The 71,278-nt window shown below is 45.8% G+C and overlaps 3 protein-coding genes across 4 annotated transcripts; 1 reads left to right on the top strand and 2 right to left on the bottom strand.

The window, feature by feature from the left end:
* Positions 1 to 34,864: 34,864 nt before the first annotated feature.
* On the bottom strand, positions 34,865 to 36,956 carry LOC123047226 (sm-like protein LSM7). Its single transcript, XM_044470727.1, has 5 exons — positions 36,724 to 36,956; positions 36,556 to 36,637; positions 35,833 to 35,904; positions 35,428 to 35,480; positions 34,865 to 35,137 (listed from the first exon to the last, which is right to left on the bottom strand). The coding sequence occupies exons 1-5, from the start codon at positions 36,724 to 36,726 to the stop codon at positions 35,045 to 35,047; spliced, it is 303 nt and encodes a 100-aa protein (XP_044326662.1). The 5' UTR covers positions 36,727 to 36,956; the 3' UTR covers positions 34,865 to 35,044.
* An 81-nt stretch (positions 36,957 to 37,037) lies between these two features.
* On the top strand, positions 37,038 to 42,828 carry LOC123047225 (double-strand break repair protein MRE11). Of its 2 annotated transcripts, none has more exons than XM_044470724.1 (23): positions 37,038 to 37,290; positions 37,537 to 37,592; positions 37,783 to 37,918; positions 38,026 to 38,183; positions 38,423 to 38,513; positions 38,614 to 38,733; positions 38,805 to 38,873; positions 38,997 to 39,088; positions 39,201 to 39,303; positions 39,391 to 39,498; positions 39,582 to 39,644; positions 39,711 to 39,782; positions 39,956 to 40,033; positions 40,113 to 40,175; positions 40,263 to 40,329; positions 40,446 to 40,528; positions 41,003 to 41,116; positions 41,230 to 41,307; positions 41,387 to 41,455; positions 41,559 to 41,785; positions 42,020 to 42,107; positions 42,230 to 42,415; positions 42,504 to 42,828. In XM_044470724.1, coding segments are annotated over exons 2-23 (2,103 nt in total). In that variant the 5' UTR covers positions 37,038 to 37,290; positions 37,537 to 37,590; the 3' UTR covers positions 42,540 to 42,828. The 2 variants fall into 2 exon arrangements, with proteins under 2 accessions (XP_044326659.1, XP_044326660.1); XM_044470725.1 differs by having other exon boundaries at positions 37,039 to 37,290; positions 41,562 to 41,785.
* LOC123047224 (heterogeneous nuclear ribonucleoprotein U-like protein 1) lies at positions 42,808 to 45,889 on the bottom strand. The gene is made up of 8 exons (XM_044470723.1): positions 45,636 to 45,889; positions 44,764 to 45,533; positions 44,490 to 44,678; positions 44,279 to 44,387; positions 44,124 to 44,182; positions 43,929 to 44,039; positions 43,191 to 43,818; positions 42,808 to 43,093 (listed from the first exon to the last, which is right to left on the bottom strand). Exons 1-8 carry the CDS (start codon positions 45,760 to 45,762, stop codon positions 42,942 to 42,944), a joined length of 2,145 nt encoding a protein of 714 aa, XP_044326658.1. The 5' UTR covers positions 45,763 to 45,889; the 3' UTR covers positions 42,808 to 42,941.
* Between the last annotated feature and the right edge of the window lie 25,389 nt (positions 45,890 to 71,278).

Genomic DNA, 71,278 nt, shown 5'->3' with positions numbered 1-71,278 from the left:
AGCAGAGCTCGTCTTCAGGGGATCTTCGTTCGGAAATGATGGAGAGCGAAACGCCTCCTCTAGCTACACTGACTTACGAGGCAGGCGACCCTGAGGTGTCGTCCCGGCGGGTTTCTCCAAGTCCCGATCCTGAAAAAGGTCGTCGGGCTAGTCCGGTGCCCTCTGGTGCGCGGTCGGAGAGGCTGAGGGATCTGCTCGGGCGAGCGTCCGTCTCAGAAGAACACCGTATGTTGGTGAACACGGTGATAGGAAGGATTTCGTCCACGGTAAGCGGGTTGTACGAGGCCGCCAGGAGTTTACTGACGGGCTTTCAGGTATGCAAAAAGGTGTACCTTTTGGTAGAGCCGCATAAAATGCGCCCTGTATAAATAGTAGCCCCTGAGACTCTGTGTGTCGTCAAGAATGATGGCGCACAAAGGATCAAAACCCCAGGTATAAAATTTCACCTTTTTATGAAGGTGGCGAGGCGTTCGGTGGCTAGCCAGACTGATGAATCTACCGAGCTAAAGCGGCAACTTGACGTGGCGGATGCCAACATCGCGCTTGTAAATAAGCGGCTAGACGAGGCACAAGGTATGCTCCACAGATATCTAATAAGAGGAGTTCGATGCTTGTGCCTTACAATATATGTGCTTATTGCAGATAGTGCTGCTGCTGTGGAGAACCTATGGGCGGAACTTGCCCGAGCCAAGGAGCAAGCAAGGAAAAGTGATGCGGCTGCCGTTAAGGCGGCTGAAGAGCTGAAAGCCGAACAGGCTGCTCACTGCCAGAGTTAGAAGGTAATAACCGAGATGGCTATAAAATTGAAGGATGCTGCCGATCGCTGTAAATTTCTCGAACAAGAAGAAAGGGCGGCTCAGAAGGACCTTGAGAAGATCACTGCCGAGGCCAAGGATGCTCGCTCTGCAATGAGAGCTATGAAGGAGGAGTTGCGTCAGGCCGGAGATATCACGGCTGGAAAGCCCTATATGCTGCGGATGAAGTTCGGGGATCCTAGGTATGCTCCGTTAGACCGGCAGTGGAGTGCGGAAAACACTTATCTGGATGTGGCAGCGAGTGCAGCAGACGCAACCGAACACTTCTGAGGTCGAGGTGAGCATAAATTGGAAGAACTTTTTTGGTCGCAGTTCCACAATCCAGAACGCCCACTTTCGGTATCCGACCGTTTGGTCGCCTTTGCGGAGCTGAACAGGTTATCCAGACTCGCCATGAAGTATCTTGCGAGTCGTTTGTGGCCGGGGGAGCCAGAGCCGAAGAGTTATTTTGGATTGGTGCAGCAGTTCCTTGGTTCTGTGCCGCATGTTGATGCGATGAAGAGGTCGGCGTGCATAGAGGGTGCACAAATGGATCTTGCCCGTGTCAAGACATACTGGGCGGATATGAAGGCCAGTGTTGTCGCATCCCAGGATTTGGACGAAGGCCAGGTACCTGCCAGGCACTACTTTGAGGAAGTTCTTCCGGGCGCTCGTTTAATAGAAGCGCAGTGCTCGAAGGATGTTGTGTTCGAATAGCATGTGCTATTGTAAAAGAAATATTTTGATAGAATATAAAAACTTTTTATACTTGTGCTTTGCAAGAATTATAATACCTCCTGTGCGTCCGTTAATGTATATGTGTATATAACCTGAAAGATGGCAGTCGTTGGCTTCAGCCCCCACGCATATAATGCGGGGGTGTTCGCAAAAAGGCGCATTTTCACACTTAATCCAACGTCTTGGTCCTGCAAAGGAGGTGGTAGCACGACGAACTAGGCAACCGGACTATAATGCTTTATCACTTTCACTTAGCCATAGGAGTTTGACATTGGGGCTACTTAATAGCCCCTGGAGGCACCGCGCTCGCCCGAATTCGGGGTGCGTGTGTGCCTGACCGGGAAGCGGTCCTTTGTTGATGCGGAGGAATCCCAAAGATTCCGAGAGTCATCGAGTCGTTGACCAGTCTCTCGCTATATCATGACAGTCAGTTTTCGTCTTTCTCTACTGAGGTGCTCGCCTGGCCGAACCGGGGCACAATCGCAGTAGTTCTCCTGGTGCCGCATTAGCCGATATAACGGAACGTAAGGCAGAAAACACAGGAGCCGGGCAAACCCAACATTTGACCAAAGACATGATTCGGAGCTGATGCATATAAGGCCAAACTTGCGACGCCGAACACTCCCTAAGGTATTCGGTCTTTATGAAGACGGGCCAAAACAGAGCCCTTGGTAAAAAAGCCCCTGGTGTCCAGGTACGCGCAAAATTCTGGCATGGCCATATGCCAAGACGCCAGCCTCCTCCTCGGTTATAGCGAAAACCGGTGGATGTTGTCAACAAGAGACAGTAAAAAAAGGTTTACGCAGGGTCTTAATCTGAAAAGAATCCTTGAAATGGGTCCCTACTGCACATCTGCGCCTGTGTCTCCGTTGTGCCATATCCTAGACGGGTGTAGCACGGTGTTCGTCTGCGAGAAAGAGGAACTTTAGTAAAAAAATAAACGTGCGAGAAATCTATATTAGAATAAACAAAATATAGTTGGAGCAAGAAGTGAGCCGTATTGTCTCCTGGCGTGAACACGCGGAGTCCCTTGTACAGGGTTATGCCCATGTATATTGACGCCGGACTCGTCGAGCCATGGCCGGGATAGTAGGGCTGAATTAGTGTGCGGCTATCCAGGCGGCCGCACCATTACCCGTACTTTAGGGGTCAATTGATATTCCCCTGTAATGAGATGATGCCTCGTGGGCCGGGCATTTTAAGTGTAAGGGATGCATAATGCGGTATTGCGTTAAAGCGGGCGAAAGCTTCACGTCCCAGTAGTGCTTGATAGCGACTTACGAATGGGGCGATGTGGAAGGTTAGCTTTTCGCTTCGGAAGTTGTCGGGTGAGCCGAACGTGACTTCTAACGAAAGGGAACTCATACTCTGGGTATCTGGGCCCGGCGTGACTCCTTGAAAGGAAGTGTTGCCATGGCGGATTATAGCTGGGTTTACCCCTAGTTTGCGGATTGTGTCCTGATATAACAGGTTTAAGTCACTACCGCCATCCATAAGGACTCTTGTAAATTGTAGTCCGTCAATAACCGGATTCAAGACCAAGGCAGTCCAGCCTGCGTTCCGGGCCCCTCTGGAGTAGTCCTGATAATCAAAGGTGACTAGTTGTAACAACCAGTGGTGGTGCTCCTCTAGGGCTGGCCGTATGGCGCGTGTCTTCGTCGGCACCGTTCTGTTTTTCCCTTTTGTCATCTGAAGTGAATTTACTGTTTTGACTTCTTGTGGGAAGTTCTTTTGTTCTCCGGTGTTCTGCTTGTGGGGTGCGTCGTCATCCTCGCTTGGTGTGTCGAGCCCCTTGTGTTCGGCGTTGAGTTTACCGGACTGTTTGAAGACCCAACAATCTCTGTGGGTATGGTTTGCAGGTCTCCCGGGGGTACTGTGGATTTGACATATTTTGTCCAGGATTTTGTTGAGGTTTAGACATCTCGTTCCTGTCATCTTTGGGTGGCGGTTTTTTTCTAATTTTGCTGAGAGCTTTTGAATCCGGCGTTGACTGCCGTGCTCATCGGGCTATTATCCTTGATCCGGCGCTGTTCTTTGTTACGGCGCGGTTTCTTGTTTCCATCTCTGAGTTCGGATGTACTCGGGTCGCTGGTGCTGCTTCTTACCAACCAGCTATCCTCTCCTGCGCAAAAGCGGGTCATGAGGCTTGTTAATGTGGCCATTGTTCTTGGTTTTTCTTGGCCGAGGTGTCTGGCGAGCCATTCGTCTCGGACGCTATGTTTGAAAGCTGCTAGGGCCTCGGCGTCCGGACAGTCGACTATCTGATTCTTTTTAGTAAGGAATCTGTTCCAGAGTTTCCGGGCTGACTCTCCGGGCTGCTGAGTTATATGACTCAGATCATCTGCATACGGAGGTCGGACATAGGTCCCTTGAAAATTTGCCCGGAAAGCGTCCTCGAGCGCTTCCCAACTTCCTATGGTGTTTTCGGGAAGGCTTTTAAGCCAATGCCGGGCTGGCCCTTTGAGCTTAAGGGGTAAGTATTTTATGGCGTGAAGGTCATCTCCTCTGGCCATGTGTATGTGGAGGATATAATCCTCGATCCATACTCTGGGGTCTGTTGTTCCGTCGTATGCTTCTATGTTCACGGGCTTGAATCCCGCTAGAAATTCATGATCCAGCACCTCATCGGTAAAACATAGGGGATGTGCGGCGCCCCTGTATGTAGGTGTGCCGCGATGTTCGGATATTTTTTGCATTGCATTGCTTGCTGGAGCTTGCTTTCTTGGCCCATATATGGATCTAGTTGGGCTAGTTTTTTGATGCGAATCCTTAGGCGGATCGTGCGTCGTATTGAGTGCGGCGCCCTTTGTCGCTTGAGACCGATCATGGGGTCGTCTATCCGACCTGGTGGCTTCCTTATTTTTTGATTGTGGGGGCTTTATGGCCTCTTCATCAAATTCCGGTAGCAGTTTCCGCTTCAGATAGCTCTTTGTGTGACGACTATTGCCGTACTTATGTGCGGTATTGAGTATTTTGCCCCATCTGATTTTGAGTGCATCTTCCACTGTTTTGAGCCTCTGCTTCTGCTTTTTTAGGCTCCGTGCAGTGGCAACGAGCCTTTGGTGGAGGTTCTGATGTTCCAGCAATTTGTCCGGCGTGAGGTCGTCCGGACTATTATCTTTCCAGAAGATTGGTTGTTCGGATTGTCCGCCCTGTTTGGACGGTTTCTCGATGGCATTTTCGTCTTCCGTTGATTCGCCCTGCTCTATGGCTGGGTCTTTGTCGAAGTGGGGCTTGGCGTGGCGCTTACGTCGCCGCTTTGAATGTTTTTCGAGGGAGCGATCCATGGTTGCACCCTTTTGATCCTCGTTATCATTTCTTTTAGGTGTGTCCACCATGTATACATCGTATGATGAGGTGGCTTTCCAGTGCCCTATAGGTGCTAGTTCTTGGTCATCTCCTCCATCGGCGTCCATACCGTCGATGTCTTCGGAGTCGTAGTCGAGCATGTTGGTTAGGTCGTCGACAGCCGCTATCAAGTGGGTGGTGGGTGGGTTTCGAATTTCTTCGTCGCCCGCGTCCCAACCCTGCTGACTATAGTCCGGCCAGGGCTCTCCTGACAAAGAGAGAGACTTTAGTGAATCCAAGATATCGCCAAAGGGCGAGTGCTGAAAGACGTTCGCGGCGGTGAACTCCATGATCGGAGCCCAATCGGGTTCGATCGGAAGGGGTGCGGGATATTCGGAGTCCGGAACGTAGTCCGGCACCTTGGAGTCACGGGCCTTGCAAAGGACTAGGCTGGTATTCAGCTCTATCGCCGTAGAGATTGCGGCTCCTGGGGCGGCGTCCAACCGTCCATCCCTGACTAGCGCAGTCGGCTCCAAGCTAATGGTCGGAGCGGACACCTGAGCGGCACTCTGGGTGTTGTCCGGCGGCAGAGCTAGATCATGCCCATCGAGATAGTGCGGCACGCTCGGCCATGGCTCGAATCCATGGAAGATCAAGTCCCCGCGGATGTCGGCCGTGTAGTTTAAGCTTCCAAACCTGACCTGATGGCCAGGGACGTAGCTTCCGATCTGCTCCAGATGGCCAAGCGAGTTGGCTCGCAGTGCGAAGCCGCCGAATACGAAGATCTATCCTGGGAGAAAAGTCTCACCCTGGACCGCATCGTGGTTGACGATCGAAGAAGCCATCGGGCCTAAAGGTGACGACACAGAGGAACTCTCAATGAAAGCACCAATGTCGGTGTCAAAACCGGCGGATCTCGGGTATGGGGTCCCGAACTGTGCGTCTAGGCGGATGGTAACAGGAGACAAGGGACACGATGTTTTTACCCAGGTTCGGGCCCTCTCGGTGGAGGTAAAACCTGTTGGGGAACGTAGTAATTTCAAAAAAATTCCTACGCACACGTAAGATCATGGTGATGGCATAGCAACGAGAGGGGAGAGTGTTGTCCATGTACCCTCGTAGACCGTAAGCGGAAGCGTTATCACAACGCGGTTGATGTAGTCGTACGTCTTCACGACTCGACCGATCCAAGTACCGAACGTACGGCACCTCCGTGTTCAGCACAAGTTCAGCTCGATGACGTTCCCCGGGCTCCAATCCAGCAAAGCATCAGGGATGAGTTCCGTCAGCACGACGGCGTGGTGACGATGATGATGTTCTACCGGCGCAGGGCTTCGCCTAAACTCCGCGACGATATGACCGAGGTGGAATATGGTGGAGGGGGCACCGCACACGGCTAAGGAACGATCCGTAGATCAACTTGTGTTGTTGTGCCTAGAGGTGCCCCCCTACCCCCGTATATAAAGGAGCAAGGGAGAGGGGGCGGCCGGCCTAGGAGGGGCGCGCCAAGGGGAGTCCTACTCCCACCGGGAGTAGGACTCCCTCCTTCCTTGTTGGAGTAGGAGAAGGGGGAAAGAGGGGGAGAGGAGGAAGGAAAAGGGGGCCGCACCCCTTGTCCAATTCGGACCAGAGGGGGGCTGCGCGCCTCCTTCCTTTCGGCCTCTCTCCTCTATTCCCGTATGGCCCAATAAGGCCCATATACTCCCCGGCGAATTCCCGTAACTCTCCGGTACTCCGAAAAATACCCGAATCACTCGCAACCTTTCCGAACTCCGAATATAGTCGTCCAATATATCGATCTTTACGTCTCGACCATTTCGAGACTCCTCGTCATGTCCCCGATCTCATCCGGGACTCCGAACTCCTTCGGTACATCAAAACTCATAAACTCATAATATAACTGTCATCGAAACCTTAAGCGTGCGGACCCTACGGGTTCGAGAACTATGTAGACATGACCTAGAACTATTCTTGGTCAATAACCAATAGCGGAACCTGGATGCTCATATTGGCTCCTACATATTCTACGAAGGTCTTTATCGGTCAAACCGCATAACAACATACGTTGTTCCCTTTGTCATCGGTATGTTACTTGCCCGAGATTCGATCGTCGGTATCCAATACCTAGTTCAATCTCGTTACCGGCAAGTCTCTTTACTCGTTACGTAATGCATCATTCCGTAACTAACTCATTAGCTACATTGCTTGCAAGGCTTATAGTGATGTGCATTACCGAGAGGGCCCAGAGATACCTCTCCGACAATCGGAGTGACAAAACCTAATCTCGAAATACGCCAACCCAACATGTACCTTTGGAGACACCTGTAGTACTCCTTTATAATCACCCAGTTACGTTGTGACGTTTGGTAGCACCCAAAGTGTTCCTCCGGTAAACGGGAGTTGCATAATCTCATAGTTACAGGAACATGTATAAGTCATGAAGAAAGCAATAGCAACATACTAAACGATCAAGTGCTAAGCTAACGGAATGGGTCAAGTCAATCACATCATTCTCCTAATGATGTGATCCCATTAATCAAATGACAACACATGTCTATGGTTAGGAAACATAACCATCTTTGATTAATGAGCTAGTCAAGTAGAGGCATACTAGTGACTATATGTTTGTCTATGTATTCACACATGTATTATGTTTCCGGTTAATACAATTCTAGCATGAATAATAAACATTTATCATGATATAAGGAAATAAATAATAACTTTATTATTGCCTCTAGGGCATATTTCCTTCAGTCTCCCACTTGCACTAGAGTCAATAATCTAGTTCACATCACCATGTGATTTAACATCAATATTCATATATGTATATGATTAACACCTATAGTTCACATCGTCATGTGACCAACACCCAAAGGGTTTACTAGAGTCAATAATTTAGTTCACATCGCTATGTGATTAACACCCAAAGAGTACTAAGGTATGATCATGTTTTGCTTGTGAGAGAAGTTTAGTCAACGGATCTGTCATATTCAGAGCCGTATGTATTTTGCAAAATATTCTATGTCCACAATGCTCTGCATGGAGCTACTCTAGCTAATTGCTCCCACTTTCAATATGTATCCAGATTGAGACTTAGAGTCATCTGGATCAGTGTAAAAGCTTGCATCGTTGTAACTTTTTACGACGAGCTCTTTTATCACTTCCATAATCGAGAAACATCTCCTTAGTCCTCACTAAGGATATTCTTCACTGCTGTCCAGTGATCTACTATTAGATCACTATTGTACTCCCTTGCTAAACTAGGGCAGAGTATACAATAGGTCTGGTCCATAGCATGGCATACTTTTATAGAACCTATGACTGAATGCATAGGGAATGACTTTCATTCTCTTTCTATTTTCTGCCGTGGTCGGGATTTGAGTCTTACCCAATTTCATACCTTTGCAACACAGGCAAGAACTTCTTTCTTTGACTGTTCCATTTTGAACTACTTCAAAATCTTGTCAAGGTATGTACTTATTGAAAATCTTATCAAGCGTCTTGATCTATCTCAATAGATCTTGATGCTCAATATGTAAGTAGCTTTACTAAGGTCTTTCTTTAAAAAAAATTCAAATACTCCTTTATGCTTTGCAGAAAAAATTCTACATCATTTCCGATTAATAATATGTCATTCACATATACTTATCAGAAATGATGTAGTGCTCCCACTCACTTTCTTGTAAATACAGGTCTTTCCAAAAGTCCGTATAAAACCATATGCTTTGATCAACTCATCAAAGCGTATATTCCAACTCCGAGATGCTTGCACCAGTCCATTGATGGATTGCTGGAGCTTGCACACTTTATTAGCATCTTTAGGATTGACAAAAACTTTCTGGTTGCATCATATACAACTCTTCTTTAATAAATCCATTAAGGAATGCAGTTTTGACATCCATTTGCCAGATTTCATAAAATGTGACAATTGCTAACATGATTCAGACAGACTTAAGCTTCGATACGAGTGAGAAAATCTCATTGTATTCAATATCTTGAACTTGTTGAAAACCTTTTGCAACAAGTCAAGCTTTGTAGATAGTAACACTACTATCAGTGTCCGTCTTCCTCTTGAAGATCCATTTATTTAATTTGGCTTGCTGATCATCGAGCAAGTCAACCAAAGTCCACACTTTGTTCTCATATATGGATCCTATCTCAGATTTTATGGCCTCAAGCCATTTCGCAGAATCTGGGCTCATCATCGCTTCCTCATAGTTCGTAGGTTCATCATGGTCTAGTAACATGACTTCCAGAACATGATTACCGTAACACTCTGGTGCGGATCTTACTCTGGAAGACCTACGAGGTTTGGTAGTAACTTGATCTGAAGTTTCATGATCATCATCATTAACTTCCTTACTAATTGGTGTAGGAATCACTGGAACTGATTTCTGTGATGAACTACTTTCCAATAAGGGAGAAGGTACAATTACCTCATCAAGTTCTACTTTCCTCCCACTCACTTCTTTCGAGAGAAACTTCTTCTCTAGAAAGGATCCATCTTAGCAATGAATAACTTGCCTTCGGATCTGTGATAGAAGGTGTACCCAATAGTTACCTTTGGGTATTTTATGAAGACGCACTTCTCCGATTTGGGTTCGAGCTTATCAGGTTGAAAACCTTTTTCATATAAGCATCGCAACTCCAAGTTTTAAGAAACGACAGCTTAGGTTTACTGCCAAACCATAGTTCATACGGTGTCATCTCAACGGATTTAGATGGTGCCCTATTAAATGTGAATGCAGTTGTCTCTAATGCATAGCCCCAAAACGATAATGGTAAAACCGATAAGAGACATCATAGATCGCACCATATCCAATAAAGTGCGGTTACGACATTCGGACACACCATAACATTGTGGTGTTCCAGGTGGCGTGAGCTGTGAAACTATTCCACATTGTTTTAATTGAAGACCAAACTCGTAACTCAAATATTCGTCTCCGCGATCAGATCGCAGAAACTTTATTTTCGTGTTATGATGATTTTTCCACTTCACTCTGAAATTCTTTGACCTTTCAACTATTTCAGACTTATGTTTCATCAAGTAGATATACCCATATCCGCTCAAATCATTTTGTGAAGGTCAGAAAATAACGATACTTGCCACGAGCATCAACACTCATTGGATCGCATACATCAGTATGTATTATTTCTAGTAAGTTAGTAGCTTGTTCCATTGTTCCGGAGAACGGAGTTTTAGTCATCTTCCCCAAAAGGCACGGTTCGCAAGCATCAAATGATTCATAACCAAGTGATTCCAAAAATCCATCTTTATGGAGTTTCTTCATGCACTTTACACCGATATGACCCAAACGGCAGTGCCACAAATAAGTTGCACTATCATTATTAACTTTGCATCTTTTGGCATTAACATTATGAATATGTGTATCACTATGATCGAGATCCAACAAACTTTTTTCATTGGGTGTATGACCATTGAAGGTTTTATTCATGTAAACAGAATAACAATTATTCTTTAACTTCAAATGAATAACCGTATCGCAATAAACATGATCAAATCATAGTCATGCTCAACGCAAATGCTAAATAACATTTATTTAGTTTTAACACTAATCTCGAAAATATAGGGAGGGTGTGATAATGATCATATCAATCTTGGAACTATTTCCAACACTCATCATGACTTCCCCTCAACTAGTCTCTGTTTATTATGTAACTCCTGTTTCGAGTTACTAATCTTAGCAACCGAACAAGTATCAAATACTCAGGGGCTACTATAAACACTAGTAAGGTACACATCAAACATCTGTATATCAAATATACCCTTGTTTACTTTGCCATCCTTCTTATCCACCAAATATTCAGGGCATTTCCGCTTCTAGTGACCATTTCCTTTGCAGTATAATCAGTCAGTTTCAGGCTTTGGTTCAGCTTTGGGCTTCTTCGTGGGAGTGACAAATTGCTTGTCATTCTACTTGAAGTTCCCTTTCTTTCCCTTTGCCCCTTTTTTTGAAACTAGTGATCTTGTCAACCATCAACACTTGATGCTCTTTCTTGATTTCTACCTTCGTCGATTTCAACATCACGAAGAGCTTGGGAATCGTTTTCGTCATCCCTTGCATACTATAGTTCATCACAAAGTTCTACTAACTTGGTGATGGTGGCTAGAGAATTCTGTCAATCACTATCTTATCTGGAAGATTAACTCCCACTTGATTCAAGCGATTGTAGTACCCAGACGGTCTGAGCCCATGCTCACTAGTTGAGCGATTCTCCTCCATCTTTTAGCTATAGAACTTGTTGGAGACTTCATATCTCTCAACTCGGGTATTTGCTTGAAATATTAACTTCAACTCCTGGAACATCTCATATGGTCCATGACGTTCAAAACGTCTTTGAAGTCCCGATTCTAAGCCATTAAGCATGGTGCACTAAACTATGAAGTAGTCATCATATTGAGCTAGCCAAACGTTCATAACGTCTGTATCTGCTCCTGCAATAGGTCTGTCACCTAGCGGTGCATCAAGGACATAATTCTTCTGTGCAGCAATGAGGATAAACCTCAGATCACGGATCCAATCCGCATCATTGCTACTAACATCTTTCAACACAATTTTCTCTAGGGACATATAAAAATAAACATATGAAAGCAACAACGCAAGCTATTGATCTACAACATAATTTGCAAAATACTACCAGGACTAAGTTCATGATAAATTAAAGTTCAATTAATCATATTACTTAAGAACTCCCACTTAGACAGACATCTCTCTAGTCATCTAAGTGATTACGTGATCCAAATCAACTAAACCATGTCCGATCATCACGTGAGATGGAGTAGTTTCAATGGTGAACATCACTATGTTGATCATATCTACTATATGATTCACGTTCGACCTTTCGGTCTCCGTATTCCGAGGCCATATCTGTATATGCTAGGCTCGTCAAGTTTAACCTGAGTATTCCGCGTGTGCAACTATTTTGCACCCGTTGTATTTGAACGTAGAGCCTATCACACCCGATCATCACGTGGTGTCTCAGCACGAAGAACTTCCGCAACGGTGCATACTCAGGGAGAACACTTCTTGATAATTAGTGAGAGATCATCTTATAATGCTACCGTCAAACAAAATAAAATAAGATGTATAACAGATAAACATCATATGCAATCAAAATATGTGACATGATATGGCCATGATCATCTTGCGCCTTTTGATCTCCATCTCCAAAGTACTATCATGATCTCTATCGTTACCGGCACGACACCATGATCTTCATCATCTTGATCTATATCAATGTGTCGTCACATGGTCGTCTCGCCAATTATTGCTCTTGCAACTATTGCTATCGCATAGCGATGAAGTAAAGCAATTATTTGGCACTTGCATCTTATGCAACAAAGAGACAACCATAGGGCTTCTGCCAGTTGCCGATAACTTCAACAAAACATGATCATCTCATACAACAACTTATATCTCATCAAGTCTTGACCATATCACATCACAACATGCCCTGCAAAAACAAGTTAGACGTCCTCTACTTTGTTGTTGCAAATTTTACGTGGCTGCTACGGGCTGAGCAAGAACCGTTCTTACCTACGCATCAAAACCACAACGATAGTTCGTCAAGTTAGTGTTGTTTTAACCTTCGCAAGGACCGGGCGTAGCCACACTCGGTTCAACTAAAGTTGGAGAAACAGACACCCGCTAGTCACCTCTGTGCATAGCACGGCGGTAAAACCAGTCTCGCGTAAGCGTACGCGTAATGTCGGTCCAGGCCGCTTCATCCAACAATACCGCTGAACCAAAGTATGACATGCTGGTAAGCAGTATGACCTGTATCGCCCACAAATCACTTGTGTTCTACTCGTGCATATAACATCAATGCATAAAACCTAGGCTCGGATGCCACTGTTGGGGAACGTAGTAATTTCAAAAAAATTCCTACGCACACGCAAGATCATGGTGATGGCATAGCAACGAGAGGGGAGAGTGTTGTCCACGTACCCTCGTAGACCGTAAGCGGAAACATTATCACAACGCGGTTGATGTAGTCGTATGTCTTCACGACTCAACCGATCCAAGTACCGAACGTATGGCACCTCCGTGTTTAGCACACGTTCAGCTCGATGACGTTCCCCGGGCTCCAATCCAGCAAAGCGTCGGGGATGAGTTCCGTCAGCACGATGGCGTGGTGACGATGATGATGTTCTACCGGCGCAGGGCTTCGCCTAAACTCCGCGACAATATGACCGAGGTGGAATATGGTGGAGGGGGGCACCGCACACGGCTAAGGAACGATCCATAGATCAACTTGTGTTGTTGTGCCTACAGGTGCCCCCCTGCCCCCGTATATAAAGGAGCAAGGGGGAGGGGGCGGCCGGCCTAGGAGGGGCGCGCCAAGGGGAGTCCTACTCCCACCGGGAGTAGGACTCCCTCCTTCCTTGTTGGAGTAGGAGAAGGGGGAAAGAGGGGGAGAGGGGGGAGGAAAAGGGGGCTGCACCCCTTGTCCAATTCGGACCAGAGGGGGGCTGCGCGCCTCCTTCCTTTCGGCCTCTCTCCTCTATTCCCGTATGGCCCAATAAGGCCCATATACTCCGCGGCGAATTCCCGTAACTCTCCGGTACTCCAAAAAATACACGAATCACTTGGAACCTTTCCGAACTCCGAATATAGTCGTCCAATATATCGATCTTTACGTCTTGACCATTTCGAGACTCCTCTTCATGTCCACGATCTCATACGGGACTCCGAACTCCTTCGGTACATCAAAACTCATAAACTCATAATATAACTGTCATCGAAACCTTAAGCGTGCGGACCCTACGGGTTCGAGAACTATGTAGACATGACCTAGAACTATTCTTGGTCAATAACCAATAACGGAACCTGGATGCCCATATTGGCTCCTACATATTCTACGAAGATCTTTATCGGTCAAACCGCATAACAACATATGTTGTTCCCTTTGTCATCGGTATGTTACTTGCCCGAGATTCGATCATCGGTATCCAATACCTAGTTCAATCTCGTTACCGGCAAGTCTATTTACTTGTTACTTAATGCATCATTCCGTAACTAACTCATTAGCTACATTGCTTGCAAGGCTTATAGTGATGTGCATTACCGAGAGGGCCCAGAGATACCTCTCCGACAATCGGAGTGACAAAACCTAATCTCGAAATATGCCAACCCAACATGTACCTTTGGAGACACCTGTAGTACTCCTTTATAATCACCCAGTTATGTTGTGACGTTTGGTAGCACCCAAAGTGTTCCTCCGGTAAATGGGAGTTGCATAATCTCATAGTTACAGGAACATGTATAAGTCATGAAGAAAGCAATAGCAACATACTAAACGATCAAGTGCTAAGCTAATGGAATGGGTCAAGTCAATCACATCATTCTCCTAATGATGTGATCCCATTAATCAAATGACAACACATGTCTATGGTTAGGAAACATAACCATCTTTGATTAATGAGCTAGTCAAGTATAGGCATACTAGTGGCTATATGTTTGTCTATGTATTCACACATGTATTATGTTTCCGGTTAATACAATTCTAGCATGAATAATAAACATTTATCATGATATAAGGAAATAAATAATAACTTTATTATTGCCTCTAGGGCATATTTCCTTCAAAACCCTACTCCTGCTTGATTAATATTGATGATATGGGTAGTACTAGAGTTGATCTACCACGAGATCAGAGAGGCTAAACCCTAGAATCTAGCCTATGGTATGATTGTTGTTCGTCCTACGGACTAAAACTCTCCAGTTTATATAGACACCGGAGAGGGCTAGGGTTACACAGAGTCGGTTACAATGGGAGGAGATCTTCATATCGTATCGCCAAGCTTGCCTTCCACGCCAAGGAAAGTCCCAATCCGGACACGGGACGAAGTCTTCAATCTTGTATCTTCATAGCCCGGGAGTCCGGCCGAAGGTCATAGTCCGGCCATCCGGACACCCCCTAATCCAGGACTCACTCAATAGGCCGTTTACAGGTGTAAATATCTTGAGCCCATAAAAACATGGGCCTTTAATAGACCGAAAGTGAGATTGGGCCCTGATTGTGCCAAATAACCCACTGGACTTAGGAGGCCGAAATGGTAGCCCATTTACGATGCGGATATTTGACAGGCCGAAATTCGGACGGGCCGTAAATGCGCCGACCTAATACACGGGCCTTTAACAGGTCGGAACTTCGGTCGGGCTAGATTATCGCCATTTTTATATGGGCCATTAATGGGCCCGATATGACGTTGGGCCACATATGGCCCATGGTTTACGTCCGGCGTTAACAGGCCAAAAATGACAACAGGCCGAAAGTGGCCCAAATCTATAGTGGGCCTCTAACAGGCCGAATGACAAACATGGTCGAATATGACCCAAATCCTTCACGGTCGTTTATGGGCAGAAAGTTTTGATGGCCTGTAAATGGGCCCAAATGAAGCTGGACCTTTAACAGGCCGGAAATACACCGGGCCATAATTCGGCCCAATTACTTAGCGGACTGTTAACAGGCCAGAAGTGACCATGGGCCGCATTGATGACAAGTTTAGACCAGGCTGTTGACGGGCCGATTTGACAAAGAATGTTGGGCCTTTAGCTGGGCCGGCCCATTATGGTCTGCAGAATCTTGTGGGCCTTTAGCTGGGCCGGCCCATTATGGTCAGCAAAATCTTGTGGGCCTTTAGCTGGGCCGGCCCATTATGGTCCGCTAAATTTTGTGGGCCTTTAGCTAGGCCGGCCCATTATGGTCCGCTAAATCTTGTGGGCCTTCGGTTGGGCCGGCCCATTATGGTCCGCTAAATCTTATGGGCCTTCGGTTGGGCCGGCCCATTTAAACTTTGTGGGCCACTTTTGGGCCGGTCCACGTGTCAACATATCATAGGCCCATCTCGACCGTTGGATGAGTGACACCTGTGCCAACACGGAGCTGACACGTGGATCCGTCAGCCAATGATAATTTTACACGTGGAAAATCGGCATTGTTCGTGGCTGTTAACGGGTTATCGGATCCAAAATCCGACCCGATAGCTTAACGGCGTTCCGTTACGGTGGATGCCACGTGTCAGTCACCCTTGAGAAAGCACTTCTGTGGCGCGCGATTTATCGTCATGGAAGTGGACACTTCCGTGATGATAATTTTGGTAATGTCATGGAACACTTCTACGACAGCACAGGTATGACTATCTTGATTCTGTCATAAATTTGTCATGGATGTACATGCATGACAAAAAATGCGACCTACTATGACAAACACGTATCATCACAGAAGTGTATTTTTTTTGTAGTGACAGTTTCAAACACAACATAGCACCAATTTGGAGGAGCAACTTGCTTTAGGTTATGTACAAGTGGAAGAAAATCATGTATACAATTCAGAGGAGCAAATGGAAATTGAAAGGTTATGGAGGAGACAAGGAGGAAGGAAATTGAAATGTTTAGGAAGAATAAGAAAATTAAAGATAAGGTCACTTCTGTGAAGAGAAAAACTGCAGTGATGGATAATGAGGAGGACAGTGATGATGATAATTTGGAAGAATATGGTGATATCCTTGCTAGGCTTGAGGAGATGAAAAGACAGAGGGAAGATCCACTCCTTCATTTTGAAGGGGACACATATGTTGAAGAAATGTATGAGATAGAGGAGGAGGATGCACTATATGAGCCTGAAAGTGAAGAAGAGGATGCAGAGGAGGAAGAGGATGAAGAGAGTACTCCGGAGGAAGAGTGTAATTTGGAGGAGGTAGGGCAAGATGGACAGAAGAAGAAAAAGGAGAGGAAACACAAAAAAGGCCCAACAATCAGATCACATGCAAGTGTAGAGGAATTGTTTGAGGAGGACTGGATACCATCTTGTGATGAAGACAAGAAACCAATGGACTTGGGTGTGGAAGAGGATGATGGTGCAGAGGCATTGGCATATGTTTTGCCCAATGGCAGGAAAAGCAGAGCTAAGAAGATGAAGAAAAGGTTATGGTATGATGAGAATAGAGCTCACCCAGCTGAGCAATTTGTGAAGCATCTTTGCTTCATTGATGTGTACCAGTTCAGGAATGCACTTCAAACAATGCACATTGCACAGAACAGGAACTATGAGTACCATAGAAATTGCAGTGATAGGGTTATAGAACAATGCATAGATGAGACATGCCCTTTTTATATAGCAGCTTCTCAGATTGCAAATGAGAAGACTTTTACCATAAGGAAGCAGTATGTGGTGCACACTTGACCCTACTTGATGCCTCGACGTCGACAAAAAGCCAAAAACCATCACTTGACCCTACTTGATGCCTCAGCGTCGACAAAAAGCAAAAATCATCAATTGCAAACATCTTACTTAAGATAACATTAACCAGCTCTAAATACCAACACATTCAGCACTAGTTCAAATCCATACATAATCATAGCTTGACATTCACCACTAGTACAAATACCACCACATTCACCACCAGTTCAAATACCACCACATTCAGCACTAGTTCAAATGCAAACATCTTACTTAAGATTACATATCCATAGTTCAGGAGTACTCATAGTTAATAGAATTAAACTACTATCATTACAGCAAATGCCAAACCACACCATGCAAAAGGTCAGCAAATGCCAAATGATATTGCCCATTCTTTCTCTTGCACTGCTTATCCATTTATGATGGCCTTTATCCCCTCCAGCTTCACATTGCTCTCTTCAACTGTCTTCTTGAGCTCATCAATGTGAATCTGCAAATTCTTCCTCTCTTCAGCTAGCTTCAACTTCATGCTCCTAATGATAGTACCCTAAGCAGCTGCTATGTTCTTCACAGTGTCATACTTCTCCTGCAACTTGGTGGTTTCAGCATCTTTCATTTGTATCACTGCCCTCTGCTCCTGGGCATCCATAAGTGCATTTACATCTTCAACCAACTTCTCATAGGCTACCTGGAGTTTCTTCTTCTCTTGTATCAGGTCATGGACAGCAAATGAATGCATCAGACATTCCTCAGTCCTGTCTATCTTAGTCTGTTCATACATAGACCATAACTTGGACAGTGCATTCTCAAGGGTATTGGGCCAAGATGGATCAATCCACTCTACTAGTCCACAATTTTTACCTTCCTGAAAAAACAATATTAACATAAAGAATTACATAACAGTGACTTGCTTACAATGATAGGCTAGATTACTTTATAATAAAGAGTACCCTTATAATAAACAATGATGGTGTGCTAACCCATGAATCTTCTCTACTACCTAAAAGAACCGTAAGGTTCCGTTTCCCCTCTTACGTCGTCCCACCTTTCGTCGATCCCCTCCCGATGGGAGCGCTGGTTTCCCCTCTACTACCTAAAAGAACCGTAAGGTTCCGTTTCCCCTCTTACGTCGTCTCACCTTTTGTCGACCCCCTCCCGACGGGAGCGCTGGTTTCCCGAATTTTCTCGCTAAAAAAATCTGAAACAATGAGCACATGTCAACCCACTTTACTCTCCCGTCCTGGCCCAATCTTTCCCCCACCCCCTTGCGACATGATAATGCCCTAGCGGCTAGCGCTACCCTCGCCCGCCGCCACCACCTAGACATTGCCCACCTCTTCCCCCGCAAGGCCGACCCCTAGCACCTTCCTCCGATATGTCGCCTCCCCATCGGCGACCGCCAACGGACTATGTCGTGGCTCGGGCGCCTCACACCACGACCCTCCTCTCCAATGATAGGTGCCATTCCCGCGATCCAAAGTTTCCCTCGTCGCCAGCTCCAGAAGGAGCCGACCCCATGGGTGGGCCTCTTCTTCTACAAGATCCTCCTATCTCGAGAGTTTGGATCCACTCATGGATTCTTACACGCCTATTTTTCATGGATTCATGGTCGCAGGCGCGAGCTGTGGAGGACGAAGCAATCGACCAAGATGAAGTTTGTGAGCGGCCAACCACTATACGGATTTGTCATATCCCTAGCTTCTAGTACTACCTGGTGTTGCATCATGTTTAATTTTTTTTTAGGTTGAATTGGGGATGACAGAACCCCCAGCACCCCCCTTAAACCAACTAGGGTTTACTAAAATCATTTTCAATGAACCTGAAATGCCCTTCTAAAATGTTCATCATCTTTGCCTTGGTCTAGAACCTCTGACAAAAATGGTGCACACTTTTCTAGGACAACAGAGGGTCATTCGATTAAATTATTAGTTAATTGCATTTGGGCATTTAAATGCTAGTAAATATTTTAAATGTCCAAATAATCCCAAACCAAAATGTTCCATGTTGGATATATTCGAAACATTGGGCATGCACAGTTTGGTGATTTTTGAAAATGCCTAGATATTTTTAGTAAAGCCACAAAGTTGAAGAAAAATAGAAAAGAGGAATAAAAGAGAGAGAGAGAGAGAGAGAGAGAGAGAGAATTACCTGGCTAACTTACCTGTTCGACCCAGCTCTACAGCTGGCTGGCCCAGCTGGCGGCCCAACCCACCAAGCCACCCCCTCCTATTGTCTTCCTCCCCCTCGCCCAAAGCAGCTCAGTGGCGAGCGTTGTCATCGCCGTGGACTCCTCCCTGCTTGCTTCCCCCCTCCCCGACCCTTCTAGCGATGCCACGGGGATGCCCCGTGACCCCTCTCTTCTCTCCCTCGCTCTCTAGCCTCTCTCCTCCTCTCTAGTCCCTCCCCGCAGCACCACCGGGCATAGCCGATGCTGCCGACGCCGTTTGCCGCGGCCAGGGCCACCGCCACGCCTCTCCAACGCACCAAGGAGCTCCGCCATGATTTGCCTTTCGTCTCCGCCAAGCCAAACAACGCCGGAAGGCCTTCTCCGTCGCCTTCGAGCTTGCTACTGCCACATCTGCTCACCGGCCGTCGCCGTTGTTCACGCGCTGGAGGTCGTTCCCGTCCCCATTGAGCTACCCTGCTGCCTCCCTGTGAGCGCCCGCTTCGATCTCCCCTCTTCCCCGGCCTCTTCTCGTACTCTAGCCGCGGCTCCACCTCCGGCCGAAGCTGTGATCCGCCGGCGATGTCGCCGCCGTCACTACAACCACTGAGGCTCAAAACTGAGCGCGGCACTGCGCTCCTAGCATCCTCAGGAGATTGGTGAGCCTCTTAGCCAGCCCTCCCGTCCTTTGTGGCCTCACCTCGCTCGAAGCCGTGGCTCCGGTCATTGCCGCGAGCCTGCCTCCGGCGAGCTTGGGTGACCCCAGCTCCTGGCGCTTGCTCCAGAAGAAGCGCTGCACTGCCAGCTCTCCGTGGCCGCAAACTATGCGTCGAATGATGCTCCGTCGCGAGCGCACGGTGCAGCTCCGCCGTCGGTCGTGGTCGTCGCCGGCGAAACTCCGGTGGCTGACGTGGCATGATTAGTTTAGGTACTAATCGCGTTTAGTTATCGTTCTTTCTCGATGACACATGGGCCCCACGCCCTAATTAACCCCGAGTTTATTTTTCTGTTTAGTTTAAATTAACCCAGAGGGACCCACGCATCACAGTTGAACCTGCTGACGTGTCCATTGACCTGGCCCACCTGTCAGCGAGGTAAACAGCCATGTGTCACTAAAGTGTGGCCCCCACACGTCAGGTTTGACCTAGACCGGCATGTTGACCCTGCTGACGTCACCCAGACGCAATGTTGATGCAGTAATTGATTTTCTGCGTTTAAAATAATCCAAGAAATTCCAGAAAATAGTATAAACTTCTAAAAATTCATATAAATTCAATCGTAACTCAAAATGAAATAATTTATATATGAAAAATGATCAGAAAAATCCAATCTATCCATCTGTACCATTTGCATGCATGTTTGAGCAAGTTAACCTCACTGTTTAGGATGAAACATGATTAGGACAAATTTGATAATAGATTTGGAGTTGGAATTTGATCTAGCTTTGAATTCCACTTCAATCAAAATGATTCCTGTTACATTAGCTCAAATCACAGCATATTGCCATGTCACATTCATGCATCATATTGTTGCATTGCATTGATTGTGTTCCTTCTCTATTTGTCGGTGTTGTTCCCTCTCGATAGACGTGTTCCGACGATGAGTTCGATGACACCGATGAATAGCTATACTATCTTCAGAAGTGCCAGGCAAGCAAAACCCCCTTGTTCATTCCGATACAATCCCACTCTCTTGCTCCTACACTCTTTTATTGCATTAGGACAACAATGATCCAACTGTTACATGTTGCAGTAGTTGAACCCCTTTCCTCTGCATGACCTGTCATTGCCACAGTAAATAGATGAAACCCACTAGCATGAGTAGGACTTGTTTGAGCCCTGATGTGCCTACTCATTCATGCTTGTTTGTCATGCCTGCTACTGCTTAGAGTTGAGTCAGGTCTGATTCATCGGGGATGAATTGGAGGTGTGTGAACATGTCCTACTGTGTGTGAGCTAAGTGTGTGAACACAATTTGGTAAAGGTAGCGGTGAGAGGCCATGTAGGAGTACATGGTGGGTTGTCTCATTGAAACCGTCCTTAGGAACTGAGTCCTGTGTTTGTGATCCATGAACAGCTACTACCACACATTGGGATCCTTAATTGACTCACTCGACTTATTAATCAACTTGATCTTTGTCTAGGAGTTGCAAGTAGTTTCTGGTGTTTGTAGGTAGTGCTAGTAGTCTACCAAGTGGCACCCGGTATAGGTGGGCTTGGGACAGACTAGGCACAGTGGCCCGGTGTACCAAGTGGCACCCGGATGGTGGGCTTGGGAACCCTGCACACATCGTTTGAGGCCGTCAGTGACACCCCGGCCGGATCTCCAAGCGGATGGAACCCGAATAGGCGATAAACCTGGACGAGAGACTTGTGTGGTTAGTCAGGTCGTGGCCGACACCCTCGCTGGGCTTCTGCTTGAAGGTTGTCAAGTACATGGCGTGTAAACGGCGATAAGTGGTGAGAGCGTGTGTGAAGAAGTACACCCCTGCAGGGTTAACATCATCTATTCAAATAGCCGTGTCCGCGGTAAAGGACTTCTGGGTTGCCTATATAATTCATAGACAAGTGAAAGTGGATACTCTAAAATACGCAAGATAAGCGTGAGTGCTATGGATGGCGTTCTCGTAGGTAGACGGGAGCGGATCCATAGTGGTGTATTGATTGGAGAATATGTGGACTCGTGTGTGCCACCCCAAAAGAGTTACTTGAAGTCGTAGTTTAGGATAGCCACTGAGTCAAAGCTGGCTTGCTGCAGTTAAACCCCACCACCCCTTTGTTGATAATGGTGCATATGTAGTTAGTTCTGATGTAAGTCTTGCTGGGTACATTTGTACTCACGTTGCTTAATTTATGTTTTTGCAGAGAGACTTCAGTCTCGCTAGTAGTTCCGCGTGAACTTCAACGTTTAGCTTGTTACCTCAGCAACGATCTTGTGCCCTCGGCAGGATCTGGTAGATAGTCAGGCTTCTTAGCCTTTTCCATTTGTAGATGTCTGTACTCAGACATGTTGAGCTTCCGCATGTGCTTTGACTTGTATGCTCTGAATGTTGGGTCATGAGACCCATGTTTGTAATATCTCGCTCCTCGGAGCCTATTGAATAAAATACCTGAGTTGTAGAGTCATGTTGTGATGCCATGTTGTATTTGCACATATCGAGCATATTGTGTGTATGATATTGAAATGCTTGGTATGTGTGGGATCTGACTATCTAGTTGTTTATCCTTGGTAGCCTCTCTTATCGGGAAATGTCTCCTAGTGCTTCCATTGAGCCTTGGTAGTTTGCTACTACCCCGGAACACTTAGGCTGACCGACATGTGTCCTTCTTCGTTCCTGTGCCTGTCCCTTCGGGAAAATGTCACGCGGTGTATACCGGAGTCCTGTTAGCCTGCTACAGCCCGGTTTATCGGAGTCCTGCTATCCCAGCCGCTACAGCCCGTATTCACTCGATGATGACCGACACGTTCGTTGCTGGGTCATGTATGCCTGTCCTTGTAAGTTAGTGCCACTTTGGGTTTACGACTAGTCATGTCAGCCCGGGTTCTTTGTCATATGGATGCTAGCGACACTATCATATACGTGAGCCAAAAGGCGCAAACAGTCCCGGGCCTGGTAAGATGACACCCATGGGAATACCGTGCGTGAGGCCGCAAAGTGATATGAGGTGTTACATGCTAGATCGGTGTGGCATAGGATCGGGGTCCTGACAGCTTTGGTATCAGAGCTTGACTGCCTGTAGGATTACCAAGCCAAACTGGTCGAAGTTGAGTCTAGAAATTCTTTAGTTATATAAGGGAATTGATTATGGGATGGAACGTAAGGCTCTTTTACTCCTTATATCTTATGCCTTCTGATCTGAGTCATCTTATCTTTCCTACGGGGTTAAGGAACTAGGCTTTCTCTTCTTTCTATCAGGATCACATGTTACTAATCCGTAGACTTATAGGATTGATGAATTTAAGCCTCGGTTCAGTTCCTATTACTTCTGTATGTTAATTGTTGATCTTGAAACCTTGATATTGTGCTTCTGAGTGGCTATGCCACCATTTTTGTAGCATGTATCAAATTCTTTTGAGCATTTACAACCGTTATGTTATCCGAGTCATCCCAGGTTTCCAAACAATCTGATGCATTTGCAAAATCCTTTCCCTCTGGTTTTGATGTTCCTTTAGGCCAGGTTAATAACACTAATTGTTGAGTTGAGGTATTCTATTGCCTCGACATATATGTTGGAATTATTAATATGACCATAGGTGTCTTAGAGTACCACCTGGTAAGCTAACCATGATTTGTGTTTCTAGTGTGATAATTCTGGCCATCATTCTCGAAAGCATCCCGTGATGCCACTTAGTAGTAGGTATTCTACTCCTGGGTTTCTGAACCCGAGATTTCCCTACTTACTTCATGTTGTTGGTGTTTGCTAGTTCCTTTAGGATATTAGTAACCTTTGCGATAGTCCTCGAGCTTCATGGTATATCCTTCTTCCAATACCATGAACCAATATGGCAGAAGTTCGGGAACCAAAAGATCACAACAAGAGTGCTCTCGATGAGTTCCCCTTCTATATTACGATTCTACCAAACCTACCTCTCTACATGGATTGTCCGGAAGAAATATGTTAAACTCGTTCGACATTCTAATCCATGCGTCCACAACTCAGAAAATCGTATGTTCTTTTGAGTTGTCCCCCTTAGTCGTATTCTGACCCTCGTCTATCAATTGATAGTCAGGAGTATGCATGCATTCGTTCATTGATGCCTATTACTCTTGTGGTCCGTCAAGCCATTCTATTCTGGAATGACTAGGAGAAACAAACTCCAGTACCTCATCCATATCTAGGATTTGGTCAAAGCAGTTGTATTCCGCAGATCAAAATGCCAATCCAGCTTTTGTTCTGTTCTACCTCGGAGTATCACCCTCTTTCATAGCAAGAGTATCGTGAGATTTGCACACCCTCTTAAGAATTCTTGATGCAGTGATACTTCTTCCCGTCATTCTTCATTCCTCGGTTCCTGTGTTTTTGTAACCAGAATGCCGACAAGTGAACCATGATGTGTGAATTCAATACTCCTAGCAACCTTGTTGCTTGGTAGTTAATGAACAATAATTTGATTCTTAGCGTGTTGGTTCTTGAATCATTGTTCTAAGATAGATCATGCTACCTAGTCCTTATTTCCGGTGCACTCCTCGATCAATGAGTTAGGATTGTGCCAATCCCTTGCTCTTGTGATCATCTCATCTTGCTCTGAACAACAAGATTGCTCCCGAGCTTAATAACATTTCGGTGGTTCGTGATGTTCCGAATGTCTTCTCGGAAGTGTTACCAGGTTGTCACCTGACCGCTATGTTGAGTTCGTGATCAAGTTGGTTTCTTGTAACCACCTCTTCTCCAGGAATCTATGTTGGATACCCCTGAGCTAGTTGGTTAAGCCAAACAACAACTTGGAGAGTTGGAAGATAAAAGCTTGCCTAACTTAGTTCATTTCAAAGGGATATCTTTTGTGTGTGTGTGTGTGTGTGTTGAAGAAAGATGATATCTTCATCAACTGGTCCTCGTGATTAGTTGTTGGATCTATTGTCTTATCAAAACTTTGATTTGAGTGTGGGCTATCCTCAAATCAAATCAGAACCAACGATGTTCGTAATGTTGTCTTACTCGTGATTTGAATGAGCATACACCATTACATCTTTTGATCTGACCAATGCTATCATCGTGTTCGTTTAATTGTGGAATTCCATCTATATGGAAGCCTGGATGGATTGTTTTTGAGCCCATTGACAACATTTTCATCTTGTCCATGATTCATGTTGACCATCTAAGTTAGTGTTGGAAACTTTTGAAAACATTTTCTTCGTGCTAGCTCATGAAGTCTATGTTTGGATGAAAGAGGTGACTTCCTTTAGTTCATATGCATCTGATGCAAGTTGTCACCGTGAATTCGAGAAAGTTTGTTTCGCTTCCTCTGGAATCATCCCAATTCAGTCATGCATACGTGCCAAGTATTCTATGGTCTGGAGACTTGCAACCTTCATTCTATATGAATCCCTAGCACACCAAGCCACTGATTGATTTGTTCAAGGAAAAGAAGCTCTTAAGTGCTAATCCTTAAGGACCCAAAGGTACGTGCGCAGGACTTCGCTCTCCGCAATGATGGTTCATAATCAGAACTCGGTAGTGTTTTATTGTAAGACTACCATGTGGTCATGCTTGTCTAGGACAGTGTGTTCACATGTATGTAGCAGAACCAGCTCATGTTTTGGAGCTTGCTATCGTAGTTCATTCCCCGAGAATCACGCAACGCCATCTCGTCGATTTGTGTTGCAAACTTTCATATTTTTTTCTAGACCTGATGAGTCTGGAATATTCTAACATCAACCAGATCTGAATCTCAGGCAGATATGATGGTTGGAACGTGTCCCAAGAACTATAATATTGGTCTCTTTGTAACCCGGTAAAATGGATGTCGTGGCCAACACACCCATCCGGAAGACCTATTATTGTAGTATCTTGTTTGAGGAAGTTGGCCACCTCCCCATAAGGATCTCGTAGAACTTATTCCAGTAGTTGTTCCTTATGGATTTTTGTGCTCCCGAAGTCTGACCTTTTACTTGATGTTCTAGATATCAAACCATATCTATGAATGGGTTACGCTAGCACATCAAGGAGAACATTAGAAGTGGAGCGCTAAATGTCTCTCGGTCGATCATCCAGATTTTGTTCCCTTGGCCCCGCTAAGGTGAAATCTGAGAAGGTTATCTTCCTTTGCATTTGCATCGTCCATCACTGTTCATCATGGTAGTACGTTGTGTTGCCAGGATCCTTGACACGGATGTTGGTAAAACCTTGATGAATATGGAAATGCTCAAGTTCTTGAGAGCATGCACAAGCGCTAGGTGTTATCATCGGCACTAACTGGGATTCCTCTCAGTTTCCTCGGTTATGCTATAACTTTTTAAACAGTGGACTCACTCTCTACTGTTGAGCTTCTCCCCAGTTACTAAAAAACATCCCTTGTGTTGTTTTCAACAAGGTAATCCACATCATCCATTCTAGTCCGAGTATGTTATTCTACCGAACTACTCCAAATGATCGATTGTGATTTGCCTTAAACTGGTATAAAGAGTTTCAATGATCTTTGAATCAAAGGTAATTCTTTTTGCCACTTAAGGGATGATTCCACGAGTCACCTCCTCTAAGATGTCTTGTTAAGGTATCATGGCAACTCAACTCCTTGCTACGTTGACAACCGTTCACCACCCTCTTAAGTATGGAATTGTTGTCTACCTAGTGAACCCTCGTCATCTGTTTCACCCCATCTCTTTGGATGTGTGTTTCGTGTCCTAGCTCAAGAGATGTGCTATGTCTTACTCCGTGAGTTGATCCTGAGTTGCTTGATCTCCGAGAAGATCGATCCTTCTAGAGTTTCCTTTTCCTCTTGTTGTCATGTTAGTTGGAGTTCTCAGAGCACGACGACGAGACAAAGATGGTGATCGAATTAACGCCCTTATGAAGTGCAACCTGGATCGTGAAGATTGTGTTAGTTTGCGTCCCCCTTCATCTTACCCTACGCTTGAATCTCGGGACGAGATTCATGTTTAGTGGGGGTGAGTTGTCACATCCCTAGCTTCTGGTACTACCTGGTGTTGCATCTTGTTGCATCATGTTTAATTTTTTTTAAGTTGAATTGGGGATGACAGAACCCCCAGCACCCCCCTTAAACCAACTAGGGTTTACTAAAATCATTTTCAATGAACCCGAAATGCCCTTATAAAATGTTCATCATCTTTGCCTTGGTCTAGAACCTCTGAAAAAAATGGTGCACACATTTCTAGGACAACAGAGGGTCACTGGATTAAAATATTAGTTAATTGCATTTGGGCATTTAAATGCTAGTAAATATTTTAAATATCCAAATAATCCCAAACCAAAATGTTCCGTGTTGGATATATTCTAAACATTGGGCATGCACAGTTTGGTGATTTTTGAAAATGCCTAGATATTTTTAGTAAAGCCACAAAGTTGCAGAAAAATAGAAAAGAGGAATAAAAGAGAGAGAGAGAGAGAGAGAGAGAGAGAGAGAGAGAGAGAGAGAGAATTACCTGGCTAACTTACCTGTTCGGCCCAGCTCTACAGCTGGCTGGCCCAGCTGGCGGCCCAGCCCACCAAGCCACCCCCTCCTGTCGTCTTCCTCCACCTCGCCCCAAAGCAGCTCGGTGGCGAGCGTTGTCGTCGCCGTGGCCTCCTCCCTGCCTGCTTCCCCCCTCCCCGACCCTTCTAGCGATGCCACGGGGACGCCCCGTGACCCCTCTCTTCTCTCCCTCGCTCCCTGGCCTCTCTCCTCCTCTCTAGTCCCTCCCCGCAATACCACCGGATGCAGCTGCTGCCACCGACGCCGTTTGCCGCAGCCAGGGCCACCGCCACGCCTCTAGAACGCACCAAGGAGATCCCCCATGATCTGCCTTTCGTCTCCGACGAGCCAAACAACGCCGGAAGGCCTTCTCCGTCGCCTTCGAGCTTGCCACTGCCGCATCTGCTCGCCGGCCGTCGTCGTCGTTCGCGCGCTGGAGGTCGTCCCCGAGCCCATTGAGCTACCCTGCTGCCTCCCTGTGAGTGCCCGCTTCGATCCCCCCTCTTCCCCGACCTCTTCTTGTACTCTAGCCGCGGCTCCACCTCCGGCCGAAGCTGTGATCCGCCGGCGATGTCGCCGCCGTCACTGCAGCCACTGAGGCTCAAAACCGAGCTCGGCACCATGCTCCTAGCATCCTCAGGAGATCGGTGAGCCTCTTAGCCATCCCTCCCGTCCTCTGTGGCCTCGCCCCGCTCGAAGCCGTGGCTCCGGTCACCGCTGCGAGCCTGCCTCCGTAGCCGCAAACCACGCATCGAATGATGCTCCGTCGCGAGCGCATGGTGCAGCTCCCCCGTCGGCCGTGGTCGTCGCCGACGAAACTCCGGTGGCTGACGTGGCACGATTAGTTTAGGTACTAATCGCGTTTAGTTAGTGTTCTTTGTCAATGACAGATGGGCCCCACGCCCTAATTAACCCCGAGTTTATTTTCCTATTTAGTTTAAATTAACCCAGGGGGACCCACACGTCAGAGTTGACCCTGCTGACGTGGCCATTGGCCTGGCCCACCTGTCAGCAAGGTAAACAACCCTGTGTCACTGACGTGTGGCCCCCACACGTCAGGTTTGACCTGGACCGGCCTGTTGACCCTGCTGACATCACCCAGACGCAATGCTGATGCAGTAATTGATTTTTTGCGTTTAAAATAAGCCAGGAAATTCCAGAAAATAGTATAAACTTCTAAAATTCATATAAATTCAATCGTAACTCAGAATGAAATAATTTATATATGAAAAATGATCAAAAAAATCCAATCTATCCATCTATACCATTTGGATGCATGTTTGAGCAAGTTAACCTCACTATTTAGGATGAAACATGATTAGGACAAATTTGATAATAGATTTGGAGTTGGAATTTGATCTAGCTTTGAATTCCACTTCAATCAAAATGACTTCCTGTTGCATTAGCTCAAATCATAGCATATTGCCATGTCACATTCATGCATCATATTGTTGCATTGCATTGATTGTGTTCCTTCTCTATTTGTCGGTGTTGTTCCCTCTCGATAGACGCGTTCCGACGATGAGTTCGATGACACAGATGAAGAGCTATACTATCTTCAGAAGTGCCAGGCAAGCAAAACCCCCTTGTTCATTCCGATACAATCCCACTCTCTTGCTCCTGCTCTCTTTTATTGCATTAGGACAACAACGATTCAACTGTTACATGTTGCGGTAGTTGAACCCCTTTCCTCTGCATGACCTGTCATTGCCACAGTAAATAGATGAAACCCACTAGCATGAGTAGGACTTGTTTGAGCCCTGATGTGCCTACTCATTCATGCTTGTTTGTCATGCCTGCTACTGCTTAGAGTTGAGTCAGGTCTGATTCATCGGGGATGAATTGGAGGTGTGTGAACATGTCCTACTGTGTGTGAGCTAAGTGTGTGAACACAATTTGGTAAAGGTAGCGGTGAGAGGCCATGTAGGAGTACATGGTGGGTTGTCTCATTGAAACCGTCCTTAGGAACTGAGTCCTGTGTTTGTGATCCATGAACAGCTACTACCACACATTGGGATCCTTAATTGACTCTCTTGACTTATTAATCAACTCGATCTCTGTCTAGGAGTTGCAACTAGTTTTTGGTGTTTGTAGGTAGTGCTAGTAGTCTACCAAGTGGCACCCGGTACAGGTGGGCTTGGGACAGACTAGGCACAGTGGCCCGGTGTACCAAGTGGCACCCGGATGGTGGGCTTGGGAACCCTGCACACATCATTTGGGGCTGTGAGCGACACCCCGGCCGGATCTCCTTACGGATGGAACCCGAATAGGTGATAAACCTGTACGAGAGACTTGTGTGGTTAGTCAGGTCGTGGCCGACACCCTCGCTGGGCTTCTGCTTGAAGGTTGCCGAGTACATGTCGTGTAAACGGCGATAAGTGGTGAGAGCGTGTGTGAAGAAGTACACCCCTACAGGGTTAACATCATCTATTTGAATAGCCGTGTCCGTGGTAAATTTCTTCTGGGTTGCCTATACAGTTCATAGACAAGTGAAAGTGGATACTCTAAAATACGCAAGATAAGCGTGAGTGCTATGGATGGCATTCTCGTAGCTAGACGGGAGCGGATCCATAGTGGTGTATTGATTGGAGAATATGTGGACTCATGTGCGTCACCCCAAAAGAGTTACTTGCAGTCGTCGTTTAGGATAGCCACCGAGTCAAAGCTGGCTTGCTGCAGTTAAACCCCACCACCCCTTTGTTGATAATGGTGCATATGTAGTTAGTTCTGATGTAAGTCTTGCTGGGTACATTTGTACTCACGTTGCTTAATTTATGTTTTTGCAGAGAGACTTCAGTCTCGCTAGTAGTTCCGTGTGAACTTCGACGTTTAGCTTGTTACCTCAGCTACGATCTTGTGCCCTCGGCAGGATCTGGTAGATAGTCAGGCTTCTTAACCTTTTCCATTTGTAGATGTCTGTACTCAGACATGTTAAGCTTCCATATGTGCTTTGACTTGTATGCTCTGAATGTTGGGTCATGAGACCCATGTTTGTAATATCTCGCTCCTCGGAGCCTATTGAATAAAATACCTGAGTTGTAGAGTCATGTTGTGATGCCATGTTGTATTTGCACATATCGAGCATATTGTGTGTATGATATTGAAATGCTTGGTATGTGTGGGATCTGACTATCTAGTTGTTTATCCTTGGTAGCCTCTTTTACCGGGAAATGTCTCCTAGTGCTTCCACTGAGCCCTGGTAGCTTGCTACTGCTCCGGAACACTTAGGCTGACCGGCATGTGTCCTTCTTCGTTCCTGTGTCTGTCCCTTCGGGGAAATGTCACACGGTGTATACCGGAGTCCCGTTAGCCTGCTACAGCCCGGTTTACCGGAGTCCTGCTAGCCCAGCTGCTACAGCCCGGATTCACTCGCTGATGACCGACACGTTCGTTGTTGGGTCATGTATGCCTGTCCCTGTAAGTTAGTACCACTTTGGGTTTACGACTAGTCATGTCAGCCCAGGTTCTTTGTCATATGGATGCTAGCGACACTATCATATACGTGAGCCAAAAGGCGCAAACGGTCCCGGGCCTGGTAAGACGACACCCGTGGGAATACCGTGCGTGAGGCCGCAAATTGATATGAGGTGTTATATGCTAGATCGGTGTGGCATAGGATCGGGGTCCTGACAGGATTTTACAACGTGTTGCAGGAAAACCCCTTTTGCTTTGCTACTATTAACTTTTGGTATCCAACGAAAATATGGTGGCAGCAAATATTTGTCTTGGATCCACCCCTGCTATTAATGTCTCCTATCTTGTACAACAAATATTTGAAAACATTGCCATATTTTTTGGTGGATGCAGAGATAGAAGCCTCTGCATTAACATCTTAATTGCAAGTTGCAACAAATATTTCAAAACTGGGGATGTATGGCAAATATTTGTTGCACGGTAAGCCTCTGCATTTGAAATAGCTGGTACTCCTATTTGTTGGCAACCTTTTCAGCCAACAAGAGTGTTATTTCCTGTACAGGAGGCCTATGCATAAGTTTATACTTTCCTCCATGTTGCTCTTTCATATGGTTTTGTGAATTAGTTACTTCTCTCTGCATAAGAAATTACATTCTACATAAATCAAACAAAAAGAACCACATATCATCGCATCGTCTCCGTTTGGGATTCTAAAATGGGCATTGATGGTCAAGAAATATTTTTTTATAAAGTAGCAGTTTGATCAAGAGACACATATTCTAGAAGTTTAGGTGCTAACCTTTTCTTAACTCGTTCTCACATGCAGTCTAAAGTTTATGAACCAGGTGGTGATGATTGCAGAATTCCAGTCCTTGAGTGTGTCTACAAGTGGATTCAGGTACCTTTTCAAAGCTAAACCATCTAGCGTAGTTTGCCATTTATATTGCAGGGAAAGAAGGGGGCTGTCTGTTTAGCTAATTCAATCTGTCATTGATCATGCTAAATCTTGTTATATTGGAAATAACATGAACATGTTGCTCCTTTTTCTAATCAGAATACTTCTTAGTGGAGAGCTTGGGTCTCTGCGGTTGTGTGGAAGCAGAGCTCGGCTGTCGGCGGCAGCATGGCCGACTAATTTGTGACTGGTCGAAGGGTGGGCTTCACATACATGTGCGCGTTACGCGTAGGTAACATACTATATTGGCCATGAAAGAGCAAGTTCACACGTGATAAACTATGTTCGTGATTTCTGTGTTTATTTTCTGCCATAAGTTCTCAGGGCACTGTTTTGCATTTATAGTACACAGACAGAAGAACAAGAGTAAGCATTTACAGTATACAGACAAAAGAACAAGAGCATTTACAATACCCAGGGATTTAGGGTTCACTCGGATCCAAGGCCATTGAAGGGCTTTGGCTCAGTTCCTTCCTTGCGAGAAGCTAAACATATTGTACCTTGTCATTTGTAGTATTGGTCATCTTTTGCACCTGCTCCATAAAATTTATCTTGTACAGTACCCATAGCCCAATCCTAATTTGCGCCGTCTGTTTGTAGTGATTGCAAGGGGAGAGATGTGCTGCACTTATGTCAGTAATCATGGTATGCGTGTATCTGTTAATTATAAGCATATTTTATCAGTAATATTATTATTTAGCAAGTTCTTGTTCTTTCCATAGGTTTGCTGAACATTCCAATGGCCGCCTTGAGCATGCAAAAATGCGTTTGAATGCCTCTTAGTCACAAATCAAGTCACACACGATATCTTGTTTTTTGTTTTGTTTTGGTGATTGAAAATAACTTATTCTCAATGTTCTTTTGTCGTTCTCAAATTTTCAGCAAAGAGGGAAAATTGGTGCTATTGACCGAAGTCAGAATATTGCTAAACTAATTCTTTGTCTAATCTATGCATAGAAAAACATGAAGTTGATGAGCTGTGTGCGTGAAGATGAAAGGAAGCCAAGGAAATATACTGTGTTCAATGGTGACCTTGTAAAGTGCATGTTGCTCCTACATAGACTTTCCTGAAAAGTTGCTATTCAATTTTTCTTTTGTTAGAGAAAATATCATAGTGGGCACAATTGCAGAAGCAGCATTGCAATGTTTTGTACAGTTCGACCATGACTATTCTTGTCATGCAATTATGCGGTGAACTAAATTATGTATCTACTTGGCTTTGACTGGATAATTACCTTGGTTACATCTTTTGAATCAGATATGTGCAAGGAATTCAATAATTACCGTGGTTGCATTTTGGTGATGATATATTTTTTTTGCATAGCAATGCGTGTGCAATTAACTATATACAATCTATATGTGTCTATTTCAACTAATACATGTATTGCACATGTTTTATATTGTAACATTAAGGGGGTAAAGAGCTCTTGGTTGATTTATCTTTGGGAGTATGACCTAAATATATCACCCATGCATACATGATTGTTGTTCAACCGTTGCAATGCACGGGCAATTACCTAGTCTGTCCTAAAATAAGCTAACATGGCAGAGTTAAAAAAAATGACCTAACTAAACAATGTTGCCAGATCCAGACTAAACAATGCTGGTGTGCTAACCCATGCATCTTCTCTCTTAAAATAAGCTAACCTGGCAGAGTTAACAAAATGACCTAACTAAACAATGTTGACAGAACCAGACTAAACAATGTTGGTAGAGTAAACAATTAATGAATCCACTGTCCAAACTTCATGAAATAATACAATGCTTGCTGGAGTGCCACATTACATGTCCATAGCAAACAAATGACAAATTAATTAAGTTAATCAACAACTTCCCCAAATATACACGCCTGCCAGTGCAAACAAATGACAGATCTGTCATAGTTAAGCCAAGAACCATACCTTCTCTCCACAACAAAGAAACCTCCTGCCAGTGTGAATCCCTTCGAAGGCAACGCGCCTTTCTGTTGCCTTCCTGTGTCCATGGCACAAATCATACAGATCTGTCTCAGGGCCCTCGAAATCTGAGTCTTCGGTGCTAGCAGGAACCTGGAGTGCAAAGGAATGACATAGATTTGGTCCATTGTTTGAAAAGAAGCTCATTCCAGAAATCCCCAAATATCAAACCCCAACCCTAACTCTGAGAATTGACCTTAATGGTGCCGTCGTCGGAAGCTGAGCTCATGTACTCCCTGGTGTGCTCGCTGCTATCCGACCCATCACTCCACGACACCATGGCGCTGTGGTGGCGTCGCGGCGCGGCGGCGACGGGTGCGTCGACCAAGAACAGAGCGAGAGCGAGAAGAGAGCGAGCGAGGCAGAGTGGAGAAGGAGTAACTGTTCGCGCTTTTGACTGCTAGGACCGAACGGCGCTGTCTAACGCCGTCTAACGGCTGTCGGGACGGCGTGGAGTGCCACATAGGCGAAAAACGGGCCCCACCTATCATAAACTCACTTAACTCGGCCCCATCCGCCGATCAATGGTTTTTGCAAAACAATTACGCTAGAAGTGGTGCTTTCTGCAACGATTCTGTATCCTAGTGTTTTTCGCAAGCCTAGCCCTCAAAGTGGTGGTTTTATGCAATTTACTCGCGTCCACAAGGTAATCTTCGAGTCAGACCCACTGCAGCTCGTCAATGGCCTGAATTCTAGGGACTATGACCTGTCCAACATTGGCGTCCTGATAAGAGAAGCACGCAGCTCGTGTCATGCGTCTTTTGATGTCTTCAAGTTTCGTTTTGCTAAACAGGAATGTAATAGGGTAGCCCATGAACTAAGACGTCTTCAAGTTTCGTTTTGCTAAACAGGAATGTAATAGGGTAGCCCATGAACTAGCGAACTTTGGCTATAAGGCGGGTGTGCCCTGTACCTGGTGGAAGGACAATGCTACAGGTTTTGTACTTGATTTGGTCGCCAGCGAATCGGCTGTGCGTGTTTAAGTTATGGAAAGTGCTTTCCAGCTCAAAAAAAAAAAGAAAGAAAGAAGGAAGAAGGCCTGTGTACACATGGTAATAGAACTCACCCACTGGAGATCATTCAATCGGGCGTCTTCCATGGTAGTTTGTTTGTGAGCAATTCTGGTAAACTTGTATCTTCACCTGATTTTTCATCAAGCTAGAATGCAAGATAGACGCAGCCATTCTCCCAGAACCATGACAACATTCTCCAGCAATGAAGATACACGCAACCATGGCTGCTCTGGAAGGATGTCTTAAGTAGCTCGATACAAATTACAAGTTCATCAGCACATGTCAAACACGGGCACAATTAGTTTTTTTTTTTCAAAAGAACAGAAGCTCTTTTGGCACATGCTTGAGTAATACAGCTCCGAACTAATCGCCTAGTACAAAGCTTATGACGCCCCCTCCGCTGCGAGGAAGGGGTTGGCAATCTCGTCGGTTCCATCAGTTGGTGACACCAGCATGACAGCAGTGCCTCTGCACACCTGCAACACGATAATATCATTGTATCAACAGATGTATGCCATATGTACTCAACAACAGCAAAGCAAAACACACAAAAGGATTTATGAAGCAATCAATTCATATCCAGCATAACAACTGACGAGCACATGGGGAGCTAATTGCTGAGAAAGACCAAGGGCCATATGGTATTCAAAATGAGCACGTCGGTAAACAATGGAGGATATCATCCACTATCAAGATATTCAAAATGATAGGCAGAGGATTGAATCCACATGTTGACTGATAGAGACAATAGTAAAAGAGTACTCACAATGAGACCAAGTTGTCTGGTCTTGGTTGACAGCTTCAATGGGTCATCTTGCTCTACAAAAGAGAATTGCAAGATGAAGATTATTACACATGACACTGTAGAAGAAAGGAGGGCGATTATTCTCTTTAAATGTGCAAGAGTCACCATGACCATGCTGTTTACAGAAAACATACTTGTTGTAATCTAGTACTCCATGCAGTGCTCTAGTACAAAGTTAGCCTTGACAAAAATTTAGTAGAACAAAAGATTCTATGCTGAACAAATAAGTCATGACTCTCATCCTAAGGTCTAACTGTAGACACTCTCTCTCTCAAAAAAAAAAGGTCTAACTGTAGACACTGTCAATGATTTAGAAAAAGAACAGATGGTCAGTAAAACAAACCCAAAGAAAGGAAGCCTAAATACCTCTTTCAGACTCGACTGCTTCATCCAGCACTAAGTTGAGCAGCTGGTCATATCCCTTCAAGGTTCCTGTAACTGCAAACATGCATATGTCACGTCAGTATACGACTGCTAGCAAGAACACGGCAGGAGACAAACAGGTACATGGGTTTCATAGTCCTGGCCACCATAGAAGCTTAAATACTTCTCAACTACGTACTAAGGTAAGAGACGGCTCATACGAGCTTAAATACTTGTCAACTATACTAAGGTAACAGACGCCTCATACTCACACCCATCAAGATATATGGACGAGCATGCCCAACAAAAAAGACGTGCAAGCAAGCACAAGCCTGCAAATGATTTGCGATAAAAGTCCGTACACCGGGCTGACACATGATGAATTACCATGAACCAGGTTTAATTTTGCTTTTCGCACCCCACCTGTTTGCTCACTGGGGAGACTAGATAAACAACTTACACAGAGGCATTTGTTTGCTGACTAGAATGAAAACAGCAAACAAACCCACTCTACAGGAACACAAGACGCAACAACTAAATCAGACAAGGACCAGAGTAACAAGTTGTGTCAGTGACATTGGTACCACCAATCTCTACACCAAAAACCGCGCCGGCGACAGAGCCTAAGGCAAACAAATCGGGGGCGCCTCTAGCGGATCTGACAATGCATCATAACACAGGGATAGAAGAAAAAGAGGGGTTTCGGCTGTGCGGATCGAAACGAACCTTGGCGGCCGCCGGTGAGCTTGACCTGGACGCCCTTGTCGACGAACTTGGCCAGGTCCAGCGCCGTCTCCTTGCGGCCCGCCTGAGCAGAAACCAACAGCAAAGCATCACCAACACGCTCGCACCAACACGAATCGAACCACCGAACCAGCCCGCGCACCAGCTTACCATCTCACCAGCCGGATCCTCCTCCGCCGACCTGCTCTTGCCTCGACCGCGCGAACCGACGGGGAGTTTGCCCTAGAAATCGATCGCCGCCGCAGCTCTGGAAGGAACACTCTCGCGTAGGGAGGAAGGAAGCCGGGAGCAGCTCGTGGCTATGGGCTACGGACGGACAGGGGAGGGAGAGGTTCTATCCTGGGCGGCCCAGGTGGAGGTGGAGCTGCCCCATGGGCCGGGGTTCAGTCAGGGCCCAGGGCTTGCGGGCCGGTTTAGCCTGGCGACGTAGCGAAGGAAAGAAAGTAAAGCCGCGGGGGTCCCGCGACCGGCGCGTCAATTCTTTTCTTTCCTTTCCTCCCGCTGCCTCCGGTTCGTCCGCCGCTGACACCGGTGGCGCCGCGCCGCTCGGGTCGTCCCTCGTCAGCAGCCGCCGCCGGTGCGTGCAGGAGAGGGTGCGAGCGGTCCGTCGGTCGAGCTGAGGACTGGCGCCTGCGGACGGCGGCTTCGCGCCCGGTCGCTCGCCGCTGTTGGCTTCTTCCATCGACGGCGGTGGAGGCGGCCGCAGGAGAAGCGAAGGTGATTGTTGGTCTTCTCTCGCCGTAGAATCCTGTGTCTCCGCGTTGTCCGCGTGCCTTGTTTCGTGGCGGCCTGCTGCGTGCGAGGTTGGCTCTGGTTTGGGTGTGCGGGGGCAGCTGTTCTGGCGCCCATCACCTGTTCGACGGAACGCCTCCAAGCCTCACTAGTGCTCCCGCCACTCTAGTCGTTGGTATATAACATATTCGGTGTCAGCTAACCATGGTTGTGTTTCTTTTGTCGTTGCAGTGAGCCGTTGATCGGAGACAAGTGCTTTGGCTCTAGTTGGAACCAGCAGAGGCAATGTGAGTCCACCTGATCATCATATAATGCCTTTGTGGAACAATCCGTATTGTTTGCAAGTAACCGTTGTTTCATAGAGAGAACAATCTTTGTGCATTGGGACATTCGATTGACTGCCACCTGCCACTAGGCTGACAGCCGCATGATGCTGTCCCGTCCTCCTGACCTGTTCGCTGTTGAATGCCACTGCAGGGAAGACGACAGAGACACGCTCCGGATACTTGTGGCCACCGATTGCCATCTGGGCTACATGGAGAAGGACGAGATACGAAGGTTCGATTCGTTCGAGGCTTTTGAGGAGATATGCTCGTTGGCAAAGCAGAAGGAGGTTCGTAGGAGCAACGTTTTGTGTGTGGTTATTTTGATCCACCTGCTCATCTTGTTGTGGGCAGCCTGTTGTTGGTGTGTAATAACTGTGACGAGACTGATCCGCAGGTAGACTTTGTGCTTCTTGGCGGCGACCTGTTCCATGAGAACAAGCCTTCGCGTTCGACTTTGGTGAAGACCATTGAGATTCTACGCCGCTACTGCCTTAATGACCTGCCAGTGAAGTTCCAGGTTGTCAGTGATCAGACAGTCAACTTCCCAAACAGGTTCAACAATGAATCTCAAAGCTCAACGTTCCATTTCATAGTGGTCCTCATATTTTGGTGATCACTTGATTTAAATTCAAGAAGGACAACCACATGAGTTTTCATGAGAAAGCCTGTTACTTTTAATGTATTCTGATCTTATTTACCTCTTTATCATGCATGAAAATCGTAGGAAAGATGTGTGCAATCATATTCTTGAACTTCATGTTCTCAGATAAACTTTCCTGTTGCATTTCCAGATTTGGCCATGTAAACTATGAAGACCCACATTTCAATGTTGGCTTGCCTGTGTTCACTATCCATGGAAATCATGATGATCCTGCTGGGGTGGTATGAGCTTATTTTTTGAACTGTATGGGTTCTACTGAAATTATCTGTATTATGTCTCTCGACTTCCTTTTATGCATTCGTTAATTTTTCCTCGTTGTAGGATAACCTCTCTGCTATTGATATCCTTTCGGCTTGCAATCTTGTAAATTATTTTGGGAAGATGGACCTTGGCGGCTCTGGTGTTGGTCAAATAGCTGTCCATCCAGTACTTGTTAAAAAGGTGAACTACTTCAGTCCCAGGCAATATCATGAGCTGTCAGATGCCAAATCTGTAATTTCATATCATTTCAGGGTACAACTACAGTTGCACTATATGGCCTTGGGAACATTAGAGATGAGCGACTGAACAGAATGTTTCAGGTGCCTTTCCATTCTTCTAGTTTGGTTTGGAGCTTTTTATAGAGCAATATTTTTTTGTATCTTTGTACATCTGCAACGCAGTCACCCCTTAATGATTTCATATTCTGTATCTCAACACTTCAGACACCACATTCAGTACAATGGATGCGACCTGAAAGTCAAGAGGGTCTGTCAGTATCCGACTGGTTCAATATCCTGGTACTTCATCAGAACAGGTATGCGTAGCAAGTGAACAGCAGCAAAGTAAATTATTTTACTAATTTATTTCAGTCCTTAATCCTGCACGCTGGGAAGCAATTTTACATCTGATGTTCCGAACACATACAGGATAAAGACAAACCCTAAAAGTGCCATCAATGAGCATTTCTTACCACGTTTTCTAGACTTCGTGGTATGGGGCCATGAGCATGAATGCCTTATTGACCCCCAGGTAATAATTTGGGATTTCTTTTTTGAAATTAATTTTTTTCAAGGAAAAAACTTACTGTGCACTTGCCTTCTGATCAATTGCCTGTAGGAGGTCCCTGGAATGGGTTTTCACATCACGCAGCCAGGCTCATCAGTTGCAACCTCCCTGATTGATGGTGAAGCAAAACCAAAGCATGTTCTTTTGTTAGAAATCAAGGTCAATTTTATCTTCTTTTATGTTAAACATTACATTGTTGTGGTGTTCAGAGTTTTCTTATTCCTTACATATTCCTTAAACAGGGAAACCAGTATAGGCCAAACAAAATACCTTTGATGACCGTTAGACCTTTTGAGTATGCTGAGGTATGCCACTCCTTCGTGCTTATATAAGCAAGTGATTCTCAGTTTCTCATGGTGTTGAATGTGTAGGTTGTGTTGAAAGATGAAGCAGATGTCGACCCTAATGATCAGGCCTCTGTTCTTGAACATTTGGATAAAATTGTGAGTTTTAAGTTTCCTGTTTTGTGTTTAGAACTTCAGATATTGTCCCTTTTCCTATAAGCGTATGGCCTTGCTCGTGTCATCATGTGAATTGATCAAGAATTCTTATTTGCCAGTTTCTTTAGTCTGGTGAAACTCCTTTGTTAAATGGAAACAATTTACCTCAATTTCAGGTAAGAAATCTGATCGAAAAGAGTAGTCAACCAGCAGCCAGTAGATCTGAAGCCAAACTTCCATTAGTTCGAATCAAGGTAAAATATCAAGAGAAGTGTTCCGCGAAAAATGATGAAGATATATAAAACACATTAAAGTCCGGGTACTGTTTTGCAGGTAGATTACTCTGGGTTTTCAACAATAAACCCGCAACGATTTGGTCAGAAGTATGTCGGCAAGGTACCTCAGACACTAATGCATTAATTATTAAAGTGTTCTTCTCAAGCTTACTTGAACGAACTCATTTCATGGCCTCTTGTTGTAAAGGTTGCGAACCCCCAAGATATTCTCATTTTCTCAAAAGCAGCAAAGAAGCGCCAGACTACTACAGGAGGTATTCTGCTGTGTTAAAAAAAACAGTGCACATGATGTTTGATTAGTGAGAGAAAATACAGAACTATGAGAAATTTTGAGTAAACGTTCATTGACGTTGTCTTTAATATGTTGTAGAGAATATCGATGAGTCCGAGAAACTTCGTCCTGAGGAACTAAACCAACAAACTATTGAAGCTTTGGTTGCAGAAAATAACTTGGTATTTCTTGAAACTACATCTATTATATTTCTTCTTTCAGAAGGGGATGGGATACATATGGGTATCTGTTTTATTCTTAATGTCATGCCCTCTACTTGTATAATACATGATATCAGGAAAATAATCTATTAGGCATCATGCATTAAACCCATTTCAAATGCTCACTGTTAGTTTAGTATTGGAGAGAAATGTAACATGCTTCATAAAATCATAAATATAATGACAGATTAAATACTTTTGGGTAGAAGGTAGAAGCTGCTTTGTGATAGGCATTGGACCATTGATCAGTTAATATGATGCACCTACATGGCTATTCGGCCGCGATAAAACTTTACATGAGTTAAAACTTCACAGTATTGTGAGACAATGGATGATTTTATTGTCCAGCGGACTTCCAAATTTTGTTCTACAGATTTGAATACGTTCGAACTTTACTTTTTTGTTTCTACAATGGCGCACATTTCTTGTTTGCAGAAAATGGAGATTCTTCCAGTTGACGACTTGGACATTGCATTGCATGACTTTGTCAGCAAGGATGACAAGACCGCATTCTATGCCTGTTTGCAGCGAAATCTAGATGAAACAAGGGTATGATTTGCTACCGTTCTGTTGTCTTAGGCATATAGCGTTAGTCCTCAACTTGGCCGCATGATGCGTGAGAAGTTATGTCTAATCTCCAAATGTTTTGTTGGAAATTGCAGAAGAAACTGAATTCTGAAGCAGAGAAATTTAAAATCGAGGAAGAAGATATAATAGTCAAAGTCGGCGAGTGCATGCAGGTACAAACCCTTGTACTATAGTTTTGGGACGAGGTTCTGGCAGAAAGGTTTATGATTGACCATTTTTACTCTCTACTAGGAACGCGTAAAGGAAATATCCCTCCGCTCCAAGGGAGACACAGGGCTTGCATCAAGCACTCAAAATTTGGTGATCACATATATTTAAGCCCTTTCCCTCTTTCGCACCTCATTATGCTGTATGCCATTTTTTTTAGTTTCTGACCTGCTTATTGCTCCGATGGTACTCAAAGCAGGATACTATTAGAGGTAAATCTGTAGCAGCTGAAAGTAGCCTGAACACTTTCAGTGATGACGAGGACACCAGGGAGTTGCTTCTTGGCACCAGATCAACCAGATCTACAGCTGGATTTACTAGACCCTCTAAAGATGCTACTGGTGCCGCTCGAGGTGGAGCTTCCAAAAGAGGCAGCGGGAAAGGCTCATTGAAACAAACCACCCTTACTTTCAGTCAATCAAGGTTTGTTAAAATTCCTTGCCATTTTTGTCTTTTCAGCACTGAAAATTTCTAGTCTGGTGTGAACTAGTATATGCTACCTTGGAGAAATTTATGGATTAACACCATGAGTGTGGAGCTCATGGACAAAGGGAACTCTAATCAATTGTCTGCCATTTACCTATATTGAGGTTTTTGAATGTCGTAGAACTTGTGTGTTGGAACTTCAACATTGATCTGACTGAACAACATTTTCAGGTCAAGTGCTGCTATTCGCAGTGAGGAGGTGGACTCTTCCTCGGATGAGGACGCAGCAAACGAAGTAAATGAAGTTGTTGAAAATTCAGTATGTCTGTTTCCTCTTTATACTTACGCAGACTTTATACATCCATGACAAATCGGCAATCTTGACGGCCTTTGACGAACGACTTCGTGAACTGCGTTTTATGGTTCCTCGAATGCTCATAGGATCCTGAGGACAGTTTCCCACAAAGTGGACGGAAGAGGCCTGCTCCTCGAGGTAGAGGTCGGGCCAGAGGCACTACCACTGCGAAAAGAGGGAGGAAAGCCGACACTGGTTCCATGCCAAGCATGGTGATGAGCAAAGACGATGACAGCGACGAAGATGACAAGCCTAAGAAACCTCCGCCTCGGGTAAGCAAAGTCACCTTGTAATTTTCGCGTGAGAATGTTGTTTGTGTTGTGTTACATGATTGATGTTAAGAGTTTTGCTGTTTTGCAGGTTACGAGGAACTACGGAGCAGTCAAGAGGAGATGATTCTCGTTCTCATGAAGCGCTTTGGAGAGTCAAGGGCAGGGTTAGAATAGCTGATGTGTTCCCATCGGCCTGGCTGGCGGTCTGTTTGCGGTGAACAAGTGGAAAACTCGATTACTGTAATTTTTATGCTTGTAACTGCTGAACGCTGGTAGTTAGTTTGCCAGTTTACCATTGGGAACTATTATCATCGACATATAGTCTGTCCTCAGAAGTCTGTTAAGCAAAGCATTGAACAGAAAGTGACCAGGGAATCATTTTTCTCGAGCAATTAGGAAAACAATGCTGATAATCCAGGAAAGGCCATCTTCACATACGTGCAAAACTATACAGAATGTCACGATTCTAGAAACAGTTTTCTAATCTTCTCTGGTATCCTCTTGATACCCGGAGCTCCAGCACTCCCTACCAACGGCCTGGCTGTGCATTCATGTAGTAGGGAGGAGGGGGAGGTGCTGAAGGCGGCGGCCCAGGAACTGGATGCAGAAGAGCTCCGTTCGGAGGCGGCATGGGGACTGCAGCACCGTACTGCGACCTCGTGTTTGTGTAGCGCGCATCTGCAGAGAAACGCATCAGTTTTCTATGAATCAACTTGGGTGTATGGAATACAGAGTGAACTAAAGCAAGAGCTTGGGACATGAGCTAAGCGCTTACCAAGAGGCTGCTGTCCATAGGGTCCGTAACTGCCAGGGCTCCATGAGGAAGCACCATCATGACGCTGATGAACAGCTGGAGGCAATGGCTGGGCATGGACTGGGGCTGCAGGTACGTAGCCGGATGTCTGGGCATGGACTGGGGCTGCAGGCCCATAGCCGGATCCCATGTAGTCTCCCGCTGGCTCAGGAGTCTGGTAGAGGCTCGTCGCGTAATCAGGGCTGCTGTATGGACTTGGGTACCCTTGGGAACCATATGCATTTGGTGATCCATATCCAGGAAGCGGGGCGCTTGCGTAGCTTCCGTAGGCTTGATGTTGGTTCGCGGTGCTTGCATAGCTTCCGTAGGCTTGATGTTGGTTCGCGGTGCTCGTGTAGCTTGTGTGAACTTGATGCTGGTCTGCGGTGCTTGGGTAGCTTGCATGAACTTGATGCTGATCTGCGGTGTTTGGATAGCTCGGATTCGGGTAGCTTGCATATGTCTGTTGCTGATATGGGGCATTCGAGTAGCTGGGCTGGGTCTGATATGGAGCATTTGAGTAGCCAGCCGGCGCACCGGGAGCATGCACACCTTGTCCATATGAGTAGTTCATTGGTGGTTCAAAGCCTGACAACGGAGATGGTCCTGCCTGTAAAACAATCCCAGAGAAGTCAGGGCATTGCTGTTTATCACTTAGGATCATCATTTATGGAAAGACACATGGGCAGAACAATTTCAGAAAGAATAATGACACCGTACCATCTGGTTACTGACATTGCCATGGCTGGGAGTTGAGGCTCTTGGCAGCACACGTTTCATCTCGTCTAGGTTTCTCTGGGCATCATCCCTGGAAAGCTCCACAAAAATCACCTGTGCACAATGAAGAAAAAATGTGCTTGATAAAAACGTGAAGTGGCCAAACCATGCATTGCATCATCATGATTTGTAGTATACCTCATCGAAAGGCTCCTTTGAACCAGGCATGTCCTTTGACAGTGGCAGGACAAAATTGGCTGCAAAGAGAAGCATTTAGTAAATTAGTTACTTATAAAGGATGTAGATAGAACAGGGATAAAAAAAACACCCCAAAAGTTTGTCTAGATAGTTACCTGTCATCTGATCAACCGCTTCAGCTGGTACATCCTTCCCCATCTCCTGGAACCGTTTTGCTGCCCGGGAATTGAGTTCACTTGGCGACGGGAAAACAACCACAGCAATCTATTGCGTATAAGATATATAAGCCATCCAACATTAGCACTCTGTTAATTTATTTAATAAAAACTCCTGAAAACAGGGTATGTCTCTTTTCCGGCGGCTTACTTTGTAGTAGTTTGCAAATGGCCTCAGCTTGCGAATCCGGGCGCTTTTGTACACATTTGTTTGGTCGAGAATGTAGTTCCGGGGGATCTTTGCGGCTCTGTCCAGCAACGTGTTGAAAATCTGTGTGGCATGATCCATCAAACGGTCAAAGCGCTCACCGTAGTTGTTCTTACGAAGCAATCCTGGCACCTGCAAAGAGCATGACAAGATGAAAAGCAAATTCGGAGGGAACAAACGCTGCTTGTAAGATGCACGGCGGGGTTGCGGCGGTTACCTTCATTTGGTCCAATGCAAGGTTAGTTCCAAGAAGGACGAATCGTTTCTCCGGATGTTCCCTGACACACTTCTCTGCCCAAGTAGTCTTCCCCGACGCCGGGAGGCCGACCATCATCATAACCTCACATTCCTTCTGTTCAGCAAACACAGGCCCAAACACCGCGTTGCCATCGGCGAAAGCTGATGTCCAGGGCTCGTAGCCATCTACCGGCTCCAGCCCGTCCTCCCTGCTAAACTGCATCTCGACGACGACATTCTTCAGCAGGACATGCGGGAAAATTGCCGACTCCCACTGCATCGGCCTCACAGGAGCATCGACCAGACCAAGCCCCTTGTGGCCGGCATCGAAGTAGTGAGCAATGCCGAGCCACTCGCCGTTCTTGGCGAACCCAATCGAGGCCATGGGCTTGGAATCGAGGTCCACGGCGCAGACGACGGTGTCCCCGACCCCGAACGTGGCGCCGTAATCGAAGAACCTGCCCCGGTGGGAGAGCTTCCCCGTGCCCCCGAACCCGAAGCCGCGGCCGCCGGCCTCCCCGAGGCCGCCCACGGGGTCGTCCCCCCTCGAGACGCCGACGCGGCAGAGGTGCCGCTGCGCGGCCTCCGTGTCGCCCATCTCCACGGCCTGCTCCGCCACCACCCTGCACCCGAAGCAGTAGCGCCCGCCGCCCCGGGCCCCCGCCGTCGCGCGCGCGCCCGACCAGCAGTAGGCGAACCCGCCCCCGTGCAGCGCCTCCCCCCGCAGCCCGCCGGCGCCGACGTCGAAGTCTGGAGAGAAAGAGAGAGAAGCGGGACACGTGTCCAGGTGTGAGCGAGGGTTTGCAGGCAGTTTTAGTTTCGGCGGGTGTGTGTGTGTGCGCGCGCGCTTACCGAGGTTGCAGTCCGCCGGGTTGAGCTGCACGCGCGGCGGCGCCGGCTCGGGGTCGGCTTGGTCGCCGTCGTGGCGGGGGCGCTTCGGCGGGGGCTGCGCGGTCTCGTCGCCCGGCCTCGTCGCCATTGGTGGGTCGGTGATGTTTCGGTTGAGCCGAAGTCGCTCGCGGTCGATTCGATTGGGACGGGACGGAGTCGAGTCGGTACGGAAGGTGCGGCAAAGGCGAGAGGATTAAAAAGGTGAACGTGCTGGAGGCTTCGAGTCGGTATCGGCACCGGTAAAAGGAGTTTCTCTAATTATATATAAAAAAAAGTTTCTCTAAAGAAAAGAGTCCAAAATAAACATTGGACTTGTAGAGGAAAGTTAAATCGAACCCTAAACTCCCAATCCCTGAAATCAGCACACCGAACTCTCTGATTCTGATCTATTCTGAACCTTGAGAGCATTTAGCCGGTATTCGCTGACGCGGCAAGTCAAACCCGGGGATCGTTGACTATGTCGTGTGTACCTCTGTTCGTTTTGATCGCTGCCTCCAGAAAATGTTTTTGTTTCCAAAAATTGTTCAAGACTTTTGAAAAATGTTTAAATGGAAAAAGTATTCGTGTTCTACAGTAATTCTCACATTTTTTAAAAAACTGTGTTTTAAAAAACTGTTCACTACAATACCTCTCATTTTTTCTAAATCTCATTTTCAAAAATTGCTCAAAGTTCAGAAAATGTTTGTGTTTTCAAAAAATGTTCACTACAATACGCCTAGGTTTTAAAAAAAATGTTCAAATTAGGAAACTATTCTTGTTTTGAAGAAATGCTCACAAACTTGATTTTTTTTGTGTGTTTTAAAAAGTTGTTCATATATTATATACCACACTTGATCATTCTATCTAATTTATTTCACCCTAATAAATAACATACTTAGATATGAACTAGTTCGGCCAATAGATATGGATATTGCAATAAATGTATATGTTGCATTCTTGAATTTCAGCACAAATATGAGTAGTTGCAATAAAAATCTGTGTACGTGTAGTATTTTATTACCACATTCTCCTTCAGGTGACTAGTTCTAGGATATGGTTGCACAACTTTAACGGCTTTTCCTCCCATGGCTCTTGCCTTTGACCTGCTCTTGCAGGGAAACCTCGCTAGTTGCCGTGATGTCGCACACCATGCAAGTCAGATCTGGCTTTTGCTTGTTGCTGCTTGTGGGTGCCAAAAAACGAATGCATGGACGACATGAGGGTTTTTCCCCTTGTTGCTGCTTGTGGGTGCCAAAAAACAACCATTCAAGTCACTTTGAACAAAAACGTCTTCAACAGATGCCTTATTTCTGCATGTTGCCCATTTTTTTAATCAAGCCCTAAAATTTGCTACAAGTACTACATATTTGCAATATTCTAGCGGATGCTGCAAAAATACAAACTCTGCTGCAGGAACCCAACTGCGCCGCAGAAACTTTCCGTTACCAAGTCGCCACCCATCCACCACTGCTGCCTGACATCTACGCCATGGAAGGCACCTCCAATGCGACCGCCGATGCCACCGACCTCCCCTTTTCTAAATGTACTGTTTTCAGAATAATTTCTTCAACAACTGTACTTATCTCCTCCTAATTTTCAAAACAAATATCATCCCAGTCGTCTCCAGAAAGAAATATGGGGCTTGTTATCTTCAAAACCCAATGATAATTAATCTTATCGGACCCACGCTCTCCAGCATCCTCCTCTTAGACGCTAGGGCTGTTTCTTGGACGCTGCGATAGTCAACTAGGTCTTGCCTATGGCGTTGCTTTACTGGGCCGACCAAGTGTTGTAGCTGCAATGCGAAGTTTTTTGTTTGTGGTTTTCTTATCGGTTTTTCATTACTTGTATCAGTTTCCTTCGTTTTTCCTCTATTTTTCTATGGGTTTCCTTTTCCTATTTTTCCTTTGGTTTTCCTTGTTTCTTTCTTTTTTATTTTTTACTTTCGAGTTTTCTTTTCTTTTCCAACACATTTTATATTATTGTATACATCAAGAATATTTTTCATACACATTTACCCTTTTAAAATAAATTATTACCATTTTTCAAATATACGTTTTGATATCTTATTTATTTACTACACATTGTATATTTTTGGTATACATCTGAAACATTATCTATGTACATGTTTAAATTTTTTCAAAGAAACAATTAACCTTTTTTCAAATTCATGTTTCTGAAAATTTTAGCTGTTAAATATTTTTTTTGCGGTTGAACTGTTAAATATTTTTCAAATACACGTTGAAACATTTTTCGGAATGATATGATTTTTTGAACAATGTGAACACATTTGTACATTGTATAAACATTTTTTTGAATTTCATATTTTTGAATTGTGCGAGTATTTTCTAAATTCTAACGTACATTTTTTGAATGGTATGATTGTTTGGAATCATACTAACATTTTTTACATTGTATGAAGATTTTTTAAAAACCGCACATACATTTTACGCATGAACCTTTTTCTTAAATGGTATCGACATTTTCTTAAATTAATTTGCAGTTTTTAATTTTTTAAAGTAAATTTAAGTTTTGAAACATATGTATTTAGAATGTTTTCAGAAATATTAACAAAAAGAAAAAAATTAAATGAATAAAAAAACAAAGAAGAAAAATAAACTAACCTGCATGAAGCTACTTGGCCTGGCCCATTAGTAGCAATGCCTGAGGCCGAGACGAGCTTGTGTCTCGCTATAAGCGAGACGAAGCGGCTCCCTAGACACGAGCTTGTGCCAAAGTTGCTAAACCCTAGGCAGGGCTTGGATGTAGATACTGGGCCTAGAATTAAACTTTGGCGTTCGGGGGGCTCAAATATCATAGTTTGGAGAGTCTTGACATTCGGTCTAATTGACGGCGAATATTTGACGCCCCACAACAATAAGCATGTGTCCTAGCCTTCAATTTAGAGGCAAAACCCTCGGTCCCCTCTTATGTGGGCAACCCCTCTCTCCCCCTCCCCTTCCCTCCGAGTGCGCCTTGCATACCCCTTTGTCTTGCTCGTGGGCAAAATAAAAGGGGTGTTAAACAGTCCTCAACTCATTGCGTAAGTCAGTTGCCTGTCTCCGCCCTCCTCCTCCGTCTCTCACCTCCTTCGGCGAATCTCCGTCACTCGTTAGCGACCGCCCCCTACAAATGAGGAATCCCAATTTGGACAATGACCATCCGAGCAAGCATCACAATGGAGTCAATTCTCCGAATTCCAAGTACCAATTGCTCGAACATCCAAACAACAAAATTTGAGTTCTGTCTTAGTACCAATATCCTTGGTTTGAACCAATTCAATTCCATTTCCTCCAATAACGAAGCATGGCTTTCCCACTCACTCATACTTTCCATGATCAACACCTCGGTGTGCTACTGATCAAAGTCTTATCACGGAGCCAATACCTAATGCTTTTGTCAGGCTCTTTGCAAGTACATACTCCCTCCGTTTCATGCTATTTTCAACCGTTTTAATATAAAACTGTATTTTAACACCATATTGTCACGACCGGCTTTTCAATAATATGATTATTGATAAAACCGGTCTTTTAAACCCAGTATAGGAAAAGTCATCCTTTCTGGTAGACAAAAGCTTGATAAACAGAGAACCAGTAGCATCAAATATATTACAGGATTGAGCTGAGGCTGCTCAACAGTTTATTACAAACTCGCCAATATCTTACATAAGGGCGGTTATGACACAGGGGTGGGGTGGCATGCTACTAGCTCGAGGAAAAGTGGTGGTGGATAACTTGACTTATACTGGCAGTACATCGAGCGTCGAGGTGAGGCTCGATGAATTTATTCGGGGTTACGGAAGCGGATAATACAATGACCAAGACAGGATCGCACGGGACTGACTGGGACTCCTCTAGGCGTCGGACTCGCTATCAAACTCTTCATCCATGAGATCGCCTTCATCAACATCTGGCCAAATCAACAAGCCAGGTGAGTACTTGAAAGTACTCGCAAGATAGTTCGGACAAAAGATATAATCAACGAATGCATGAATGCGTCATGAACAAGGATGATGCTCATAAAATAACGATAATATTGCAGGAATTGATGAATAAAATAAATAACTGAAAACCGATCGGGTGTCTGGAGCGACGCCTCGAAAGGTAAATAAATAAAATGCATGCCGCAGTCGGACGTCTAAGCGACATCACATAAAGGGCTTTAAAAGGAATGCCACAGTCGGACGTCTGGGCGACATCACAGACAGGGCTTTAAAAGAAATACCACTGTCGGACGTCTGAGCGACATCGCAGACAGGGCTTTAAAATAAATACCACTGTCGGACGTCTGAGCGACATCACAGACAGGGCTTAAAAAGAAATACCACAGTCGGACGTCTGAGCGACATCACAGATAGGGCTTAAAAAGAAATACCACAGTCGGACGTCTGAGCGACATCACAGACAGGGCTTAAAAAGAAATACCATAGTCGGACGTCTGAGCGACATCACAGACAGGGCTTAAAAAGAAATACCACAGTCGGACGTCTGAGCGACATCACAGACAGGGCTTTAAAAGCAATATCACAGTCGGACGTCTGAGCGACATCACAGACGGGGTTCATGACAAAAGTAAATAACAGGTCTGCCACCGTCAGACGTCTGAGCGACATCACAGACAGGGCTTGTAATAAATTGTAAATGACAAGATTAGTCCATCCACAAGAATAATCTGTTAACCGGATTTATCACACATAAATCCCACCGGAGTTTTGTCACTGTGGTTGATACCTGACAAGATAAGATGAATATAGTACTTGAACAAAGTACAAGACAATTGACGGATTTGAGACTCTGCAGAGTTTGGATGAACTGACCACAGTCAACGGATTTCCGTAGTCACGAAGGACTAGTTCCGTTTACGGTATTTCAGTAGAAACACATTTAACTAGTACACACCCATTTCACCTCACGATGCCAGGAATCACCCTGGTCAACGTCCAAGAAAAACTTTGAGACGGGGAGGTCACAACCTCGAATAGCATGGGATCAAATTTCTATACGCGCGCTCTAAGGGGTGCCCCCTCTCGGTCCCAACCGGAAACACCCATGCCCCCTGACCGGATGACGGGCTTTAATCCAGGGCCATGGAACCCTCACCCCGGTCTCTCTATTGGTGTGTACCAGGAAAACGATTTACAACTTACTATGCCATATTCCTTTCGGAAAACATGTGACAGTATAGGAAGGAATGAATGGGAATGTGATTTGTGTCATGACGACACGGAAGTCAAATAATCTGGCATAAGACTGGCATGTCACAACACTGCCATCTTACCCATCCTCATGCCAACACATGGCTATGCAAATATGTATCCAACAACATAATGCTTACCGAAACTTACTTTTCGATTATGTATATGAAATATAACATTCAAATAGTTGTTCATAAACATGCCATGATCATACTAAAATGCAAACACGCAACAACACTCATCATATCAAGAGTTCAAACATGCTTGCCTGGTTCAGAGTAGTCGGAGTCTAACTGTGTGAGGTTTGCAGCTCCGCCACCTCCTCCGGTATCTACGGTATAAGAAAAGATACGCACGCAACGTAAATACCGTGAGTGTACAGAAAAGTGTTCCAAATATTTTTCAAATAAATATGATAAAAAACTAGACAAAAATTTGAAGAGGACAGGAAAAGAATCACTCAAAAATTCTTTTCTGTTAAAAAGTTATAAGGGTTTTAACCCAAGGACTCATCTGTAATGAAACAGAAAACTTCCAGGGGGCTTTGCAGAAAAATACAGAAAAACTGTTCAGAGTGGAAGAGTATTTGCCAGAGTACGCTTTCAGTAAACGATTTGAAAAAAACACAGGAGAGGCTGACGGGCGGGTCCCACCCGTCAGGTTTGAATTTTCAAACGAGGGAGCCGGGGCTCGTCGGCGCCCGAGAGCCGCGGTGGTCGCCGGCGGCGATCCACGGCGAGGCAGGGAGATCGGAGAGTACCTCTATGTTCAGGGCTCCATTCCGCGTCTGTGGGAGGTGGTGGTGGTCGCCGGCGAGTACCACGTCGGCGGCGATGCTTGCTCCGGCGGACGGCGGTTCGGGTGGTCGTGGATCTCGCCGGAGAGAGCTGCGAGGTCAAAATTGAGGTGGGGGTTATCTTACTAGAGGTGGTACGAGGCTACAGTCGAAAGTAGGGCGGCGGAGGGGTTCTCACCGAAGAGAACGATGCCGGAGCCCGAGGCGGACGAAGGTGGCCTGAGTCGAGGAGGAGAGGCCCCTCGAGGCTCGTTCAGTGGCCGGGCGGGGTCTGGTGAGATGGTGGAGTCGTCCGGAGGCGAGAGCAAGCTCGGGGTGCTATATATAGCCGCCCCGAGGCGGTTGTCGAGAACGGGGTTCTCCGGCGAGGTGATTACGGCGGCGCAGTGGTTGCACGGGAGGGTTCAGAGGTTGAGCGTCGTCGTGGGTGTTCCTTGGTTCCGTTTAGATGCTAACCGCATCGGGATTGGGTTGTTTAGGGGGAGCTCGACGGAACAGGGCGGCGCGGGCCCGTCGACAGCAGGAAGCGCGCTCTGCGCGTGCCGCGCCACAGCGACGGTGCTGCATGCGTGCGCTGGCGAGGAAACGGCCACGCGGAGCCACCAGGGGGTTTGGGCGGCGCCGAACGGCGTTATGCCGCCGTTCTGCTCCCTGTCGGCCGCTACGGTGATACGGCCGCCGCAAGACACGCCGGCGCAGGCGGGCCAGGGCGCCACCGACGCCAGGAAGGCGCCAAGCACGCGTGTGAGGCTCCGGACAAGCAAGCCAGGCCGTGAGCTACGTGCCAAGTGCACTGTGAGCTTGTGACTGAATTTTGTCGAAGATTGACACTGAAATTCTGAATTTAACTGAAGATGGACAGAAACAGTGTATGCAAGGTGTTCGACAAAATGATCTAGGCATGTAGGGATTTTTGCTTGAGCTGGTTTTTGGTGGAGGGGCCTCTCATTGCATCTAGAGGCTGCCTGAATATTTGTAGAATTTTTGGAGAGGTGTAGATATGAATTTCACCAAATTTGGCAAATCTGGTCCAAACTTGCAGTGAGTGAAATTTGAAATATTTGAACAGTGGATCAAGATGGTTCTGGGTTGTGGGTACAAAGGACTATCCAAGGGTGTTGAGTTGAGGTCAAAAATCAAAAGCATTAGGGTACTTGCTTTGCAATCCACCTAGGCTCAAAAGAAAAGACATATTTATATTGCGAGGAGAAATAGTTGGAATAAAATCTAAAAAATGGATTTTATTTGTTTGGACAGAATGTTTGGATTGTACCAAAGTGGGAGGAGAGGTTTTGGGAAAATTTCACCATAGGTGGCATGGAAAAATTTAGAAGGGATCAAAACCAAATAAAAGCCCAAAACTAAAAGGGTTTTCTTTTTAAAAGAAACTAAATCCAAGAAAAGGATTTTTGAGAGGGCAAACTTAGAAGATGGTTTTTAGAAAGGGTTTAAATGACCTTCTTTCAAACCAAGCAAGGCTCTTTTGAAAAACAAACCACCAAAAATTTTGGAGTGTCACAACACTCAAAGTTGTCAGAATCGCGATTTTGAATCGGATCGGAGCTTTGATGGTAGGATGGAAAATCGTAGAATCTTCACTACCAGGATCGTAAAGTCGTAGATTGTAAGAAGTAAAATCATAGAATCATAGGGGTTTGTTTGGATCGTAAAGTCGTAGAATCGTATTAATAGAATCGTGATTCTGACAACCTTGACAGCACCTACCCCCTTAGAAAAATCTCGTCCCCGAGATTTCAGCTGATCCTTAAACAGGTGTGGGTGCTCTGTCCGAAGAAAATCCTCGCTCTCCCAAGTTGCTTCATTCTCGGTGTGATTACTCCATTGAACTCTGAAAATCTTAATGGTTTTCTGTCGGGTCCTCCTCTCAGACTCTTCTAATATTTTTATTGGGTGCTCCCGGTAAGTGAGGTCCGGTTGCACGTCAATATACTCATGTGAAACTTGCTTCTCTGGGTTGCTCATGTATTTTCTCAACCGCGAGATGTGAAACACGTTGTGGATACCGGATAAGTCTCCGGGTAGGTCCAGCTGGTAGGCTACCTTGCCTCGTCGGGCCACTATATGAAATGGTCCGATGAATCTTGGTGCTAGTTTCCCCTTAATCTTGAATCGTTGCAGACCCTTCATAGGAGAAACTCTCAGGTATACCAATTCTCCGGGTTCAAAACTAATTTCCTGATGCTTTCGGTCGTAATAACTCTTTTGCCGACTTTGAGTTGTTTTGAGTCGTTCTCTAATTGTCTTAACTTTCTCCTCGGCCTCCTTGAGCATATCTGGGCCAAAGATATGGCTGTCTCCGGTCTCTGACCAATTTAGCGGGGTACGACATCTTCTCCCATATAGAGCTTCAAAGGATGCCATTTGCAAGCTGGCTTGATAGCTGTTGTTGTATGCGAATTCTGCATATGGCAAACTTTCTTCCCAACTGTTCCCGTAGGTGAGGACACAGGCTCTTAGCATGTCTTCTAGGATTTGCTTTACGCGTTCCGTCTGCCCATTAGTCTGGGGATGGTATGCGGTACTGAAGGCTAGTTGGGTTCCCAGTGCCTGTTGTAGGTGATCGCAGAATGTAGAGACGAACTGTGTGCCTCTATCGGAGATGATAGTCTTAGGGACTCCATGTAGGCAGACGATACTGGCAAGATAAAGTCTGGCTAGTCTCTGAGTGGTGTAAGTTGTTTTTACCGGAATAAAATGTGCCACCTTGGTTAATCTGTCGGTTATGACCCAAATGGCATCGTTTCCGTGTCGTGACCGTGGTAGTCCAACGATAAAGTCCATTCCAATCTCGTCCCATTTCCACTCGGGTATCTTATTTGGCTGTAACAGTCCGGCTGGTTTCTGGTGCTCGGCCTTGATACGTTGACAAGAGTCACAACAGGCAATGAACGTGGCTATATCTCTCTCATACCGTGCCACCAGAAATTTTCCTGAAGATCCTTGTACATTTTTGTCCCTCCAGGATGGATTGAATACGGAGCTGTGTGACTTTCAGTCAATATCTGCTGTGTGAGGTCCTTGACATTTGGCACGCATAGCCTTTCTCCATACCACAATATTCCTTGCTCATCCACGTTGAATTCTGAGGCTCTTCCCAAACTCACTTTTCTTTTTATGCCCTCAATGCTGGGGTGTCCGTGCTGGGCTTCCTTGATACTTTCCATCAGGGTAGGCTGTATTTCTATATTCGACACACTGCCTTCGGTAACCATTATTAGATTGAGTCGGGCAAATTCTTGTTGAAATTCTGGCCTCAATTTTGGTATACTGTCGTCGTCCGTGTTGGGATTGCGACTAAGTGCATCTGCCACAACATTTGCTTTTCCGGGATGATAGTGGATTCCAACATCATAATCCTTCACCAACTCTAACCAGCGTCGTTGCCGTAAATTTAATTCTGGCTGTGTGAAAATATACTTAAGACTCTTATGGTCTGTGTATATCTCACAACGATTCCCAAGCAGAAAGTGTCTCCATTCCTTGAGTGCATGGATGACTGCTGCTAATTCCAGGTCATGGGTGGGATAATTTTCCTCATGCTTGCGTAGTTGTCTAGAGACATACGCAACTACCTTGCCTTCTTGCATCAATACGCATCCGAGGCCTTTCCGGGATGCGTCACAATATACCTCAAAATTCTTGTGTATATCTGGCACGATTAATACTGGTGCCGTTGTTAATTTGCTTTTTAGCTCTTGGAAGCTTTTCTCACATGCTTCTGTCCATTCAAACTTCTTGCCTTTCTTGAGCAATTGTGTCATGGGCTTTGCTATAGTGGAGAATCCTTCAATAAATCTCCGATAATATCCTGCCATTCCCAAGAAACTCCGTACGTCCGTTACGTTAGCTGGTGGTTTCCAGCCAAGTACGGCCTTGACTTTTTCCGGGTCTACTGCAATACCTTCTTGGGTTAGCACGTGGCCCAGAAAACCCACCTGCCTTAGCCAAAATTCACATTTGCTGAATTTGGCGTACAGTTGATGTTTCCTGAGTTCTCCGAGTACAATCCTGAGATGTTCGGCGTGCTCTTCTGGTGTTTTGGAATATATCAGAATATCATCGATGAATACCACAACAAACTTGTCCATATACTTCATAAATACTTTGTTCATGAGGTGAACAAAATATGCGGGGGCGTTGGTTAGTCCGAATGGACATCACTGTGAACTCATACAGCCCATATCTGGAGGTGAAAGCGGTCTTGGGAATATCTTCTGTTCGCACTTTTAATTGGTGGTATCCTGATCTCAAGTCAATTTTTGAGAAGACTTTGGCCTGTGCGAGCTGATCGAATAAATCATTTATTCGGGGCATTGGGTATTTGTTCTTGATTGTGACCATGTTGAGAGCTCGATAATCAATACACAACCTCATTGTTCCATCCTTCTTCTTGGCAAATAAAATTGGAGAACCCCAAGGTGAGGAGCTGGCTCGTATGTATCCTTTCTCCAATAATTCTTTTATTTGCTTCTTCAACTCTACCAATTCGGATGGTGCCATTCTGTAAGGTTTCTTGTAGATAGGAGTGGTTCCGGGTGCTAGCTCAATGCTGAATTCTATCTCTCGGTCTGGTGGCATGCCTGGTAGTTCTTCTGGAAATACGTCTGGAAATTCACATACTACGGGGACCTTGTTTAGCTCAGAAACGTCCACCTTGTTTAATCTAGGTTGCCGAGGTATTTGTCTCTCTTTGGCTGAAACTTTTATTTTCTTCCCATGATGGTGTGTGAGAATCACGGTACGGTTGAAGCAGTCAATAAAACCTTTGTTGGTGGTTAACCAATCCATTCCTAGGATGACATCCAGTCCCTTGCTTTCCAGCACAATAAGGTTGGCGTAAAACTTCAATCCTTCAAATTCAATAACCACACCTTGACAGTAACTCTGGGTCACTTGCTTAACTCCAGGGGACTTGACGATCATTGATTTTTCCAAGGGAAGCATCGAAAAATTATTTTGCAAAGCAAAACTTTTCGAAACAAATGAGTGAGAAGCTCCAGAATCAAACAAAACCATGGCAGGTATTGTGTTGACGGGGTACGTACCGAGTACGATATCTGGGGCGTTCTGTGCTTCCTCTCGGGTCACGTGGTTCAGGTGACCTTTCCGGTGGTTGTTGTTGGGGTTGAAATTGCTTCGCTTTGGTGCTGAATTATTTCCACCATTATTGAGCTTCGGGTTTGAGTTCCTTGGCTTGGGACACTGCTTGGCATAGTGCCCTTCTTCTCCACAAGCATAACAGGTAACGCCTGGGCGATAGGTGAACTCTTTGTCTCTTGCATGGAAATTCTTGGTTGGACGTGAATTATTCGTCGGGGTTTTGTGTGAATCCCCCTTCTGAAATTCCTTCTTGCTTCTGTGATTGCGAGAAAAAGTAGTCTGGTCCCTTTTCCGTTTGCGGAAATCTTCCAGGCTACGTCGCTCATTTTCCAGGGTAATGGCCTTATCCACCAGTGTTTTAAAATCTGGAAAGGTGTGCACAACTAGCTGGCACTTAAGGGCGGGTGCCAGGCCTTCCAAGAATTTTTCCATCTTCTTGCTCTCGGTCATGCGTTCTTCATTGGCGTAGCGAGACAGCAGTGTGAATTGGCTGTTGTATTCTGACACTGTCATGGCTCTTTGCTTGAGTTCATCAAATTCCTTCTTCTTGATTTTCATGACGCTCTTAGGAATATGTGCCCCACGAAAACCTTCTTTGAAATTTTCCCAGGTGATTTCATTTTCGTTGGGGTGCATGTGCAGGAAGTTTTCCCACCACGATGTAGATGCACTTGTGAGATAATGTGGTGCATACAGTACTTTTTCACGGTCTGAACACTGTGCAATAATTAATTTTCTCTCCATGTCTCGAAGCGAGTCCTCGGCCTCAAGAGGCTTGTCAGTATGAGAAAATGTTGGAGGACGCGTCTTTTGTAACTCAGATAATTTGGATTATGGTTGATACTGACCACGATTACTTCCCATATTGATGAATTGGTTCATCATTTCCTGGTGTTGCTGTTGACTCTGTTCGTACAAACGACAAACTTGTGTAAAAGCTGTTTCACTGCCCTGTTGACTTGTCTGTCCCTGAGTGAAATTTTGATTCTGCGGTGTGCCATAATTTTCTTCTGGCTGAGTTGGCATGGAGCGCGTCCAAGGACGAGACATTTTCACTCTGGGGATATATTTTTGTGAACTCGTAAGATAAGAAAGAGAGTCACAAAAGTCAATAAAATCACACACAAAGAACTTTTTTTTTACTCCAGGATATTTTTGGAAATACACGATTTCGCACGGAGAAGGATTAGTGCATATCTTACACGCGGGCATAATTATACATTACATGACTCAGGATATGCGTACATAACCCTGACATGTTATTTAAACTAGTGCACTCCTCCAGACCCTACATGGTGCACAAACAGGCTACTTCTCACAACCTATGTACATAAAACATATTACACAAGTCGATACATCGCATGGCGTCTATGCCTACTTAGTCGGAGATGGTGAGGATCTCCCTTGGCCTGCCGAGGGTGAGACGCAGAGACGCTAGGGAATCAACCTCCTCCTCGCTAATAGGTTCCAGACGAGAAATGTTGTGCTGAGCTGATGGAGCAGGTGCCGTAGGTGGAATAACACGAATACGAGTGGGTGGAATAGGTGGGGTAGCATGTATAGGAGTGGGTGCAACAAGTGGTGCAGAGCGGACGGGAGTGGGTGCAACAAGTGGTGCAGAGCGGACGGGAGTGGGTGCAACAAGTGGTGCAGAGCGGACGGGAGTGGGTGAAATAGCCTGGTTAAATTCCTCTGTGGTAGGCAAACGACAAGCAGTGGCGAGTATGGAAGGTGAGTGAGAGGCTGCGGATGACACAAAAGTCAATGGTGGAGCGGTGTGTAGGAGTTCCCTCCTGTTAGCAGCACAGCCATGAACTGAGTCCATGCGTGCAGCTACGAGGTCATCCACCATGCAGTCGAATGCTGCCTCCAGGGCTCGGAGGTACTCGACAAGCATCTCAAAGGCTTCGTCTCGCTCTCCTCTAGGGCAAGAGAAGGAGTAGTGACAGGTATAAGGCACATGGCATGGAAGGTAGCGGTAGCGACGGGTTTTCATTGCAAGAAGAACATCCCGAAGACAGGCTATCGTCTCGCGGGCAGCCATCTGCATAGCATGCCTTTCTGTAGGCATGGCTCTCCCCACGAATCGGAGACGGCGTATTTTAGCATGGCCTCCCCTGAATTGCACCGCGGCTGGTGCATAGTCAGACTGTCATTGATCTTGTGTGGATAAAGCGTGAAGACTGGGCGCACGGATGGCCCCATCGCGACCTGAACGATGAAGGAGAGGAGTTTGACGAACCCCTCAGGCACGTTGGCGAACATTTGAGACTCGCAGTCGTTGCCGGCCATCTACAAAAGTAGGCAAAAATTCTGAGTGGTCAGATCATAAATTTTATGCTGACGGTCAGAAAATGACTACATTTGTAAAAACATGAATAACTCTATCATGCTAATAACCAATTAGCGATCACACCTAGTGGCTTCCTACAGTCAGCCTGGCTCTGGTACCAAGTCTGTCACGACCGGCTTTTCAATAATATGATTATTGATAAAACCGATCTTTTAAACCCAGTATAGGAAAAGTCATCCTTTCTGGTAGACAAAAGCTTGATAAACAGAGAACCAGTAGCATCAAATATATTACAGGATTGAGCTGAGGCTGCTCAACAGTTTATTACAAACTCGCCAATATCTTACATAAGGGCGGTTATGACACAGGGGTGGGGTGGCATGCGACTAGCTCGAGGAAAAGTGGTGGTGGATAACTTGACTTCTACTGGCAGTACATCGAGCGTCGAGGTGAGGCTCGATGAATTTATTCGGAGTTGCGAAAGCGGATAATACAATGACCAAGACAGGATCGCACGGGACTGACTGGGACTCCTCTAGGCGTCGTACTCGCTATCAAACTCTTCATCCATGAGATCGCCTTCATCAACATCTGGCCAAATCAACAAGCCAGGTGAGTACTTGAAAGTACTCGCAAGACAGTTCGGACAAAAGATATAATCAATGAATGCATGAATGCGTCATGAACAAGGATGATGCTCATAAAATAACGATAATATTGCAGGACTTGATGAATAAAATAAAAAACTGAAAACCGATCGGGTGTCTGGAGCGACGCCTCGAAAGGTAAATAAATAAAATGCATGCCGCAGTCGGACGTCTAAGCGACATCACATAAAGGGCTTTAAAAGGAATGCCACAGTCGGACATCTGGGCGACATCACAGACAAGGCTTTAAAATAAATACCACTGTCGGACGTCTGAGCGACATCACAGACAGGGCTTAAAAAGAAATACCACAGTCGGACGTCTGAGCGACATCACAGACAGGGCTTAAAAAGAAATACCACAGTCGGACGTCTGAGCGACATCACAGACAGGGCTTAAAAAAAATACCACAGTCGGACGTCTGAGCGACATCACAGACAGGGCTTAAAAAGAAATACCACAGTTGGACGTCTGAGCGACATCACAGACAGGGCTTTAAAAGCAATACCATAGTCGGACGTCTGAGCGACATCACAGACAGGGTTCATGACAAAAGTAAATAACAGGTCTGCCACCGTCGGACGTCTGAGCGACATCACAGACAGGGCTTGTAATAAATTGTAAATGACAAGATTAGTCCATCCACAAGAATAATCTGTTAACCGGATTTATCACACATAAATCCCACCGGAGTTTTGTCACTGTGGTTGATACCTGACAAGATAAGATGAATATAGTACTTGAACAAAGTACAAGACAGTTGACGGATTTGAGACTCTGCAGAGTTTGGATGAACTGACCACAGTCAACGGATTTCCGTAGTCACGAAGGACTAGTTCCGTTTACGGTATTTCAGTAGAAACACATTTAACTAGTACATACACATTTCACCTCACGATGCCAGGAATCACCCTGGTCAACGTCCAAGAAAAACTTTGAGACGGGGAGGCCACAACCTCGAATAGCGTGGGATCAAATTTCTATACGCGCGCTCTAAGGGGTGCCCCCCTCTCGGTCCCAACCGGAAACACCCATGCCCCCTGACCGGATGACGGGCTTTAATCCAGGGCCATGGAACCCTCACCCCGGTCTCTCTATTGGTGTGTACCAGGAAAACGATTTACAACTTACTATGCCATATTCCTTTCGGAAAACATGTGACAGTATAGGAAGGAATGAATGGGAATGTGATTTGTGTCATGACGACACGAAAGTCAAATAATCTGGCATAAGACTGGCATGTCACAACACTGCCATCTTACCCATCCTCATGCCAACACATGGCTATGCAAATATGTATCCAACAACATAATGCTTACCGAAACTTACTTTTCGATTATGTATATGAAATATAACATTCAAATAGTTGTTCATAAACATGCCATGATCATACTAAAATGCAAACACGCAACAACACTCATCATATCAAGAGTTCAAACATGCTTGCCTGGTTCAGAGTAGTCGGAGTCTAACTGTGCGAGGTTTGCAGCTCCGCCACCTCCTCCGGTATCTACGGTATAAGAAAAGATACGCACGCAACGTAAATACCGTGAGTGTACAGAAAAGTGTTCCAAATATTTTTCAAATAAATATGATAAAAAACTAGACAAAAATTTGAAGAGGACAGGAAAAGAATCACTCAAAAATTCCTTTCTGTTAGAAAGTTATAAGGGTTTTAACCCAAGAACTCATCTGTAATGAAACAGAAAACTTCCAGGGGGCTTTGCAGAAAAATACAGAAAAACGGTTCAGAGTGGAAGAGTATTTGCCAGAGTACGCTTTTAGTAAACGATTTGAAAAAAACACAGGAGAGGCTGACGGGCGGGTCCCACCCGTCAGGTTTGAATTTTCAAACGAGGGAGCCGGGGCTCGTCGGCGCCCGAGAGCCGCGGTGGTCGCCGGCGGCGATCCACGGCGAGGCAGGGAGATCGGAGAGTACCTCTGTGTTCAGGGCGCCATTCCGCGTCTGTGGGAGGTGGTGGTGGTCGCCGGCGAGTACCACGTCGGCGGTGACGCTTGCTCCGGCGGACGGCGGTTCGGGTGGTCGTGGATCTCACCGGAGAGAGCTGCGAGGTCAAAATTGAGGTGGGGGTTATCTTACTAGAGGTGGTACGAGGCTACGGTCGAAAGTAGGGCGGCGGAGGGGTTCTCACCGGAGAGAACGATGCCGGAGCCCGAGGCGGACGGAGGTGGCCGGAGTCGAGGAGGAAAGGCCCCTCGAGGCTCGTTCAGTGGCCGGGCGGGGTCTGGTGAGATGGTGGAGTCATGCGGAGGCGAGAGCAAGCTCGGGGTGCTATATATAGCCGCCTCGAGGCGGTTGCCGAGAACGGGGTTCTCCGGCGAGGTGATTACGGCGGCGCAGTGGTTGTACGGGAGGGTTCAGAGGTTGAGCGTCGTCGTGGGTGTTCCCTGGTTCCGTTTAGATGCTAACCGCGTCGGGATTGGGTTGTTTAGGGGGAGCTCGACGGAACGGGGCGGCGCGGGCCCGTCGGCGGCAGGGAGCGCGCTCTGCGCGTGCCGCGCCACGGCGACGGTGCTGCATGCGTGCGCTGGCGAGGAAACGGCCACGCGGAGCCACCAGGGGGTTTGGGCGGCGCCGAACGGCATTATGCCGTCGTTCTGCTCCCTGTCGGCCGCTACGGTGATACGGCCGCCGCAAGACACGCCGGCGCAGGCGGGCCAGGGCGCCACCGACGCCAGGAAGGCGCCAAGCGCGCGTGTGAGGCTCCGGACAAGCAAGCCAGGCCGTGAGCTACGTGCCAAGTGCACTGTGAGCTTGTGACTGAATTTTATCGAAGATTGACACTGAAATTCTGAATTTAACTGAAGATGGACAGAAACAGTGTATGCAAGGTGTTCGACAAAATGATCTTGGCATGTAGGGATTTTTGCTTGAGCTGGTTTTTGGTGGAGGGGCCTCTCATTGCATCTAGAGGCTGCCTGAATATTTGTAGAATTTTTGGAGAGGTGTAGATATGAATTTCACCAAATTTGGCAAATCTGGTCCAAACTTGCAGTGAGTGAAATTTGAAATATTCGAACAGGAGAAGAGTGGATCAAGATGGTTCTGGGTTGTGGGTACAAAGGACTATCCAAGGGTGTTGAGTTGAGGTCAAAAATCAAAAGCATTAGGGTACTTGCTTTGCAATCCACCTAGGCTCAAAAGAAAAGACAGATTTATATTGGGAGGAGAAATAGTTGGAATAAAATCTAAAAAATGGATTTTATTTGTTTGGACAGAATGTTTGGATTGTACCAAAGTGGGAGGAGAGGTTTTGGGAAAATTTCACCATAGGTGGCATGGAAAAATTTAGAAGGGATCAAAACCAAATAAAAGCCCAAAACTAAAAGGGTTTTCTTTTTAAAAGAAACTAAATCCAAGAAAAGGATTTTTGAGAGGGCAAACTTAGAAGATGGTTTTTAGGAAGGGTTTAAATGACCTTCTTTTAAACCAAGCAAGGCTCTTTTGAAAAACAAACCACCAAAAATTTTGGAGTGTCACACATGTTAATTCATTTATGCAATCTTCAAGTACAATTTTGCAGCAAAATGAAAAAAATGAAATACATTCGCTCCTTTGTCCAAATAATTTATGTTCATCACAGCCAGATCACCGCGATGATCGGTGAGAGCTCATGGGGGAGGTGGGAAGGTGTGTGGGATGCAAGGAGCAGATTCTCTGCATCGCCGGAGCTCGAGGCCACGGCATGGCTCGGGAGACGGGTGGCTGGTCGGCACATGCTTTGGATGTGGCGCAGAGCTTGCGAAGGACCACACCTCCCTTGAGCACCGGCAACGGGGTGCTTCGGTTCACATGTGGCAGCTTCTCCAACAGCGGGGAGAGTTGGTGAGGGCAAGGAACCTATGACAGAGAACAGAGGTGGCCGGAGGCGATGGTTGGACGTTGCAAATTCCTCCGACAAGATTTTCTTGTTTTGTTAGTTGGATTGGGAGGTCCCAAAATTTTCCAGAGTATTAGAAGCCAGGATGTGTTTCTTTTAGAGCTTCTAAAATATTATAGGATTTAATTTTTTTGATTGTTTCCTAGAATGCTAAGCCTTGGTGATCACTGAATGCAAACCCATGATCGAAGACAAACATCAGTTTTCCTACGAAAGTATCCTACCTTTTGCAGATTTCACGTGTCTTTGTAAGTGCAAACATATACTAATAATCTGAGACTTGGTTTTCGCGTGTCTTTGTAAGTGCAAACAAACATAATTTGAGACTTGCAATCCTTCACCATTATGATCATGATGCGTCCCGATCCGCTGATGACATGAGGTTCTACTTTCTATCTGAACATCGTGTAATCGAATTGGCCCAAATAAGAGGCACTCACACCTCTTTTCCGTCTCTCTTTTATTGCCTAGTAATGCAAACTTACTATAAGGAACATGCAGATATGAAAGCAATTGAGACAAGTGATAATCTGGCAATCATACTGTCCAGTTCATCAGAGCCAACAAAAAATGCCGCGTTTCAAACACCTAGCGAGTTAGCACAGCATACACATTGCAGTTCAAGAATGACACTGATATATGATCACAAAGCAGAAAACTTGTCCAACAAAAAAAACACACTTACGAAAAGGACATAACTGGATGAACTAGTATACTACTCCCTCCGCCCGTTGTAGATTCAATACGGACAGGACATAACTGGATGAACTAGTATACTACTTCCTACGTATGCTTCAATACGGACTACATACGGATGTATATCGATATATTTTAGAGTGTAGATTCACTCATTTTGTTCCGTATGTAGTCTATATTGAAATCTCTAAAAGGTCTTATATTTAGGAGAAACTAAGGGAGTATTATTCAGGGTGCTCATCAAGGAATGGCTTCATCAGCACATCAAGTCGACGGAGCTGTGCACATGAAGTGGAATCCTTCATTCTCAGGAGCATCCTTTGCCATCCAACTCAATCTATTCTTCGCGTGGGCTGCGGCCAGCGACCAAAAGTTCGCCGGTGTCAACCAGATGGGCGACATATTTCATTGCCTTGGCGCGGAGGACATCGTTATAGGCACGGAGGTGCGCTCTGCGGGTCAGGAAGTCGTCGTCAACCTCAACGTAGCCGCGCTTCTCATACTCAGCCCGGACAAGTGCCTGATACTTGGCGAATCTCTCTCGAACGGCAAAGAAAGCGCGGCAACCATTATAGAGAACAACCTTCCAGCTGTCCATCTGCTCCGCCGGCGAGGGCAGCAAGCTGGGATTTTCGCGCTTCAAGGACTCGTAGTGATCAGGGACAGGACCATCCACCACATGGGCAAGGGTCCAATTGATCTCTTCCTGCGGCAGCCGCGTCAACCTTTTCTCGCGTACGGCGGCCTCCACCGCCGGCTTCAATGAATCTGCGACATCGTCCGGCGCAGCCGCAGAAAAGGCATCAGAACGGCCGGCCGCCGCCTCCACTTTGCACACCTTCAGCGGACACTCCTCGCCGGCCGCCTCCGCCTCCTCGGCCTTCCTTTTGCTGGCGCACCGGCCGCCGGTCGACGAGCACTTCTCAACACTACAATTTTGTTGGCACTCTTCATGGCCGGCCATCCCCTTGCTCGCCGACTCCTCATTCGCCGCCATAGGTTTAACAGTATTGCTATTTTACTTCCTTACTCCCGTGAAATTTGGGGATTTGGAACCGACCCACCTCGTGATCTTATAATTTGTTTATGTTGTTGGAGTTTTTTTTTTGAGACAAGTTTGCTTGGTTGGACAGGTCGGCGGGCCGGCCTCCACTCCTGTTACGCAAATCCTTTCCCCAAAACAAACGATGGTACCAGGCCCGGGCCCATGGGCATGCGGCCTGTTCGACCGCACAGGGCCCTCAATTTTGGGGGGCCCGGATTCCCATTGCAGCATTTTTTCTTCAATGGTACGTATGTATGGTGCTTTTCTCAAAAAAAAAAAGTATGGTGCTGCATGCCCCGAACATTTTAAAATATATGATGAACAATTTATGCTTTGAACTTTTTAAAATATATGATTATTAAATTGTAATACATGATGAACAATTTTAGTATGCAATGAACATTTTGAATATATGATAAGTTTTAAAATACACACTAAATATTGTTAATACACAATGAGCATTTTTTCTGTACCTGATAAACATTTTAATACAAGATGAATATTTAGTAACCTTTTTTTTAGGGAAGGCCATCATGGCTAGGTTTATTGATTTAAATAGAAATTACATCGTCCACAAGGTCTGAGACCAGACAGCCCGGAGGCTCATCCGTCCAAAATCTAGAGAGATTATTACAATAACTATGTTTAGCTAGCACATGAGCCGCTTTATTTGCATTACGAGGACAATGCTTAAACTTGACCTTCCCAATCAGAGTCGAAACATCGACACACTCCGCGAAGATAGCAGCAGCTTCATCCCACCATCTTGCTTGGCCACCGCAGGAGTCAATCACTGTTAAGGAATCGGATTCCGCCTCTACTCGCGGGAAACCTAACGAATTTGCAAATCTCAGTCCATCCCGCATTGCCAGTGCCTCCGTCGTGACCACACTTGATGCCACCGGGATAAAGATACATTGGGTGCAAGAAACGATCCATTTACATCTCTGATAACCGCAACAGTTGCTCCCACTCCTTCATCGACATAAAAAGCTGCATCAACATTTAGTTTGACAAATCTAGGCTCCGGCTTCTCCCATCTTTCTTGCACTGAACCAGTTCTCTTCGCATTTGCCTGATCGAAATTATTAGATATAGCAAGGACCGATATAGGCCATTTGAATGCTGGTGGAGGATTACCATTATGAGTGTACTGACGTCTGATCCACCACAGGTACCATCCTCCCACCGCTATGATCTGTTTCACATCCAAATTCGGTTTGGCGGGCACTTGTCTCGGTAGGCCGACCAGGATGTGTTCTAGTATGATTGACCCCGATCCATCAATCCTTTTCGCTTCATTGATGATATCCAGGATACCAAGCCGAGTCCACATCTCCGTAGCATGGGAACAATCAAACAATAGGTGCCTCACATCTTCGGCCGCATGGTGACATATGGGGCAAGCATCCTGTATGCCAACGTGCCTGTTAGTGAGAATGGATTTTAAAGGTAGGATTCCATGTAGTGCCCGCCAGCAGAAAATTTGAACTTTACGTGGGATTTGAAGTTTCCATAGAGTACTCCAAACTGGTGGTGTGATTGACCTCCCTGGCTGCGCTAATGCATTTGCATGTGTCCTGAAAGTCCGAATCCATTGAGTATGATAAGCTGATCGTACCGAGAAGATGCCTCTTCGATCCTACCAAGCTATGAAATCTTCAAAAGCATTGTGATTCAACGGAATTTCTAGTATCCTTCGGACATCGACATGATTAAATATGGCTCGAATCAAATCCTCGTCCCAGTTCTCACTTATTGGGTCAATGAGATCGCTAACTGTAGACAAGATAGTGTGACCCCGCGGCGTGATCACCCTTCTATTTGCACAGCTTGGAACCCATGGACCGTTCCAGATATTCACTTTCTCCCCCGTCCCAATACGCCAGATATAACCCAGTTTGAAAGTCTCCAAACCCTTCATAATGCTCTGCCAAGTAAACGATGCGCCATTCTTTAAAGTGGCTTGAAGTAAACTACCATTAGGGAAGTATTTCGCCTTCAATACCTTTGCACATAAAGAATCCGGATTGTTTAGCAACCTCCAGCATTGCTTTGAAAGCATTGCTAGGTTAAATGAGTATAGGTCTCGGAATCCCATGCCCCCTTCACTCTTCGAATAGCAAAGTTTCCACCAAGAATACCAATGCATTCTCTTATGTTCCTCATCATCACCCCACCAAAACTGGCTAATTAAATCAGTAATCTCTTTACATATTCCTTTTGGTAAGCAGAAGACTGACATAACAAACACCAGAATTGCTTGTGCCACCGATTTCAATAGGATCTCCTTACCTCCAGTGGACAATTATTTCTCCATCCAACCTCTGAGCCTCTCTCTGATTCTCTCAATAAAGTGCTTAAAGCAGTCACTTCTATCCGCTCCCACCATTGCGGGTAGGCCCAGGTATTTATCAGAAAGTGCCTCTGTATCAATGTGAAGCTCCTGACATATTTCAGCCCTAGTGACAACAGAAGTATTAGGGCTAAAGAAAACACTCGATTTAGCAAAACTCACCATTTGCCCCGAGCTTTGACAGTAAGTCTCCAGAACATGCTGTAAGGAAGCTGCATTAAGCGTGTCTGCCTTCATGAGAATTAGAGAATCATCAGCGAATAATAGGTGTGATACTGATGGTGCATTTCTGCACACTCTAATCCCTTCTATGCCACCAGCTTCTTCTTCATACTGCAGTAGACTGGAAAGACCCTCTGCACAAATGAGGAATAGGTAAGGGGATAGAGGATCCCCCTGTCTAATTCCCCTTGTAGGGTTAAAAACATCTGTTTCTTGTGAGTTAAATCTCACTTTATAACTAACTGATCTCACACATTCCATAATCAACTCTACCCACTGTTCATGAAATCCCAATTTGATCATCATATCATGCAAGAACGACCACTCCACTCTATCATAGGCTTTATGCATATTGAGTTTTACTGCACGTAGCCCGGATTGTCCTGTCCTTTTATTCTTAATCTTATGCACACACTCATATGCAATCAAGATATTATCCGTGATCATTCTTCCAGGAGCAAAGGCGCTTTGAGTAGGAGAAATGATATCAGGAAGTATACTTTTCAGACGTAGAGCTAACATTTTCGAGATTATTTTGTAGAGGACATTGCAAAGACTAATGGGTCTGAATTGCGTTATCAGCTCTGGAGCATCAGTTTTGGGAATCATCACAATTGTTGTGTCATTCCAATTTGATGGAATTTTCCTCGAGTTAATGGCCATCAAAACCTCTTGAGTGATCTCATCACCAATTATATGCCAATATTTTTTGAAGAAGATTGCGTGCAAACCATCAGGCCCGGGTGCTTTTATATCTCCAATACTAGAGATCGCTTTCTTCACATCCTCCGCTGTATATGGGGCCATGAGGATATTATTCATCTGGTCTGACACCTTCTGCTGAACTCGCTCCATGATCACCGGATTAGTTTGCTGAACTTCAGAGGAGAAAAGGTGAGAAAAGTAGTTTCAGATATGGGCATTTAACTCATCAGTACCTTCCAGACAATCCCCAGCCTCGTTCCTTAATCTCTTTATAAAATTCCTTTTCCGCCTCACCGAAGCGAAAGCCTGGAAAAAGGCAGTATTGCGGTCTCCAGCTTTAAGCCAAGTTGCTCTGGATTGTTGCCTCATTTGTATCTCGTCCAATTCCAGCAAATACTCTATGAGTTCAGTTAATTCTCTCCTCTTTTCTTCATTCTCATCATCCATAGGTCCCGCCATAACTCTTTCAAGATCTCGCCGTGCTTTACGAAGACGCTTTTTTGGCTTTTTGAGAACTCTCTGATCCCAGTCGTGGAACTGGTTATGCATTTTATTCAGCTTTTCATAAATATTGGTCACAGTTGGATCGGCTGTAACATCATTCCACGCAGCCGTCACCGTCTCTTCAAAACTCCTCTCACTCAACCATCGTGCCTCAAATCGTTTTACTTGCACGTTGTTTTGTCCGGCGGTTGAATGTGTATAGAACTCTGTATCCACAAGAAGGGGTCTGTGGTCAGAGTGGTTAAATTCCAAATTCTGCAACGCTGCATCAGTAAACAAGTTCGTCCACGCATCATTCACCAGGCCTCTGTCTAGCCTCTCTCTTATTCTTCCACGTCTCCATGTGAACGGGTCCCCGATGAAGCCCATATCATGCAAACAACAATCATCAATTGCTTCTTGAAAAGCCTGCATATATTGTGACGGACGTGGATTGCCTCCCTCCTTCTCATGAAGGAACTGGATTTCATTGAGATCGCCAATCAAGAGCCACGGCAAGTTCTGACTCTGGTGGAGTTGCCGCATACGCGACCAAGTCAGATGCTTATTCTCCCATCTAAATTCACCATACATCCCCGTCAAACGCCAAACTGGATTGTTACTATTATCCTCAATTATTACATCAATGAACATAGTATCTAGGGCAATCCTACGTACATTGATATGATTATTCCAAAAAAGAACTAAACCACCACTTCTTCCATTACTCGTGCATACAAGTTTCTGGTCCATCTTCATCCTCCTCCTTAAACATTCTGCTGGATAGCTATCAAGGTGGGTCTCCGACAAGAACACCACGTCAGGGAAACCTCTTCGCTGGACATCCAGCAGGGCACGCACTGCCAGGGCGTTCCCAAGACCCCGACAGTTCCACGATAATATTTTCATTGTGTCCGGTCATCCCCCTCTAGGGAGGATGACGATATCTCATTGGTTTGCTGCCCTGCCGAACTGTCTCTTGCTTCTCCATCAACTCCTTTATATTTCTTCCTGTTTGCATTCTTCTGAGGCGTGCTAGCAGCCTCCACTGTAATCCCTGGCATTGTTTCACCCTCAAACTGATCAACTATCGTTGCCACAGTCGATGTCTTAGCTGTACTTGGTACCAACGCCAAAGGGTTAGGCCCTTCCGACAGTACCTGTTGTGTATCATCTGCTATCCGCTTTCCCAAAACTTGAACCTGGCGCATGTCTTGTTCCTCTGTTTCTTGTCCCGACCCTTGCCCCGATTCCATATGAGAGGGAATCGGATTGGACAGTGCGTTATGATGCCAACTCTACATGGTATCCCTCCCCGTTGAAGCAAAAGGAGGGGTTCCTCGACCACGTCCAGGTTCAAAAGCAGGTTCATCTCTCCCTCTTTCACCTCTCCCGCGCCCTGGGTTCCTCCCTGCACCGCGGCCTCTACCTCGGCCTCTTCCTCCGTCAACCAACAGAAAATCACCCCACTCCAACTTGGATACATCATGTTCCCCAGTGCCACACTCCTCGTACCAATGTCCCATTAAACCACAGTTACCATAGAAATCTGGCAGTTTCTCATACTGAACTTGGTAGAAGTCTGTTTGCTCATTCTTAGTAATTGAAACAAATCTGATGAGCTTCTTCGAGACCGTAAGCTCAACTCTAACTCTCACAAACTCCCCTATAAAGCCAGCAGGTAGAGTTGTTTGAACCTCTAGCACCTTGCCCATCCTACGACACATACCTTTGATTGTTGCAGGAAACAAGTAATTATATGGCAGTTTCAGGATCCTCGCCCATACCACAATCTTATCCAGCACTACCGATTCCGGCTTCGTGAACCCATCATACTCCTCTATCAGCTGTTGGGGAACGTTGCAGAAAATTAAATTTTTTCCTACGGTTTCACCAAGATCCATCTATGAGTTCATCTAAGCAACGAGTTATAGGAGAGAGATTGCATCTACATACCACTTGTAGATCGCGTGCGGAAGCGTTCAAGAGAACGGTGATGATGGAGTCGTACTCGCCGTGATCCAAATCACCGATGACCAAGTGCCGAACGGACAGCACCTCCGCGTTCAACACACGTACGGAACGGATGACGTCTCCCCCTTCTTGATCCAGCAAGGGGGAAGGAGGGATTGATGAAGATCCAGCAGCACGACGACGTGGTGGTG

This window comes from Triticum aestivum, chromosome 2B (genome assembly GCF_018294505.1).
Source record: "Triticum aestivum cultivar Chinese Spring chromosome 2B, IWGSC CS RefSeq v2.1, whole genome shotgun sequence".
Classification (NCBI taxonomy): Eukaryota; Viridiplantae; Streptophyta; class Magnoliopsida; order Poales; family Poaceae; genus Triticum; species Triticum aestivum.
Note: the sequence above shows the minus strand (reverse complement) of the source record. Positions and strands in the feature narration are given on the sequence as shown.

What these genes read in the sequence shown, in the direction of transcription:
- LOC123047226 (XM_044470727.1), bottom strand. An exon ending in GCTCACCGGCGGCCGCCAAG is followed by an intron (nt 35,905 to 36,555) that starts GTTCGTTTCGAT and finishes GCATGTTTGCAG; the next exon opens with TTACAGGAACCTTGAAGGGA. An exon ending in CCAGACAACTTGGTCTCATT is followed by an intron (nt 35,138 to 35,427) that starts GTGAGTACTCTT and finishes ATCGTGTTGCAG; the next exon opens with GTGTGCAGAGGCACTGCTGT.
- LOC123047225 (XM_044470724.1), top strand. An exon ending in TTCTTTTGTTAGAAATCAAG is followed by an intron (nt 39,499 to 39,581) that starts GTCAATTTTATC and finishes TTCCTTAAACAG; the next exon opens with GGAAACCAGTATAGGCCAAA. An exon ending in GAAATCTAGATGAAACAAGG is followed by an intron (nt 41,117 to 41,229) that starts GTATGATTTGCT and finishes TGGAAATTGCAG; the next exon opens with AAGAAACTGAATTCTGAAGC.
- LOC123047224 (XM_044470723.1), bottom strand. Translation starts at nt 45,762, where the DNA reads ATGGCGACGAGGCCGGGCGACGAGACCGCGCAGCCCCCGCCGAAGCGC. An exon ending in CCCGGCGGACTGCAACCTCG is followed by an intron (nt 45,534 to 45,635) that starts GTAAGCGCGCGC and finishes CTTTCTCTCCAG; the next exon opens with ACTTCGACGTCGGCGCCGGC. An exon ending in CAAAGGAGCCTTTCGATGAG is followed by an intron (nt 44,040 to 44,123) that starts GTATACTACAAA and finishes CATTGTGCACAG; the next exon opens with GTGATTTTTGTGGAGCTTTC.